General features: G+C 42.5%; 1 protein-coding gene and 1 long non-coding RNA gene across 2 annotated transcripts; both read right to left on the bottom strand.

Annotated features, from left to right (window-relative positions):
• Positions 1–13,791: 13,791 nt before the first annotated feature.
• LOC140355859 (sodium- and chloride-dependent GABA transporter 2-like) lies at positions 13,792–47,805 on the bottom strand. The gene is made up of 15 exons (XM_072440499.1): positions 47,784–47,805; positions 30,849–31,031; positions 27,134–27,268; positions 25,590–25,730; positions 24,841–24,925; positions 24,643–24,775; positions 24,083–24,217; positions 23,859–23,962; positions 20,138–20,262; positions 19,425–19,537; positions 14,829–14,966; positions 14,646–14,748; positions 14,481–14,581; positions 13,915–14,085; positions 13,792–13,842 (listed from the first exon to the last, which is right to left on the bottom strand). The coding sequence occupies exons 2-15, from the start codon at positions 31,015–31,017 to the stop codon at positions 13,792–13,794; spliced, it is 1,704 nt and encodes a 567-aa protein (XP_072296600.1). The 5' UTR covers positions 31,018–31,031; positions 47,784–47,805.
• Positions 47,806–54,545: 6,740 nt separating this feature from the next.
• Positions 54,546–55,780, bottom strand: LOC140356685 (uncharacterized). Its single transcript, XR_011926083.1, has 5 exons — positions 55,732–55,780; positions 55,559–55,661; positions 55,394–55,494; positions 54,799–54,969; positions 54,546–54,729 (listed from the first exon to the last, which is right to left on the bottom strand). It is a non-coding gene; the product is annotated as an uncharacterized lncRNA (long non-coding RNA).
• Between the last annotated feature and the right edge of the window lie 2,121 nt (positions 55,781–57,901).

The raw sequence follows: 57,901 nt of genomic DNA, 5'->3' as shown, positions 1-57,901 counted from the left end.
TGGCGGAGTCCAACATGCACTGGGAACAGGTCTGACTTACTGCCGGCAATGGGAACACAGCTCCTGCTCCGGTCATACAGGGACCGGACAGCCCTGAGCAAAGGGCCCCGGACCCCGTACTCCCGGAGCACCCCCCAAAGGACACCCCGAGGGACATGGTCGAAAGCCTTCTCCAGATCCACAAAGCACATGTGGACTGGTTGGGCAAACTCCCATGAACCCTCGAGCAGCCGATGGAGGGTATAGAGCTGGTCTAATGTTCCACGACCGGGACGAAAACCACTCTGCTCCTCCTGAATCCGAGGTTTGACTATCGGTCGGATTCTCCTCTCCAGTACCTTGGAATAGACCTTACCCGGGAGGCTGAGGAGTGTGATCCCTCTGTAGTTGGAACACACCCTCACGAACAGAAGGACCACCACCCCGGTCTGCCAGTCCAGAAGCACGGTCCCCGACCGCCACCCGATGTTGCAGAGACGTGTCAACCAAGACAGTCCTACAACATCCAGATACTTTAGGTACTCAGGGCGGATCTCATCCACCCCCGGAGCCCTGCCACCGAGGAGTTTGCGAACAACCTCAGTGACTTCAGCTTGGGTGATGGATGAGCCAGCCTCTGAGTCCCCGGTCTCTACTTCCTCTTCGGAAGACGTGACTGAGGGATTAAGGAGATCCTCAAAAAATTCCTTCCACCATCCGACGACTTCCCCAGTCGAGGCCCGCACCGTAAACGGTGTTGGTGAGGCACTGCTTCCCCCCCCTGAGGCGCCGGACGGTTTGCCAGAATTTCTCTGGTGCCGACCGATAGTCCTCCTCCATGGCCTCCCCGAACTCCTCCCAGGCCCGGGTTTTTGCCTCTGCGACAGCACGAGCCGCGGCTCGCTTGGCCTACCGATGCCCGTCGATGACCTCCGGAGACCTACAAGCTAGAGTGGCCTGATAGGCCTCCTTCATCAGTCTGACGGCATCCCTTACTTCCGGTGTTGCCGCCACGACAGGCACCGGAGACCTTGCGACCACAGCTCCGAGCAGCCGCATCAACAATGGAGAACATGGTCCAGTCGGACTCAATGTCCCCAACCTCCCCCGGGACATGGGAGAAGCTCTCCCGGAGGTGCGAGTTGAATACCCTACTGACAGAGGGCTCCACAAGACGTTCCCAACAGACCCTCACAATGCGCTTGGGTCTGCCAAGTCTGTCCGGCTTCCTCCAACTCACCACCAGGTGGTGATCGGTTGACAACTCTGCCCCTCTCTTCACCCGAGTGTCCAAGACACGCGGCCGGAGGTCTGATGACACGACAACAAAGTCGATCATTGACCTCCGGCCTAGGGTGTCCTGGTGCCATGTGCACTGATGAACACCCTTGTGCTTGAACATGTTGTTCGTTATGGACAAACCGTGACACGCACAGAAGTCCAATAACTGAACACCGCTCGGGTTCAGATCGGGGAAGCCGTTCTTCCCGATCACCCCTCCCCAGGTGTCACTGTCATTGCCCACGTGGGCGTTGAAGTCCCCCAGTAGAACAACGGAGTCCCCGGTCGGTGCACTGTCCAGTACTCCTCCCAAGGACTCCAAGAAGGCCGGGTACTCTGCACTGCTGTTCGGCCCGTAGGCCGCCACAACAGTGAGAGACCTGTCCCCACCCGAAGGCGGAGGGACGCGACCCTCTCGTTCACTGGGGTAAACTCCAACACGTGGCGGCTGAGCTGAGGGGCTATAAGCAAGCCCACACCAGCCCGCCGCCTCTCTCCGCGGGCAACACCAGAGAAGTGGAGCGTCCAACCCCTCTCGAGGAGATGGGTTCCAGAGCCCAAACTGTGCGTGGAGGTGAGGCCGACTATATCTAGTCGGTATCGCTCAACCTCCCGCACAAGCTCAGGCTCTTTCCCCCCCAGCGAGGTGACATTCCATGTCACCAGAGTTAGTCTCTGTGTCTGGAGATCTGGTCGCCGAGGCCCCTGCCGTCGACTGCCGCCCAGATCTCTCTGCACCGGCCCCTTATGGATCCTCCTGCGGGTGGTGGGCCCACAGGAGGGCGGCCCCACGTCGCTCCTTCGGGCTGTACCCGTGGGGTAAGACCCGGCCACCAGGCGCTCGCCATCGAGCACCCATCCCAGGCCTGGCTCCAGGATGGGGCCCCGGTGACGCCGATCCTGGCGACGTAAACGGCCTTGTTCAACATAGTATGTACAAGGACAAAACTGTGTTATCAGCACTTATCATTCATCCTGCCAAGGAAGGGACGACTGCCAGGTGCAAAAGTAAGTGCTGAGTGTCGAGTTAACCAATGAGAGTTGTGAACCGCCTATTATGTGTAACGCTTATGTAAAATGATTAATAAAAGACGATGCAAGGGAGAAATACATTGGGATTTAGCACGGAGTCACATTGCGGAGTGTGGCCAGCTATTTCTCCCTTGCGAGTTGTTTTATTCTAAGTTGAATTGTTCTCTGACTGTTGAGGAATAGCATTGATTTAAGTGAATTTCCTGACAGGTGATCAACGTGTCAAATTTAAAGATAAGAGATAAGATAAGATATTCCTTTATTGTCCCACATGGGGAAATTTCATTGGTGCAACGCAGGTAGATACAGAGGTAGATCCAGAAGAACAGATCACTTACAGGAAGTCTGAAAAACACTTTCAGCAGAAGATCTCCTATAAATAAATAAAAACTCCCATAGACAAATAAATAAATACATAAATACCATTGCATGTGATCACGACAGTAATTGCACATGAATATGTGTCACGACAGCACATAGATTGCACATGAATTTCACAGTAATTGCACATGAATTGCACATAAATTCCAACAGCAATTGCAAATATGACAGAATTGCACATGGTTAGGTCAGTATTGCGAGTGTTCAGTACTAACAGTGTTTGTTATAAAGTCTGACAGCAGCAGGAAGGAAAGACCTGCGAAACCTTTCCTTCACACAGCGAGTGTGGATCAGTCTCTCACTGAAGCTGCTCTCCAGAGCGGACAGAGTGTCCTGCAGGGGGCGACACTCATGGTCCAGCATAGATGTGAATCTAGCCAGGACCCTTCTGTCCCCCACCTCCTGCACCGAGTCCAGAGCACAGCCCAGGACGGAGCTGGACATCTTGATGACTTTGTCCAGCTTCCTCCTCTCCCTCTCTGTGATGCTGCTGCTCCAGCAGACCACACCATACAGGAGCTGATGCCACCACAGAATCGTAGAAGGTCTTCAGGAGTGGCCCTGTCACTCCAAAAGACCTGAGTCTCCTCAGGAGGTAGAGCCGACTCTGGCTCTTCCTGTACAGTGCGTCTGTGTTATGAGTCCAGTCCAGTTTGTGGTTCAGATGAACACCCAGGTACTTGTATGAGTCCACTCTCTCAATGTCCCTTCCCTGGATGTTCACTGGTGAGGGGGCAGTGGGGTGGCGTCCGCGGAAATCCACCACCATCTCCTTGGTCTTCCCCGCGTTGATGAGGAGGTGGTTCCGCTGACACCAGTCCACAAAGTCCTGCGCCAGTCCTTTGTACTCCGCATCATCGTCGTCCGTGATGAGTCCGATGATGGCAGAGTCATCAGAGAACTTCTGCAGGACACAGCTGTCCGTGTCATGTCTGAAGTCTGCAGTGTAAAGGGTGAAGAGAAAGGGCGCGAGGACAGTGCCCTGGGGCGCCCCCACACTGCAGGTCCGAGTGTCAGACACACAGTTCCGGGCTCTCACAAACTGGGGTCGTTCTGTGAGGTAGTCCAGGATCCACTCTGCCAGGTCATACTCCACACCAGCCGTCTCCAGCTTGTCCCTCAGGAGCAGCGGCTGGATGGTGTTGAAGGCGCTGTAGAGATCGAAGAACAGGATCCTCACAGAGCTGCCAGGCTTTTCCAGGTGAGAGAGAGAGCGGTGCAGCAGGGAGATGACGGCGTCCTCCACTCCGATGCCAGGCCAATATGCAAACTGCAGCGGGTCCATGGCTGAGCTCACGGTGGAGCGGAGGTGGTCCAGGACTAGCCGCTCCAGTGTCTTCATCAGGTGAGACGTGAGAGCCACTGGCCTGAAGCTGTTGAGGTCTTTGGGGCGCGGTGTCTTAGGCACAGGTACCAGACAGGAGGTCTTCCAGACCTGTGGTACCACCCTCAGCTTCAGGCTCATGTTGAAGACATGCTCCATAACTCCACACAGTTCATCTGCGCAGGACTTAAGGAGCCTGGGGCTGATGCCGTCAGGTCCTGCTGCCTTCCTCACTTTAATCCTCTTCAGCTCACTCCTCACCTGTGCTTCTGTGACAGTCAGTGCTTGGCAGGGGGACCGTGTGCTGGGGGGATGGGTGAGTCCAGGCGAAGTGCGGAGCTGATGGTCCGGGGCAGATAAGCGAAGAGGAACAGATGCAGGGCATTGTCCAGCTGTGGAAGAGGGAGCATGCAGCTGTGCAGGGGGAGGGGCGGGTGGCAACGATAAAGTTGTTGAATTTGAAATTTACTCACCTTGCTGACTGCGATGATTGTTTTCTTTTATCAGTACTTCTTTCACCCAGGCGGCCACAAAGTACTTATATCATTCCAGACTTCTGTAGCTTTTCAGATCTTGGGATGTATACGCTGACGTCTGGTTGACAAGGTAATTATAGATATCGGGGTATCGTATATGCGGAAGCACGACACTAGTTACACTCGCAGATGTAAACAACGACGATACATCGCCTTGGGCAATAAATCAGGGTCACAGAACCCAATAGTCTTCAGTTTAATCAAATGCCTTTCTTTCTGTATAGCTGAGAGTCCCTCTGTATGCTATGAAAGCTCCGTGGAAGACATATTTCGTCGTTTTGTAACTAGTGTAAAACTGCCCACTGTGGGAGCCTCAGCATTTGGTTGTGCATCAGGTGGGGGCCTGTGCACAGTGGGGGCTCCTCCTCTTCCACGGTGAGGAGCCGGTTGTGGGCAGGCTCGCACCCAAAGGTCAGTGGATCCACAGTGATAGCATGTTCCTTCCTCCCGTTGTTGATCAGTCTGAAATCCTCGACCACGACTTATTCCACCTTGAGCTCCTCCAAAGCCTCCTCTGAATCCTCCCTTAAAACATCAACCTTTCTTATTTACATTGTCTTTTAGATCTTTTACTTTTAAGTTTAATAACCGTTCCTGCAATTTCTGTGTCTCTGATTTGTTACCTTTTTTCTCACTACGGTGTTGAGTCAAAGCGTGAACCAACGTGTCTCCTGAACCAAGCGTCATCACCAGCCATGAGGTCAGAGTTCAAATTTAGATGTTCTTTAACATTCGGGGGAGGGGCTGCCATGACAGCGATCATGCATATTATTTTCCTAACTAAGTATCTCATTGAGTGTCTTCTTGTTGCATCTATCCACTGAGTTAAACACTTCTGGAACCATTTTTCTGGTGCAACAATTTGAGTCCATGGTGTGAGGCCGGAAATGCTGACGGCCGGGTCAGGATATGTTTCTTTGATTATTGTTTAAAAACTACTGCAGCACTCATTATGCCCCTGATGTCCCCAGCTGTCAGCTGGTGTCCGACTGTTAGCCCCGTTAAATTTGGTTCAGTTATGGCTTATATATCTTTGAATTGGGATGGTTGGAAACCTCCCAAACCTCCACTTCTGTCCACCATCAAAGGCATTTGGAGCATAGTAGGTTCTAGTTCTGTCCAACCTGACTTTCTCTTTTCCTTATTTGATTTCCACTGTCTTTCTTCACTTGGGCTCATGTCTTCCTCATCATCCCTGTATTTTGAGCCGCTTTTTCAATTACCATCTTTGGTCCGGGGTCAGAGTCTTGTCTGTTTCCTGACTGGAGGAGGAGGAGAAGAATCCTTCCTCCTCGGATAAGTCAGTCTCCGTGTATCCCCTTTGTTTCTTACCTGTTTGGCATTTTTCTTGGTCGCTGATTTCTTCAGTCTCATCTCTTTGACCTGCTCCTTTTGCTCTTGGTCCAACATCCTTTGATGTTCATACACTCAGTGTTCCCGTTCTTCTTCTTCTCGTCTAAGTTTCGTTTCTCCAGAGCTTCTGGTGTCTGTCGCATTTCTCTTCCCCATGTTACTTCCCTGAGGTGTCATTCTCATGTCTCCTTTCCATTTTTTCCTATCACATGAGTCAGGATTCTCAATCTTTTTTAAATTAAATAAAAAAATCAATCATCCATCAATCAATCAATCAATCAATCAATCAGCTAAACCAGGGGTCCTCAACCACCGCCGCACAAGAACTGGAAATAATCTATCAGCGACAGCATCTTCTCCGACGTAACTTTGGCCTGTCCCTCATGACACTAATAAGCTCATCTGTGGATATTTCATGAAAACCCTCATAGGAAATTGCCAATGAAATCCATTAAATATAATGGCAAGAATATTCTCTCTCTGCTCTTGTCCTACGTAATAACAACTGATACATGCATTATACGTGATACGTCATCGCGGATGCGTCGCATCAAACGCGCTGCTCAAAAGTAAACCCAAAAGCTCGCGAAAATGAGTAAAAAACAAAAGTCTTTGAGAGCATTTTTGCAAAGGGGAAAAGGCCAAGTGAGGAGCCAGACGAGGATTGTGGAGGACACGTCTCCTGAGCCAGCGTTCTGCAACTGCTACGCGATCACCTGTTTTTACTTTTACTAGAGTTTGAGCGGTACTTCCCGCCACACTGACACCACCTCCCCCTACAGCTGTCACTGAAGACTCAACGAGTGTTGTTATTGATGGTAACTGGACTTGAATCAGAATTAGAAGTTACTATATTAAAATGGAAATACTTGGATTACAAAAGGCCCTGAATAGAATCAAAGAATCAGAATCGGGTTCATTGCATTTGTCGACAAACATAATTCACAGGTGATTCAGTGCACCAACAATGGTGCACTGAATGATTCAACACAAACAAAAGATAAGATAAGATAGCCTTTAATGTTACAACGCAGTAGATACAGGGGGAAAGGACAGAAAGGACAGATAACTTATAGGAAGTTTAAAAAACACTCTTAATTAGAAGAACTCTTATAAACAGATGCCAGGTATACGAACTGCAACGGGTCCATGGCTTTGAATATATGAGATATGAGATATGATATGTACACCACCAGAGTCCAATTACATCAGAGATCACATCCTCATCCTCTTCTTTGTCTGTGCACTCTTCTGTGCTGTGACTCTCGGCGCTGGGCATCAAAGCTGTAAACAAATAACAGGACATTTAAGCAATGGCTAACTATTTCACATAAAACACTCATTAACTATTTTTTTTTAACACAATCTGAGAGTTTCAATATAAATACCTGAAGTGCTGATAACTCTTGATCTTTGGAAGCCGTCTGAAGAAGGGACTGAAGAAGGGTTCTTGACAAACACTTTGCCATGTGCCGTTCCAACAAGCTGTGGGATATTGAGGTGAGACTCAGGAGAGCTGTTTTCCACTACCTGATGACAAGGGCGACAATGTAAAAAAAATGAGAACAGAAGAAACATATCTTAAGCAGAGAGCAGCACTGAAGTTTTGCCAGGCTAATGTTTACACATTACAGTAGTCAAATAATATAAACTAACTTCAGCGATGTCTTCCAAAGTGTCAACCCTGGTCTTCATGTATGCTCGCTTGATAAGTCCAAAGCCACAATCAGGGGAGAATTTGGTGTGGCCAGCAATGAGGAAGTGGATGTCCATTGTGTAGTGAAGCTTGGCCCCGGCTGCAGAGGGTTGGACGGAAAGTGTATCTAGTAGACAGAGAGAGAGAGAAAGGAGATTAGATTAATACATATGACATTTGATTAAGACGTATATCTCTCTATAATTGCTATTCTGCATTTGCACTATTATTAGTACTTGCTGTGCAAAGTCAAAGCTGTAATGCATCCTGATGTCTTTGCTTGCTGGCGGTGAGGGTCCAAAGACAGCACATTAGATTCTGTTGTAGAGATCTGTGCGTGGCCTGCAGCTTCTGATGTGTTGGAGAAGCTGTTTCCACAGTGATCTGAAGCTTTATGTACAAACTGCGGGCTCACCTGAAAAAACAGACGTTGCTTATGGTTAATTATACTCTAATCATTAAAACATGAAAATCACCAAAATAATGTTTTACACTTACCAAGCTCCTTAACAGACTTCACGTAGAGACAGGTCATGTCAGTCAGGGTGTCTTTGCCAATTCTGAAAAGGGGAAAAAAAGGATTAGGGTTAACAGTAATATGGGAATAACACGCTTCACAGATAACAGTTCACATTGTGACGTTAACGGTGTATTTAAGATGCAAAACGCGGAGATATTGGGACATCTGCCCTCGGCTAGCGGGGCTAGCTAGCTCACTTGAGATAACACGGCTCGTAAAAGCACGCCTTCCCACGCCGAAAAATAACCCGATAACATAGCAAAGTTTAGCTTACAACTTAGCTCCGAATAGCTGTGTTTAGCTCCGGGCTGTGGGGCTAACAGCCGGTTTAGTCCACCATAAAACACACACAAAGCACGACCCACACAACCCACGGGCCAACCCACGCCGAAAAATAACCCGATAACATGGTGATAACAGCAAGTAGTCACATTAAGCCCGTATTGCAGAGTGCACTGAAGCAACATGTTATCTTAGCATTAGCTCCACCGGAGCAGACAAGTAAGATTCTAAAGTGATCACGAGACCGCCTTAAAACACAGCGTTAAAGCAATAATTTAGTAGTAAAGTAAAAGTGTACCTGAGTAAACAGTTCCGTTGCAATGTAGTCCAGGAAATGTAAGCTCTGAAGACTGTGCTCTGCAGACGGTCTGGAGTAATGAGAGGAAAACACGGAGCACACAGCTATCATGCGGATCACAGATGATTGGTGGAAAATGTAAACAATACGTTGGCTAGAAAAAGGTGACGCCCCCCAGGAGAGCAGGAAAAAGACCCGAAAACTCCACATTTTTAACAGCTTAATGTATACGTTTAAGACAACCAATAGTGTTATCTGAAGCACACAGGGGCTTATTCATAACTTCAACTAGCACATTCTGCAAAAAAACGAAAATCACATGTTGCTCATCTAGTTTATTATGCTGATATTTAATTGTGATGGTACAATACACTGCTAAATTATTATTACTTTTGTGTGTTAGATTGTACATGTTAGCACGGAGCACTTTAATTAGAGTGAACGTTCATGAAAGGGGCTGTACCTGGACGGCGTGTGGCGTTAAAAGTAGGTCAGCCACGCCTATTCATTTGTGTTGAGTGTGGCCCAGGTGTGTTCTGGGTGTTGTACCCTGCGTGCCTCAAAGGTGTTATTCTGAACTGTGGACTTAATAAAAGTTGCAAAACGGAATGTATCGTCGTATCATTCAAGGCTGCAACACACACATTTGAAAAAAAAAATCTTTTTTGGGGTTTATCTCAGTTTCACCGAGGCCGACATGTACCGGCATTAAGGCTGCTGCGCCACATATTTATCTGATGAGCTTCCACCAGTTAGAAGAACAGTAAGGACACGTGTAACTGTACGTTATGTTACTCCAATTCAGATCTTTTGGTATGGCACACTTATTAATGTACAAACGCGTCTTTTCCGAGCGGAATCGAATGGAAGCCTAAGCCCCGCCCACTTCCGAGCAAGTTAACCTGACCGCGACATAATCTGGCACACCGGTCCGTGAAAATAAAACCTACATTATTCCGGTCCGTGGTGCAAAAAGGTTGGGGACCCCTGAGCTAAACAATCAATCAATTAACCAATCAATCAACCAATATTTATTTATTTGTTTATTTATTCATTTCTTTCTTTATTCTGAATCTTATATTTATTTATTTGTTTATTTATTTGTTTATTTATTTATTCATTCATTTATTTTGAATCTTATAACCTATGTATATATATATTTATATTTAAATTGTTTATCTTTTTGACTTATATAGCTTTCTTCTTCATCATTATTTTATGTTACACTAAATCATCAAAGCAATTTCACAAGACAAATACACAACACAAGTACACAAAACAGTGCCCTCAACTCCTCAAGGGAGGGGTAAAGCCCCACCCCCCAAGTTACTCCAAGCCCCCACCTTTTTTTCTTTCCCTGACTGTCCCTTTCTTGCCTTCAAGAAGATTTTTCCTTCTCTTCTTTTTTCTTATTTCTCTATCCAATTTTCCGTGGAATTTTGTGTCTGCTCTGTTGAATTCTTCGTCCATTTCGCTGAAGTCCCTGACTTCTAAATTAGTTTTTGGAGGGCCTGAATTCTCCAAGGTACTATTAAACCTCACAACAACAGAATCACGTCTGATTCTCACCAGTGATGGTAGACCGGATGGTAGACCGGAAGTCCCTGACTTCTTCTTGGACGCTAAGGACCCTGTCCTTTTCTCTAAGGACCCTGTCCTTTTATTCTCTCACACTGCGCAGTGTTTTATTCAACGTCTAGTCTTGACACAACAATTCGGGGTTTGGAGTTCAATTTATCAATTTAGGCAGGATTTCAATAAAGTCACCTTTAACTTATTCAACATCTGTTATCCCACATTCAACATTCAACAATAGTAACATACTTTAGACAAATCACAACATTACCACAATTGTAAAACAGCAGTGCAAAAATCCAAAATCCCACATAGCAAACTATTAAAAAATTAAAACTATAAAATCAGCAAAATATTTTAAATCCAAAATCCAAAAGGTCCTTTAAAATTTTCAAAAATGTTGCAGAAAAAGTAACAAAAAAAACAACAAAAAATCCCTTGACCCTATTTACGCGCTAGAAAATGTATTCAGGGGTTTGTTTGAAAATGTACGAGTGTCCTATAAATTTGGGACAGACTATTCAACATCCAACTCATACCTCCTCCACAATTTAAACAGTTCAATCAGAGAAATTTATAGAAAAGGTTTTCTCTTTACCTTTAAATGTTGCCGCGGCAGGAGGAGGGAGAAGTTGGATAAAAGAAGTCTACTTACCTCACGACCAAATCGAGTCCAGTTCTCAATCCCGGACGACGCCCCAAAATTGTTGGTTCTAATTACTGACAATAACGAGACAAGATTATGGGCGTTAAAATAAAAGTATTTATTCCCTAGATTAAAAACGCATGTCCTGTCCGTCACAAGTTCCCATCAGACCTCTGCTCCTCATCTGGGGGCTTCTCACACACAGGACAAAGAATATGAATATTCATAAGAAGGTGGATCTTCTCTGGCACCAGCCGTACCAGGCTCTACCTTCCAGGACATCCTAATATGGTCGTGAGATGTGACCCTTGACCCAGACAGAGAAGTTGGGAGAGCAGAGACAGACACAACCAGACAGAGCAAATAATGTGCAGTGTCTGTATGTGCATGTGTCCAGTATGCTATAACAATGAAAGATATATTAATGCATTACAATATTAAATGCTTATTAATTCCTACAGTTCCAAAATACAACCTGGTCTTTAGACGGTTTTGAGTCACTCCGGTTTAAATTGAACGTAGCAGTTTTTCTTTGGACTTCTTACTACTGGATGACGCTGGAATTGTATCATAGAGTATCAGATTGTAAAGTAAATAGCTGTGCTTTTAGCTCTTGATTACGACGGAGTATAAGGGCCAACCCAAAAAAAAATAAAAAATGCGGGGCAATACAAGAATAAAGTAATTCAATTTCTACATTAAAGTCATAATATTATGAGATTAAAGTTGAAGCCAGAAAAAGTTGTACATTAATGAGAATAAACTCATAATTTAACAAGAATAAACTCATAATTTAACAAAAAATAAACTCATAATTTTATGAGAATAAACTCGTAATCCAATGAGAATAAACCCATAATTTAATGAGAATAAATGCCAGGTCCTGGACACTTGAGCAGGCATTGACCGCGCTCAAATCCACAGCCGCAGCAGGCGAAGGAGTCTCGAACCATTTTCACCAATAATCTGCTCCCTCGACTTCTACCTCTTCACCCTTCTAAACTTTGTACAAAGTCTACAAAGAGTTTATATAGGTTTTACATCAGAGCACTATAGGTTTGTGGCGCTGCAGTGCCTCACAGTCGGGATATATGTGTAAAATGACACACTCCAGTGTTGGGTGCACTTGTGTTGTTGGAGCTTTATAGTATCCTCTCATTGCAGTCATCAGCCTGGTTTACATGGGTGTGTCAGGCTGTAGTTGTATTACTCGGCTGTAAGAGGTGGAATGAGTTGTATAGATTATGGCGTGTGCGTAAAACATCGCTTTTTGGCTGTGCCAAACACGATCCAAGCGATAGACAGAAGGAGCAGAGTGGAGGCGCAGACTGCAGACAGCTGTTTTGGCGTCTTGTGTGTTTTACTGAGTTTTCCAAGGGATGCCAAAAAGGTTAGAATCGGTGCCTAAAACTTAAGTGTACACAATGAGCACGTAAGAATAGTGATTGTGCGCTAAGTGCCCACGTAGAAAAACAACTTAGAGGTGGAGAGAATGTGTGAATATAACACTGAGGCTTCTTCTCCTTTCTGCGGGCGGCTGTGTCACCGAGCACGGCTGGTGTTTGAGCCCATGGTGCACTATGGCTACGCGATGGAGAAAGTAAAGATTTAACCAATTTGATGCGTAACAGGAAAGGTGCCGCTAAACTGCAGTGTCTTGTCTTGTAAGAAACACACACATAAGACATCGTTTTAAAAGGTCAGGAAACACTTTAACATCTATCGCAGGCTTTTATGTAGTTCTAAGCTGTCAACTCATCCAAGCCTGTTCATTTGCGTCCTGGCCGTGGTTGCCAAAGTGAACTGCTCATGTCACTTTGAATCGGAACATTGACATTGGCCCCTAAACCACAACGTTATTCTCATAAATGTATGACTTTATTCTCGTTAAATTATGAGTTTATTCTCGTTAATTTACCATTTTTTTCTGGCTTTGACTTTAATCTCATAGGATAATGACTTTAATGTCAAAATATGATGACTTTATTCTCGTAGTGCCCCACATTTTATTTTTTTGGGGTTGGCCCTGCTCCGTCGTACTTGGAAGCGTTCTGTTGTGGAATTTCTGCAAACAATTACCAAGAAAAAATGAAGCAGAACAGAGTTTGTCTTTCTCAAAAGGTGGATCTTTATTTACTCGTGCGCGGTAAATAACCACTGTCCCTAACAAAGGTTTCTGTCCCTACCCCCAGAACAATGACAAGACACATGCTTTTAAAGGCAGTGACAAACATTGACACGTACGCAAACCATCATAATCAAATCAGCTCCAAAAGAGATAAAACACCCATCATGGATGCGAAGATCCGAGCTATCTCATTTTGGAGGTGACTTGACCCTCAATCCATGTCCTGACGCATGACTCCACGATACAGAGTATGCCGGACCACATTTATAAGTAACCCATATTCTTATATTCACATTTATCATCTGCACACAGAAAAACAGCATAGATAGGTTTGACATGACATGGCCTATTTTTCCACTACAGTTCACCAGAGTTTATTTCCCTTCTTCTCCCGGACATGTTGCTTGCTAGTCAGATATGTTGTTAAAACTGTAAAAATGTTCTTAAAATCCCTATTTTACTTTAAAAAGGCAGAATAAAAAACTGTGTGTGCGTCTCTCCCTCTCTCTCCCTCCCTCCCCCTCCCAACTCTCTCTCTCCCTCCCTCCCTCTCCCTCTCTCCCCCCCTCCCTCTCTACCCCTCCCTTTCTCCCCCCCTCTCTCTCTCTGCGTGACGTCATCACACAGACACTCAAAAAATGGAAGAAAAAAACAGATCATAAAGCAAAATAGATAAGAAAGTAGCTATAGCAGGCTGAAGAAAACTGGAAAGCGTCTGCACTCTTCAAAAGGCAGGAAGCGAAGAGTGGAGAATGAGCATTCAGAGGGACATACGCAGGTTTTCTGACGGCAGTGCTCCCATTCTCAGCCTCTGAGAGAAAAAAAAAGAGAATTAGATTAGAGGCTGATGACGGTAGCAACAATTAATGTAAATGGATTGTACCTCTTTCATTGTTCCTGGGGTGATAGCCAGTTTATACAGAAACCACAATGGGGCCATAGCAACTGAGGAGAAGGCCAGGAAAAGTCCAAGTCCATAACCCCAGGCCGGATAGACATAAGAATTGTTGTACTTAAGTGGCTTGAATTGGCCCAAAGAGAAGAGCAAAACACCCTATAAAACACATTGTGTTATGTTACTCACAATAGGTTAGATTGATTTTTTAGAAACACCTTCCTTTATCAAATACATACTGGAACCTTCTCTTTGTATAATACAATGACAATTTTCTGCATGCTTTGATGTGCTGCAGGCAACTACAGTACTTCTTTCAAATTCCTTTTGAGGTGATCAAACCAAATGGCCTGATAATATAAGACTGAAATCCTTTGTAAACGATGTACACTGTCATCAGATACATCTATCAATCCTGCCCATTTTAACTCACAGAGATATGACAGGGGCCCACACTACACATCTTTATAGAGTATAGGAAAAGCGTGTAGTTTTGTCCAGCCAGACCAACAACAACAGACAAGGGCAGTTCCACAGAAAGACTAGAGACTTACTATGCACAAGGCAGGGGTGATGAACTTCCAACAGTACTTCATATATGGCCATGGACGATACCCAATCATGTAACTGATATTGCTGTAGTAGCGGTCAGCACCTTGAGGCAGACAAAAATAAATAATGAAATAATAAGAAGACAAAACTGATATACTGTGACTTACCATACACCCAGCCAATGCAAATACATTCCAGAATGGCAAAAAGTAATAAGGGGATTCCACTGCAGGCATAGTAGTCAAAGAGTTGGAAGACATACAGTCCACCCTAGAGAAAAGAAACCAACCAAATTAAATGGATACCATTCTTTAAGTCACTTTACAGGTTGAATGGGTCTAAAATCCCACCTCAGTGACCATACAGAGACCGACCACAAAGGACACGGCACAGATTCCAAGCAGAAGCAGCTTACGGCGGTGACCAGTTAAAAAGAAGGATGGGTATATGTCAGATATGGATGTTACCATGCCTTCCAGGTACACAAACTAGAAAATCAAAGGAAAAAAAAATGTTTTTATTTACATAACAGTAAGAAATTAAAGGTGGTGTGGACGATTTTTTTCAGCAAATTTTTTATCATATTTCCTCTTTGGTGGATAAATCATTTGTCCTGCCACGTATCAATCATAAAACGCACCTATCGCTCACCTGCAGCCGCGTCAGGCTCGTCCCCACGTTTCCGCGTGCCTAAGCGCATGGATCTATCATAATATAGTTCCCTCAGTGTACGGGGCAAAATGAAGACGGAGAAAGACAGTTCGAGCTGACGCAGAAGTGGACAGAAATCTACAGGAGACGAGAGATGTGATGCGCTCCGTTGCACTAATAAACAAACGCACGTGTGTGTTGTATCAGTCCGCACAGGGGAGTGCGCATGCGCACTTCCGCCTGCGTTCTCAAATCGCCGAAAAATCATCCATACCGCCTTTAAGGAAAGTGACTGAGGGTCTCCATTGGAACAGAAACGTATTAATCAGCATTTACATGTTGTTTATTTGAAATGAGACAAAGTTATAGCGTACATAAAGGGCGGTTTGGGACTTCTCCTCTAAGAACATTTTAACAAATCTGATGCACTTTAGATGTAATATTTTAACTCATACCCATTTGAATAGGCTACATGAAACATTATCATTATACAATTATATTATATATATATTTTTTGGACCAAGTCAAACCTGGTTATGCTTACAGATATGCTAGAGTTTTACGGTGAGGATGAAGTATACTGTAAAAATACATACATAAAGAGTTTCTCTGCTCCGCCCCCTGCATCCCATCATGGCACTCTCATACGTATGCATCTCTCTGTGACATAATTGTGAACTGACACTTTGAATTAAATAGTAAAAACAATGTGCAATATACCCCTTGCACTTAGGGTAAGGGTTAAAAGTCCCACGCACAGGACTTTTTCTTTATTTATTCAAGTATGTCCAACATCTTGTAAAAGTGAACTATCAAGCTGCTTGATATGCTGTACCTGAAATAAAGCTGTAACAAGTCAAATCAACCATTCTGGGAAGCGTCAGGGTCATTTTGTACTCCAAACCCACAAATTAAAAAAATACCCTAAAATAAAATTAAAAATGAATAGGATTTGCATATGGATTCCGCCTGGATATTTTTGGTCCTTAAAAGTCCTTAAAACTTATTTCTAGTGAATTTACCTTCAACTTTTATTAATAATAATAATAATAATAACTTTTATTTATATAGCGCTTTTCAGTGACCCAAAGACGCTGAACATATATAAAAAAGGGGGGGGGGGTATTTACAGACAGGGGGGACAACACGTACAGAACACATTAATATACAGATAAAATGAACAAGACAGAAGAAGTAGAGAGAAAAAGATGGGGATGTAACAGGGGGTAGAAGAGTAGGCAATGGGGTAGAGGAGGCTAGGGGTAGGGGAGGTCATAGGCTTGGGTGAAGAGGTATGTTTTTAGGCGGGATTTGAATGTTGTGAGTGAGGGAGAGTGGCGGACAGGTTGGGGGAGGGAGTTCCAGAGTCGGGGTGCTGTTCGGGAGAATGCTCTGTCGCCAAAAGTTTTGAGTCGGGATGTTGGTGCAGTCAGGGTGAGAGAGGAGGAGGATCGGAGAGCTCGGGTGGGGCGGTGGGGGATGAGGAGGTCAGACAGGCAGGGGGGGGCAAGGTGGTGAAGAGCTTTGAAGGTGAGGAGGAGTATTTTAAAGTTTATGCGCTGCTTGATGGGGAGCCAGTGGAGAGAGCGGAGAACGGGAGTGATGTGATCACGGGACCGGGTGTGGGTGAGGAGGCGGGCAGCGGAGTTTTGGACCATTTGGAGTCTATGGAGGGAATGGGAGGAGATGCCAGTGAGGAGGGAGTTGCAGTAGTCAAGGCGGGAGGAGATGAAGGCATGGATGAGGGATTCAGCAGCGGGGAGGGTGAGGCAGTGTCTGATTTTGGCGATGCGGCGGAGGTGGAAGTATGAGGTCTTGACAATGTGGCTGACATGGGGAGTGAAGGAGAGGGTGGGGTCCATGATGACACCGAGATTGCGTACCAGGGTAGAGGGGGTGATGGTCGAGGTGTCGATGCTGAGTGAGAAGAGACCAGTTTTATTGAGAGTGGATTTGGTGCCAATGAGGAGGAGCTCTGTTTTGTCACTGTTCAGTTTGAGGAAGTTGAGAGTGAGCCATGATTTTATTGTAGAGATGCAGGTTTCGATGTGGGTGGAACTTTTAAAATAGAATTGTCAAAACCAAACAAATAATCATTTTAGTGTCAATCAGCCAATCCTTCCAGAAACCAGCTCTTCTCATACATATATATTTATCATAGAAAATCTAGGCAGGATTTAAAATCTGAATTCCTCTTTGCAGAACTTGTTTGTACTTATAATTAGAGTAAACAGACATCCGAGTCTCAGAGCCAAATGTTTATGCTCCAGAGGGTTCAGGAACAGCTTCAGTTTTAAAATAGGCCCCTAAAACCAAACATATAAGAATTGGTAAGTTGATCTGATGAATGTTGAGGAAAATAACTGACGTTATTCAAAATGTCTGTTTTTATTATGCATGAATACCTCTTCAAATGAGACCTTTTTCATCAAACTTATGCAAACTGATATTATTCCCATTCTCCAAGGTCATAACTTAACTAAATATACCAGTTACTTTGATCTTGGACCTTGGCTATGCCTGCCTCAAGAGCCATATAGTTTTTTCAAAACGCTGCTATTCATCTCATATTGTTATATTCACACATTCTCTCCTCCTCTAAGTTGTTGTTCTACGTGGGCACTTAGAGCACAATCACTATTCTTACGTGCTCATTGTGTACACTTAAGTTTTAGGCACCGATTCTAACCTTTTTGGCATCCCTTGGACAAACTCAGTAAAACACACAGGACGCCAAAACAGCTGTCTGCAGTCTGCGCCTCTGTCAGTGAATGAGACATACACCAATGCTATTCCTTAACACACAGAGAACACAATTCAACTTAGAATAGGAAATGACACAGAAACATCAGACTTTTGTGTGGCATGCATGGGAGAAACCGCCGGGCCGGGTCACCCAGGCTGTTGTAAGCAGCCCGGCGACCCTCCTTCGTCTCACAACGTTTTTTCTCATGCAGGTTGGTTTTATTAGATATTATGGAATAGGCGGGTCACATTTCTCATTGGTCAGCTTCACATCAAGGCACTTGTCTTTTACAACAGTTGGTATTTTCCTTAGAGATAAAGAGTCTTGGGTAAATATTACCCAAACTCCACTGTGGTGTTACCCCCTCCCTGGGGCAAACATTCTTTGGCCCATCTTTACGACACCTTCACAAATGCAGTTTGTCACACATGCCGTTTTTCTCTTAGACTAATTATGCAGATAAAATACATCACAGAAATATAATCATATATTTACATTTTATCACAGCCTCCACTCAGCTCCTCCTGTCTATCGCTTGGATCATGTTTGGCACAGCCAAAAAGCGATGTTTTACGCACACGCCATAATCTATACAATTCATTCCACCTCTTACAGCCGAGTAATACAACTACAGCCTGACACTGATATTATGTCCTTGTTTTCTCAGAGGTTGATGCTATAGCATTGAAAGTAGTACCAAATGAAAGCTAATAAAATGTTCTTGCATACGGTGTCAAACACATGAACACCTGTGTAAATATTAAGAGTTGTGGCAATTTAAGTTGTGGCAAAACGTACAATGAAATTGCTGAGAACGTAAAGAGTCACTGGCCCAGTGGCAGTGCATCTAACATTGGTAATCTGCTCATATATTAGCTAAAGCTGAACGTGCTGTATTGGAGGCAAAGGCTGCAGCTTTTACGGATCTCTGTGTATTAATGCATGCTAAATTTCATCTTTAAATTCAACTCTGACTTCTGGATGGTAGAGATGTGATTTGTTAACGTAAATTTCACTTAACTCTGTGTTTGTGTAGATTGTTACCGTTAGCGATTAGTGTAATAAACATTTCTAAAATCTAAGGTTGTTCTGAACCGAAAACAGTCAGTGTGACATCTGTAGAGGAGGGGAGGGCTTATCTCAATAAGATGCAAATGAGCACAATTATCCTACCTTGTGACCCAGGTGAGGAATGTTTGAAATAATTTTTCGAAGAAAACTGGGCTCAGAGAGGTTTACATTCAAATGACCACAACGTATTAAAATATTATCAGATCTACATGAGCGAGACATCACTCAAAATGTCTCTGGGGAGACTTGTTCCTGGTTTATCCACGGTCGGGCACATATCGACTGGTCACAAACATACAGGCAAGACCATCAATTTTCTTTAATGTGTTATTGATTTTGAAATTGAGACGTTTTCATCCGAAAGTCAGACTGAATGAAGTTGAAAAGTCTCAATGTCCAAAACATTTTCAAGACGACTAGCTTCGAAACTCTTTCTACCATCAAGTCATACTGATAGCAGTTTGTAGTTACAGTTTACCTGACTGTCCAGTCCAAGGAAGAGGATCATCATGAAGAAGAAGACAGACCACAGCTGAGGTAGAGGCATCATGGCGACAGCGTGAGGGTAAGCAATAAATGCCAGGCCTGGACCTGAATCATGAAAGAACAGAAATCTATGTGACATTCTGATATTGTTAATAAACCAAATGATAGATTAGCTTCTGATAATGAGCACATTACCAAAATGACTTGTCCTGCAGCATAGTATACTTGTTTTTGGCCATAAGGCTTTATTAGACATTACAGTAAATCTTTAACTACAAAAATGAATGTTTTGCCCAGACTACTCTAGCTATTCCAGACTCTCCCGATTTCCATCCCGAATATTCCCGCTGTAATAAAATCTGTGAAGGAAATCTCCAATAAGGCTTCTTATTTAATGTAACACAGAGCGTTACACCGGGGTTCAAAACTCACTCTTGTATGTTAGGTTTTTTTTTTTCACTTTGCCTGAATTGTTATACACTAAAAATTGATGAACATCCCAAGTCTGCTCGATCATTCATAAAAGTCATTGGAGTCTATGTTGGTACTGGTCCCCAAAATTCTATGACCTTTCATGTCTAGTATCTAAATGTGAATAGAAGGAGAGGAGCATACGGAAGGACAGCTCTAGAGCTCGTATGACAGGACCAAAATCAGATGGAAGATGGACTCTCTGGAATAATACTGCAGTAGTTCATAACCAACCTGATTCAGCCACTGTTTTGATGCCGACTCCCAGCTCATACGACATGAACCCCAGCACGGAGAATATGGCAAAACCAGCAAAAACACTGGTTGCACTGTTCAGCAGGCACAGGCAGAAGGCATCTCTGTAGAGAACACATAACATGAGGCATTTCTATTTATATTGTATATATTTGCTCATTACTGTACAGTTTAATACAAATCAGGGCTCAGATTAAGGATTTTCACTTGTATAGCAGTGCTGCTAAACAATCTGTTATTTTTTTCAAATTTGTATAGCAATTTGATAATTGCATAGCAAAACACGAAAGTGACTAACAATCAATATTTTCCATTGATATAACACGATTATTTATTTAAAATGTATTTGTAAACATTCTATTTTTAAAAAAAAAACTCTTAACAAATTAACTTTGAAACACTTTTTAAACATTTATTTTTAAAATAAAACAAAACTTGCAAATAAAATTAGTTGTTTAACAAATTAATTAACACAAAGTCAGATGGCCTTATTTTCTTCTTAAACTTTCTTCCATATAATCATCTATCAGATGACTATTTGCAGGAGTCTCATCTACATATTAATGGTCTTTACACTCACAAAAAATATGTATTAAGCTTCTGATGGAAAAATAAAGGTTGCTGTGGTGTTTCCATCATGGTGTATTTATTGTGTTATTCAAATTGTACCGCTCTATTTGACGTTCCATTCCATTTTTCGTTTTGCTATTTGATGAAGCACTCGTCTCGACTCCGTCTGCGCATTCAGATCAGTGTAATTCTTTGCGCCCAAAATATGCATCTGATTTTTAAAAACGAGGTTGTAGTCACTTGGCAGTGTAAATATGAATATTTTGGCATGTGAATGATCTGCAAAGACTTTTGCGTTTAGGAGCTATTGACCTCAGAAGTCAGAATCTGTGACACTAACTTTACCGCACGTGGCTCCTCCCACTTTCAGACTCTGATCTGAGACAGCAGTGGGACTCGTCACGTCAACACAGCGTCCTACATGTGTCATGCCGTTATTGACGATCGATTGACGAGTGATCAATATTTTTAGGCGCTTTGGTTATACAATTGAACACACATTTTTGTATCGCAAAAGCTGCGATACAAACACACTTTTTTCTGATGAATGCATCGCATGAGAGAAATTGCGTCGCATTTTGCGATGCGATACCGCTTATTCTGAACCCTGCAAATGTTCGTGACATAATTTTTTACTAAAAGTGTGAGGTTCTGCTGGTATATACATCATTTTGGATTTACAGAGTATTTACAACACTAGAGGTACAAATATGGAAAAACAAGACAAAATCTCACAATATATTATAAGTAAAGTCACGATACAGTATTTATTTAAATTTACAGTAACAACTCGCAAGCTGCAGTAACAACTCGCGTGTCCTGTTTGCTACAGTAAATAGATTAACAAATACTCAGTTGGCATTAGGACTAATTTCCACATCAAAGTGTAATGAGTTTGCATTATTCTTTAATGAAAAAGGCCATTCAGGGCATAAAGAATGCTATACATTCTACAATGCTAACTCGCTTTGCACCTGTAACTGACCAAACTGTCCAGGAGATCATCACCAGTCTGAATTCATCTACATGCTGCCTCGATGTGTTACACATAAGATTTCTAAAGTCTGTGCTGAACGGTTTATTAGCACAACTCTTCTTCATCTTCTGATTTGGTGTTTAGTTAACATCCACCACAGACATTGTCTGACTCCATCGCCACCACAGACATTGTTGATTCGGCCCTCAGAGGCGACTGTTGTTGTGATTTTGGGCCTTACAAAAATAAATTGATTTGATTTTAACATGTCGCTTCAATCTGGAACATTCCCAATGTCTTTGAAAACTGTGGTCAAAGCCTCTCCTAAAGAAGAGCAGTCTTGATGCCGCAGTACTGAGTAATTACCGGCCCATCTCTAATCTGACATTTTGGGGAAAAGTCCTTGAAAAGGTTGTTTACCAACAGCTCACTGATTTCCTCTTGATAAACAAATCATTCTATGTTTTTCTGTCAGGTTTTAGACCTCATCTAAGACTGCTCTTGTCAAGGTGATAAATTACATCCGCCTGAACACTGACGCGGGCAACGCCTCAGTCTTAATTCTGTTAGATCTGAGTGCTGCTTTTGACAAGAGACTAGAGGACTGGCACTGCCCTAAACTGGTAAAAGTCCTATCTGGAAGACAGAAAGTACTTTGTTGAAATTGGTAACTCACAGACCACCTGCCCCTGATCTGTGGGGTGCCCCAAGGGTCAGTCCTGGGACCCCTTCTGTTCAACCTCTACATGCTGCCGTTAGGTCAGTTGATACACAGTGAAAATGTGTCCTATCACAATTATGCAGACGACACTCAGATCTATATTTCAATGACGACAGGTGAATATGAACCAGAGGATTCACTCTGTCACTGCATCCAACAGATCAGTGTGTGGATGCAAAACAACTTTCTCCATTTGAACTAAAACCTAAAAATCAAGTTAGAAATCTGGGGTAATAATGGACTCAGACGTGAATTTTAACAGCGATGTCAATTCAATAACATCAGCAGCTTTTTACCTTTTTAAAAAACATTGCCAAAATCAAAAATATGGTGTCTAAACCAGATTCAGAGAGACTTATCCATGCGTTTGTCTCCAGTAGATTAGACCACTGTAACGGCCTGTTCACTGGCCTCTCCAAACGAGTTGTAAAACAGCTGCAGTACATCAAGAACGCTGCTGCTCGGGTCCTGACTAGAACCAGGAAGTACCATCACATTAGTCCTGTTCTCAGGTCTCTGCACTGCCCCCTGTGGCTCAGAGAAAAGACTTTAAAGCAGCTCTGCTTGTGTACCAGTCTCTCCATGGCCTAGCACCAAAGTACATCTTGGACATGTTAGTGCCATATGAACCATCTCGGACTCTGAGGACCTCAGGGACCGGCCTCCTGCTGGTGCCCAGAGTCAGGACTAAACAGGGGCCGGCCTCCTGCTGGTGCCAGAGTCAGGACTAAACAGGGACCGGCCTCCTGCTGGTGCCCAGAGTCAGGACTAAACAGGGGCCGGCCTCCTGCTGGTGCCAGAGTCAGGACTAAACAGGGACCGGCCTCCTGCTGGTGCCAGAGTCAGGACTAAACATGGGGAATCTGCATTTTAGTTTTATGCAGCTAAAATCTGGAACAGTCTTCCTGAAGATGTGAGACAGGCTTCTACTCTGACAATGTTCAAATCTAAACTTAAAACAGTTTTGTTTAGCTGCGCATATGACTGAAATTATTTTATTTGCACAAAAACTGTTTTGTGATTTCTGTAATGTCTTTGTAACTTTAATGCATGTCTTTCCTGTTGAATTGCCTTGTGTATGAAATGTGCTCTACAAATAAACTTCCCTTGCCTTGCCAATAGTACAGGGAGGCTAACAGAATAGTGTAACAAACAAACTTTTGGTGCTATCATTACTGTCATATTTAAAAGAATTATGATATAATTGCTAGACAACAATTATTTCTTCATGTTGTTAGCACTACAATGGAGAAAAAGATCATGTCTATATAGTACTCTAATGTTTCTTTAGCTGTTGCTTCAAGAAAACAATGTATTTAAGCAAAGAGGGTTGTAATACAATATATTGTGACAGCCCACGATATTACTTAGAGACGTTTTCATGTTACATCCTTAGTCATCATTCAAATATTTATTTGAGAAATGTTCCTCACTTGTAGCAGTTGTTGTCACGCTGGTTATAACTTCCTAGAGAGGCCAGGCAACCTGTACTTACAGCGTAGGAGAATAAAATCTGACTGGCTGCATCCATCCAAACCTACGAACATCTCAATGTTAAGTTGGGACATGCAAATAATCATGTAAATAGTTGATACATTATCAAACCTTTCTAGACCTGAGGTGTGATCTAATCTATTTCATATTGTAATGTCCTCACCTGAGGGTCAGCCAGGCGACTCGGATCAGGCCACAGGTAAAAGCGAATCCCATCAGCAGCCCCTGGCAAGGTCACACCACGAATAAGCAAAGCGATCATCATGAGGTATGGAAAAGTGGCCGTGAAGTACACAACCTATACAAGAGTTCAAAGACAGGCAGTTGTTAAAACACACATTAAAACAGAGAGATCAAAAAACAGCAAAGCAATCCAGACAGATTCCTTTAAAGGTGCACTATGTAACTTTTCTGGTGGAGGGTATGTCACAAGCTTGTCTCCATTACATTATTGCAGTGCCTAAAATATTCCAAATCTATCTATCCCCAAAAAGACAGGCTAATTTTGTGTTTCGAGGTATTACTGGGCAAGAAATGTGCGATTGAAAAAATACTGTATTGTGGAATATTCAAAGCAAATGAACATGATGCGATTTAAAGGGGATTTACTTTACTGGTGGGGCATTTTGCCACCTGCTTGTCACCATGTGTTTTTAAAGAGGTAAAAGCTAAAATGAACACAAAAGCCAAAAATGATAGCAATGCATATCTGTTAATGCTCACTTTTCCAGAGCTTTTGACTCCTTTCCAGATGCAAAAGTAACACATGATCCAGCTGAGGAGGAGACATCCAGTCAGGTCCCAGCGGATACTTCCCATCTCCTCGATTCCTCCAGACAAGCCCAGAACTCGTCTCCTGAGCAGCAGTTTATATATTAAAATGTCCAAGAAAAACTGAAATATCTAGAATTTAAGACTCACTGCCAGAATTCTTCAGCAGATGACGTTGCATTTACAGAAAGTGGGACATTCAAGGTTTGATTCAGTCGATAATCAATGCAGTTAACTAGAAATTGGAGAAAGAAGAGTAAAATGGTGTTTATAGGATTTGATGGCGTTTTAAGGTATTGTTGGTAAAAGGTAAAATTTGCCGGTCCAAAGTGATAACTATATATATATGTAGTAGGGCCTATATTCTAAGAATCCAATTATTTAGAATAAAAATTGTTTAAATTCAACTCCGACTTCTGGATGGTAGAGATGTAATTTGTTAACGTGAAAATTAAAATTCACTTAACTCTGTGTTTGTGTAGATTGTTACCGTTAACGATTAATGTAATAAACATTTTTTAAATCAAAGGTTGATCTGAATGCACCAAACACAGTTAGTGTGACATCTGTAGAGGAGGGGAGGGCTTATCTCAATGAGATGCAAATGAGCACAATTATCCTTCCTTGTGACCCAGGTGAGGAATGTTTGAGGCCAGTTTTCTCCGAAAGGGAATTCAGAGGGGTTTACATTCAAATGACCACAACATATTCAAATATTATCAGATGTACATGAGTGAGACATCATTGGATAGCTTTGTAACTACACTTTCAGAATCTGTGACTCAAACTCGTCTCTCGGTCACATATGTGAACAGACAAAACGGTTGAGGAGAGTTGCCTGTCAGCACCTGAAACATGGTGTCAAGGGGAAGACGTTTCTTATTTGAATTTGATGTTACCTGTGTTCCAGGTGTTGTTACAGCTGGCCCATGGCAGTTTAGAATGAAAAGAAGAGAAGAGGTACAACAAGGCCCAGGCCAAAATAACAATGTAGTACATGACAGTATAGAGCATGATGATTAGGCCTCCATAGCCAATGCCTGCAAGAATTAAACAATATTTAGTTAAGAATGATTATGATATATATATATATATATATATATATATATATATATATATATATATATATGTAATTTTATTTTATTTTTTCACATTTTTTTTTTAATATTCATTAATTGGCTCAATAAGTCACCCAGGCCAACAGCAGATATGGCCGACTGCTGTGTTTCAGGAAGAAAAGTGAATATGGCAGGCAAGAGTACATATATTAAAGGTCCCATAACATGCAAAATCGACTTTTCAGAGCTTTTAACCTTCTTACATTGCTATTTGTGCTTCATATATGTACCCAGAGTGTTTTTTTGATTGATTCCCGCAGTGTTTAGCTATATTACAGACTATCTCCTTTCCTCGAATCTCCAAACTGACGGGCGGTGGGGCAAGACCGCGTCATAATCACAGGCACGTGTCATCATCCCCCCTCACCCTCCCACCTGCCGCCTCCCGCCCCCTTCCCCCCGGCTCCGCGCTGCTCGTCTCCCCATACAAGCCCCGGAGTTTTTCTGCTTCGATTTACGACGAAACACGGCTCAAAGAGGCCCAAAACGTCATTAATGATATCGACCCCTTTACTATTATCACAATGGTGAAGGTTGATGTGGCAGCTGATGCAGCAACCGGGAAAATAAACGGAGAGAAGTTCTATCCGATACCGAAAAACCAGGAAATAAGAGCGCGATGGACATAAGACTTTTATATATAGATTTATATATATATATATATAGATCTATAGATATATCTGTTCTGCGCAAGCTATAGAATAAACACCAGATTTATTTAGGCTCAAAGTAATGTTGATCTGAAGTTCTATCGTTTCTCACTCATTCGCGCGGAGCGGCGCAGCGTGGAGCAGACAGCTGTGGGGCTACGTCACGGGTGGGCGGGGCACACACGCGCTCTCTGAGACTATGTCACGGGTGGGCGGGGCACACACGCGCTCTGAGGCTACGTCACGGGTTGGGCGGGGGAGCCAGATCGCTCTTTGCAAGGGTGGGGGCGAATATCAAACCAAGCCGTCTGCATTTCCGGGTTGGTGAGGGGGTCCAAGGTCTGGGTGATATTTCTTAACTATTATGTTAAGGGTGTTGCACAACCCTTATTATTATCAATTATACACTTAGGATAGACTACGAAACGTGAAAAAAGCATGTTATGGCACCTTTAAAGCCAAATCAAGCACATTTTGTCTTTGTCAGAAAAATACGGTACACATTTTTTTAAATATAGATGAGACTTTCCCCTTCCTCTAAGAACTTAGTTTGGTGTCTTTCTTTATACATTTGTTTTATAAATGTTGTTTTATCTGATAATTTACACATCAATTGTACTGATGTAAATACTGCGGTTTTACACCGATCTCTTGTCTCCAACAAACAAAAATCACCTTCAAACAGAGGACAGATCTTCCTCCAGCAAGTGATTCCACCCTGACCAGTTAACTGTCCCAGAGAAACCTCCAGGAAGAAGAGAGGGATCCCACATGTGAGCAGAAACAGGAAATACGGCACCAGAAACGCACCTAGCGGTGAAAGAATATAACCTTTTGTTATTATATAACTTTCACATTTCATATTAAATGAGACAGCTGGTGAGGCTATATAAGAGGTGTATAAGAGGAAGGAGCAGGTGGAAGAATGGTGGCTTGTACTTTCAACATACAATTTTATTTTATTCAAAATGAAAAAAACACACACAAAACAAACACTTTTGAGGCCTGGGAACTTGAGGGTTCTGCATAGTATCTTTGCTGTTCCTAGCACTGCACTTTACTGGACTGAGATGTCTGATTTTTTTCCTGGGATCTCCTCAAGCCATTCCTCCACTTTGGGGGAGGTACTCCGATCACCACCGATGTGATCGGAGCACCTCCCCCAATGTCTCATGGTACTGCAATGTCCACCACCACGGCTTTCCTCTGCACCTTGTCGACCACCATGTCTGGTTGGTTCTCCATTACCACTCGGTCTGTCTCTATTCAGAAGTCCCAGAGGACCTTGGCTTGGTCGTTCTCCACCACTTTTGGAGGTGTTTCCCACTTTGTCCTTGGGCTCTCCAGCCCATACTCTGCACAGATGTTTCTGTACACTTTGCCAGCCACCTGGTTATGGTGCTCCATGTATACTGTCCCTGCCAGCATCTTACACCCTGCAGTTATGTGCGGGATTGTCTCAGGGCCCCCTTGGCACAGCCTACACCTTGGGTCTTGTCTGGTGTGATAGATCTGGGCCTCTTTTGATCTGGTGCTCAGTGTCTCCTCCTGTGCTGCCATGATCAGGGCCTCTGTGCTGTCCTTCAGAATGGCTAGTTTTAGTCATTGGTAGGATTGTGATATCAGCCACATCATTTATGTTCCAGTGGTACATCCCATGTAGGGGCTTGTCCTCCCATGATGGTCCCTCCAGCACCTCATGATCCTCTGTTCCCCATTGTCTGAGACATTCACTGATCACGTCATCTGTAGGAGCTTTGTCCTATTTTGTCCTGGATAGTGGCTCGCATGCTCACTGGTCCCCGGCCTCCTTGCTTACGGCTAGTGTACAATCTCGGGGTGCTGGATTTGGGAAGGAACCCTCCATGCATGTTCAGGAGTTTTCATGTCTTAACATCTGTGGTCTGTATCTCCTCCTTTGGCCAACTGATTATTCCTGCAGGGTATCGGATCACTGGCAGGGCGTAGCTGTTTATTGCCCAGGACTTTCTTGCCATTGAGCTGGCTTCTGAGGACTTTCTTCACTCGTTGTAGGTATTTGGCCATAGCCACTTTCCTTATTACCTCTTCGAGGTTGCCATTTGCCTGTGGGATTCCCAGGTAATTGCAACTGTCCTCAATGTCTGCTATCGTTCCTTCTGGGAGTGAGACCCCCTCAGTGTGGACCACCTTCCCTCTCTTAGTCACCATCCGCCCACACTTCTCTAGTACAAATGACATTCCGATATCTGAGCTGTAGATCCTGGTGGTGTGGTCAGGGAGTCAATGTCCTGCTTGTTCTTAGCATACAGCTTGACATCATCCATGTAGAGGAGGTGACTGATCGTGGCCTCGTTCCTGAGTCGGCTGAGGGGTTTCTGCTCACACACCAAGGTGTGTGTGTGTGTGTGTGTGTTAAGTTAGTGTAACCCAGGTGATTTTCTGCTCCTGGACCGTTTCTGCCTCCGTTTTGCCTGCTTGGTCCGTCTCTGCCGAACTATCGCGAGACTTCGCACACGTATCGCGAGATTTGCGGCGCAAAGCTCTTTAAAACATGGCTGCGCGCTGTTGTTCGGGAGGAGTGTGGGCCTCGAGGTTGTTAAGCGGCTGCAGGTAGGCATTTAGCCCTCTAAACGTTACATTTTACGGATATTCTGCTTATTCACTTTTATGCCATCGACTTTGCAGATGCCTCTGCCTGTGATCTTGTGTTTTGTTTGACTGATATACTTAAAGTGGATCTGGTGAGTGCTTTGTTATTGTTCGAAGCTAACATGCTATGCTACTGTTGATTGAATCATTTAACACGGACTTGTCAGCCGGTGCAGGCGCTGGCTGCACTCGTTCATTTTAAACTGTATAATTTTTGCACTTCAACTTTTGCTGAACCTGACACTGAAATCTGATGATTTAAAGTTAAATTATTAAAAGTTAAATTCACTTAGCTATTTATGCTCAACACTGGGAATATTAATTACTGAATGAGATGAACAGATGACATGAAATATTGCATCTGAGCATGATCTAATGTTGAATTATTATTATTAATTAATAATAATAATAATAATGTTGTTGTTTATTCATGGTCCTCTTTTGAACAGGCCAGGTTCCAGAACTGGATGGGGAGCTAAAGAAACCAGAACAAACCGAAAGAGTGCAAACATCTACCGGTGCGATAGGAGGCGCTGCAGCCGCTCTCCACACATACATTATATTCTACACAATATCCCCTGCTAGTGGATACACTGACTCTGAAATCCTTGGAATATACCTGTGGATTCTATTTTTGTGGACTGAGCTATGCAGCACTGCACTTGGAACTTTCTTAAAGGTGGTGTGGACGATTTTTTTTCAGCAATTTTTTTTATCATATTTCCTCGTGGCGTGGATAAATCATTTGTCCTGCCACGTATCAATCATAAAACGCACCTACCGCTCACCTGCAGCCGCGTCAGGCTCATCCCCACCGTTCCGCGCATCTAAGCGCATGGATCTATCATAATATAGTTCCCTCAGTGTACGGGGCAAAATGAAGACGGAGAAAGACAGTTCGAGCTGACGCAGAAGTGGACAGAAATCTACGGGAGACGAGCGATGCGATGCGCTCCGTTGCGCTAATAAACAAACGCACGTGTGTGTTGTATCGGTCCGCACGGGGGAGTGCGCATGCGCACTTCCGCCTGCGTTCTCAAATCGCCTAAAAATCGTCTATACCGCCTTTAACGCGTTGAACTGATTAAGTTCAGAAATATGGACCATTATTGTAATTGTGCACAACTGTAAATATTGTATATATTTGTCAATCACTGTAAATAACACCACTCAGCGCTACAAGCATTTTGTCAGTTGTTTCATTGAATACACCTCATTTTCCTCCGAGCCGAACCTTAAAGGTGCCATAACATGCTTTTTTTCACGTTTCGTAGTCTATCCTAAGTGTATAATTGATAATAATACGTGTTATGCAACACCCATAACATAATAGTTAAGAAATATCACCCAGACCTTGGGGGGATGGTGACGCGTGCTTGCCCTTATGACGCGGTCTTGCCCCACCGCCCGTCAGTTTGGAGATTTGAGGAAAGGAGATAAGTCTGTAATATAGCTAAAAACTGCGGGAATCAATTAAAAAAACACTCTGGGTACATATATGAAGCACAAATAGCAATGTAAGAAGGTTAAAAGCTCTGAAAAGTCGATTCATTTTTGCATGTTATGGGACCTTTAAACTTCTGGTACTAGTGCAATTCTAATTTTTAATGCACTGCAGCATTATATATGCTACATTAGTACCGTGACTTGTATTGTATTTCAAACAAGACAGAAACAAGTATTTGTCTCACATTTTGCAGTATTTTTCTACTTTGTTATTGTTGATAAATTAGTAGTGTACATGTATTATCAAATTTACCTCCTCCATTCTTGAAGCAGAGATATGGAAACCTCCAGACGTTTCCCAGACCAATGATTTCTCCAACAACACTCAAAATGAACTCTCGTTTGCTGGACCACTGGCCTCTCTTCGGTGGCTTTGAAGAAGGACTCCGTTGTGAAATCTCAAAATTGTTTAATGACTCCATTTGAAACTTTTACCCTGGGAATTAAAAAACAAAAAGTATTCAAAAACAAAAAAGTATATATAGTCTGAAAGTCTGCTCAAACATCAGAGCGTCAATGTGATGCTAGCTAATAAGAATTAGGATGTTTAAACAGGATGTACATAAAATAGGATGTTAACCTATACAACAATCTGCACATTTTCTCCAAAGTAATATGTCTGCTCTAGGTGTAAGGAAACAACACAGCAGTACAACACATGCTAAGGTAATAATTGAGAAAAATAAAAAAGGAATAATGACTTTGTATGAACTCCTACAGCTTACATTAAATCTGCCTGTTTCTTTGTGTAGGAGAAATCTTCCTCCCTTCATAATAAAACACAATGTTGGAACATATTAACACTTTAGGGTTGTTTTTTCAGCCAATGATCTTTCAGTTAGTCCAAATAGATATTAAAAGTAGTCAGCGACGGTATGCATGCAATATGGTGACTTTTGGAGCAGAACACTAGGAGAAGCTGAGATGCTCCTAAGGAAGATGCAAAACACAGAGAACTGAAGATTACGAGAGATGGAGCCACCAGCGTGGAGTATGTGAGTTCGGGTTGTGGTCATACACTTATACACTTATGTTAATTTGAATTGACTGATGACACTATTTGTTTTTACATCAGACTTTATGCTCCATGTTGGCTGTCTGTTTTTGTACATAAACTCTGTGACTTAATACATCTACTCATCAATGTGCCAAATGTGGGAGATTGGATTTGTGGGAGATTGGAAAATGATTGCGGGGTGCAGCGGGGTTGTGGTGAGTTAATGAGGTCAAATATCCAGTTCTTTTTGAGGATTTGTGTCAGGAGTGCCCGGGAGTTTTTTCGGGGGGGCCTTCATTAGGATTGGACTTCCCTCCTCTTACGATTGTTTTCTTGATCAGGTTTTTGGTTCCATGTCTGTTCCCAGCATGAACCCTTTTGTTTTCTATTTTTCCCTTTCAGTGGTTTTGTTTTCCTATGTTTCTTGTGTACATTTGTTGTTTTTTTTCAACCAGAGATATTAAAAACATTCAAGAGTTATCAACGGTTAGATCAATACAATCAATCCAATGGCATCAGAACTGTTACAAGTAGCACCCTTCAATGTCAATGGTATACTGAACCCAATCAAATGAACAAATATTTTAACGAAAATGAAAAAAGAAAGAATAGACATTGTATATTTACAATAGACACATTTGAATGACACTGAACATCAAAAACAAATTTCTGTTATTAAAAAAATCCTATTATTCATCATACAAAGGCAAACATAGAAGGGAAGTTGCAATACTGATTTCAAATTGAAAAGTTTTTGAACAGTTTTGAATGTAAGGATAAAGAGGGCAGATATGTACTGGTTAAGGGGAATATTAATAAAAAGGTTTTACTCTTTTGAATGTGTACGCGAAATATGGAAACATTGCTTTCCATGCTGATGATCATGGACCTGATTGTGAACCACTCTGAGGGAACCCTTATTTGTGGCGACGATTGGAATCTTTGCATTCAGCCTACATTAGACGTCTCGACCTCAAGAGGTCTATTGCTAGATGTAAAATGCCTAGGTCTTGACAAAGTCCTGTTCTGACCAAAACCCCTTTCACCCCCATTGGACTCACTTTGGGCTTGATCTCTGTGTACATATTCTCGGTCTTTGCTTCCCTGGTTAAAGTTGCAACGATACGTGGTGTTGAATCCCTTCCTTGCTGCTTGGAAGACCTCTGCCAGCTCTGCTGCTTGTTCTGCCGTCTTTGGGTCCCGTTCGCGGATCCAAACTTGGAGCTCTGGATTAACCATTTGCAGGAACTGCTCCAAATGAATGTCTCTGCAATCTCCTGTTTGGTAGATTTTTCAGGGTTGACTCATTTTAAGAACAGGTCCTTCAGTCGCACATACAGTTCCTTTGGGGTTTCATCCTGGAGGATCTCTGTGGATTGGAATCTTTTACGGTAAGTCTGCTTCTCTTTCTAGACGCTGATCTCTGGCTGCCTGGGACTGTGCGAGTGACCTTACTAGCGCAGTCAACTCTTCGAACTTGTCCCCAGGGTTGCAAGTTGCTTCAGTCCACTGGTCAGCAGCATCACTTGTCCCCACATCTGGATCATCGTGCTGATAAATCTGCACTCTTCTTCTTGTACTCATCTTCAGTTACTCAGTTACCCCAGCTTCTGACACCAATTGTTACGCCCGGATAGCAACCTTAGCGGCGATGACGAGGACAGAGCAGAGCTGAGACGAGTTCAGATGGTGCAGACCCACGTGCATTTTCTTTACAGTGATTATTTACAAAAAAAGAGATTTAAAATACAGTATCTGTTAGCATGTTCACACAGCACCGACCACCTGAGCAACTGTGACCAGGCACCTTTTAAAGGCCACTGGGTTAAATGGACACTCCTACACCGAGGACCAGGTAAGTTACTAATCTTTCTAAACAGCAAAGATAAACGCTAACTGTAGAAAAACAGTGTCAATATACATACTTGAATTCAATACAAAAATGTATTATTTATTTTATTTACCGCGCACAATTTCATCCTTACCATATATTTTAACCTGTTACCATCCACCTATTTTCGCCCTGTGCACAATGGTTGGACATACCCAAATGGCATTGCTTATTAAAAGAGGATCTTATGTTCCACATGCAAGTGTGATGCATCATTAGAAAGCTTAGGCCTTCTAGTTTCTGCAGATGTGTGTCAGGTCTTCAGAACTTACACTACAGAGGCCCAAACATAAACAAAACATCCTTTTTTAGTCTCGCCTGAATATTGTCAATTTGTAATGGTCCTGAGCATGACATACTTCATTGTGTGCATATGCTGTTCTCTGTACATGATGTTTCTCTTATTGACAACAACTGTGTAAAGTTTCAGATCTCTAGGAACAGGCATTTTGGTGCTGTTGACCTTTTTGTATCAAAAAGTATATTCGAAACAAGTGATCCAAATATGTGCCAACTGTGCCAAACTGTTTTATTACAATTTTAGCTCCTCTATGATCATAAAACATACATTTTGATGTTTTGTAGGCCACTAATACCCATTATAACTGCTAAAACAATATATGTGAAAATATTTGTATTTTATTTTTGTATTGGTATAATAATACATATATCTAACAAAATGCACGTCCAAAAGGCTAATAAAATCAGAAAACGTTATGTGCAAAATCCTGCCGAGAAATCTGGCTCTTTACAGCCTTACCCAAGCCCCCGGAAGCCAAGATGGCCGCCATTGAAACCTACGGAGCTGCTCATTGGCGCATGGTTCCAAAAAAGTTTTTTAGTTCCGCATTACTTCCTGAATACTGTCTCATTTACGTCCACTTTTGTGACGTCATCGCCGTGAGGCTTTGGCGTCGGGAGCGCGCACGTCACAGCAGCGTGAAAGACTGAGAAGAGTCAACACGGACTTTTGGAATGATTCGGCTTGAAATAGTCTGTTTACGTAACGTATAATGATGGATTGTTATATCCATCTATAAATATACATGTATAATGTTGTAAAGGTCTGAAATTTAAGAGAATTATAAAGAAGTGTTAAAATAAAAAGTCTGGTTTAATGACAATAAATTACATTTAGAGGTGTAATAACGTCCTCATCATTTTTTGAAGTTTTTGGTTTGGGTATATATTTTGTTATTAACTTTTCAGTTATTTGTTTACATAATATGATTTGGCCAATATGCTTTTTTTAATCAAATGAGAAGAAATATAAAATATAATCATCAATTCTGTTACATAATTGAGTTAAGCAGTATTTAATTATTTTCACTTTTTCCTTTTGTGTCATGTCAATCTTTAATAAATACAAAACACATTTGTTTATTAATGTATTTAATAAGAATAATGAACATGAATGAACTTGTTCAATAAATGCAAATCTGATTATAACTACAAATGATAAATTGATTTTAGCCACAGTTTTAGTTGAGTTTTAAAGCTACAATGTGGGAGTCCCTTATTAAGGAGTTTGAGTCTCTGTACTGTTCATTATTATTATCATCATTAATAGAATCAGAAAAGGTTTATTGTCATTGTCAAAGAACAGAATTCACAAACAGTGGAACTTGCTTTGGTGATTCAGTGCAACATAAAAATAGTAACAATGATAAAACAACCTGTATAAGTCAAATAGAACATACTGAATAAGATAAGATAATCCTTTATTGTCCACACATGGGGAAATTTCGTTGTTGCAACACAGTAGATACAGAGGAAAAAGACAGAAAACTTACAGGAAGTTTAAAAAACACTCTTAATAGATCGATCTTAATAGAAGAACTCTTATAAACAAAAACTCCTATAGACAGAACCTCTCATTTCTTAATAAGGAATGGAGGGGAAAATAGAGATAAAAATAAAATAAAAACAGCTAGCGGAAGACAAAATAATACTAATAATAATGGTAAAATAAACACTCTTTTTACATCAGTTATATGCACATGAATGTGACATTATTGCGTTAAATACTGAATATCTCAGTATTTAACAAGACTTTGTTTCCATGGCTACGCAGTCTTCTGATGAAAAGGACTTCAGTAAACTCCTCCATTCAGCTCCATCGTTTGACTGAGGGACAAACAGAACATGTCACAGCTTTAGATTATACAAGTCATAGAACATACACTTCATATGTATTAGATTTATACAAGTCATAGAACATACACTTCATATGTATTAGATTTATACAAGTCATAGAACATACACTTCATATGTATTAGATTTATACAAGTCATATAACATACACTTCACATGTTTGTCCTGAAGCTGTTTTACAGACACATGTGACACAGCAGTGTCTCTTTTGAAGAACAATTATCATTTAGTTTTTTTGGTCATAACAAAACAGACATTTTATAAATTCAAAGTACTGATTCTACACTGTTTACTTTTAGTCGAGGCACAAGTTAATATTAAAATACCTTTTGCTTTGGAGTCGTCAGGAGTTTACTTGAGATGACTCTGTGTCTGCAGTGATCAGGTCTGCAGTGACCTGCAGTGACCTGCAGTGACCTGCAGTGACCTGTAGTGACCTGTAGAGCTCTGGACAGCACAGACAGACTAAACACACTGGTCAGCACTGAAGATGAGAAAGATACTCATTAGAACATTGATATATTATGCACATTTAACAGAGAAAAGCTGGATTATGTTATTGACAGATTTACATTTCGCTCTGTAACACAAAAGTTCCTCTTTTCACATTAATTTTTAAAGCTAGAACCAAAAGTCATTTACTTTTGCATAAGTTTAAACCTTAGAAGTTAGAACATAACTGACATGTTTGCTAAATCTCTACATATTCCATGGAAGTAAATCCATGACATTCCTATAGAAAACAAGCGTGTGCTTTGCTGTTTAAACACAGCACACTTCATTATGAAATATGTAATAAAACCTCAAATGTCGTCTTATCAGCCCTGTGAGAACACGACTGTCACTTTTAAATAAGTTTACATTTATATATGTAAGATATGACCCATTTCAGCAGGTTGTATTTGAATTATTGGTAGTTTTTGATAGTACATCATACAAACATCACTTTATTTCCCCTTCTTTCTCTAGTTTTCCTTCATCTGTGCTTAAGCTTTTGTCTCTTAGAACATTAAGTAGGAGAAATAATGAGTTATTTATTTGCAGAAGTCATGAGCCATCACGACGTGTCGTTCCAATGCATCTTTGTGTAGCTAAACGTTAGCTAAACGTTAGCTCGTGTTAACTTGTGTTAACTTGTGTTAACTTGTGTAAACTGTGTAATCGTTGTTTTACACTTCACATGGAACGATGTGTGAAACGTGAGGAATGACATACAAACACAACTTACGTGTATCGTTGGTCTCGTCTGGTCACTTTCTTCTGCTTATGTTTAGTTTCCATCACATGTTCTCCGGAGGCTCGTTCACGAGGGTCACGTGCGCGCTCGGTGCGCGTACACTGTTCTCCGGGAGGTTAAAAATGTATTTTTAAAGTATTTTAGAAACAGTCAAAGAGTGAAATTCCTTCTATTTTATTTTTAGACTACAAACAATTTAGCATGTTTGTCAATTTTAGAGGCCGAACTCTTGAAATGGTCCGACCAAAAGGCTGCATTCTACGGAGTGGCCACTACTCAATTTGGAGCCAGAGGCAGAGGGGGCGTACCCTATCCAGATAATATAATACATCCATGGCCTTACCTGAGCCTTACGCACGAGAATACAGAAGATTCTGTGTCAATAAGGCCTTTGTCCCGCCCCTCTTTCTAAAGCTATTCTCATTGGCTAGAATAAAATGTCAATCAAATTCTTCTACGTCACTCACATGCGGCGCTATTTAGATGTAAACAGACTAATCCATGTGCGTCGCAAGCGGCGCATTTTTTTTTGCGGAGGCTGTAGCAAACAAACCCGTGGACAGAAAAAATTGTGGATGGTCTCATTCTGTAGGTAACAGTCTGAAGAAAAGAAGGATATCCAACATTATTTTATAGGTCAAACAGGTCATTTGTTATGGACGGAGAAATGCGCCGGACAAGCGCATTCTCGTCCGGCGAGAAACGAAGAAAAGTTTGTTTACTTGACAATATCTCGAAATCGGATAACTTCAGGAAAAATACAAGTGGATATTGTTTTTCAATGGTTCCTTACGGACAGACTGAGTACAAGGATGTACAGAATTAAAGCCGTTTCGTCCGTCATAAACAGCAAACAGGTAGGACATGCGTTTGTAAAAGTTTAGACTTTCTCACAAACTATTGGCAATTGCTTCTTGGGGCATATTATTCAATGTAAATCAATGACATATTCGTTTTGTTGAGAAAATAAGCTTTAAAATGATGTATGGCTTGCTGGTATTGACCACGGAAATAAAAGTGATGATGTAAGAGAATATTTGAGATATAGAAAATGCTCGCCGGCGGACAGGTGGATGGTAACAGGTTAATTAAAACAGTTAACCCCCCTAAAACACCCCTCCTATTTTCCCACAATGTTCTGCCCCAGCACCTTCTTAAGATGCTCCGGCTCCCTGGGGACTCTTTTGGCCAGCGCACCTAAAATGGCGGGCACATGAGGTAAGTTGACATTTTATTTTGTTAAACTGATCAGTTACATACATGTTCTCTTTTGTTGCAGCTAGCCTCACAAAACAAAACTTCTCAATAAATCCTTTAAAACAGTTACTTGTGGTTTCCTTTTATTCTCATTCTAAGCCTATGTAATGGTCAGCTACATTACAATCCGTAAGGGGTTAGTGCAGAGAGATCTGGGCGGCCTCGACGACCAGATTTCCGGACACAGAAGCTAACTCTCGCGACATGGAACGTCACCTCACTGGGGGGGAAAGAGCCTGAGCTTGTGCAGTAGATTGAGCGGTACCGACTAGATATAGTCCGCCTCACCTCCATACACAGTTCGGTTTCTGGAACCCATCTCCCCGAGAGGGGCTGGATGCGCCACTTCTCTGGTGTTGCCCGCAGAGAGAAGCGGTGGGCTGAAGTGGGCTTGCTTACATCTCAGCCGCCACATTCAGTGAACGATAGGGTCGCGTCCCTACTGTAATGGAAGAAATGGGTCATGTCATGTCATTCTGATGTTGTTTTAGGCCATGACATGTCACGGAATTAATATCTGTGTTGTTCTCCTGAGTGCAGATTATATAAGAATATGGGGTCCTGATTATACTGATTATCTACTGTCCGGCGCCTCTTAATCAGCCAGGTTAAGGCCAATTAATGCGTCAGGACCTGATTCGGTGTGGAAATAATCTTCGATTAACCTCTGAAGAGATAGCTAGAACCGTCACAGACGTGAGGGTCTGGTCTATCTCTATTGGAGCTGATTTGATTTGTGATTATGTTATGTTTGTTACCGCCTATAAAAGGCGTACTTTGTAATTGTAATGTCAGCTAGGGACAGACCGAACTTGTCTATGGAAAGTGAGGGTGTTTATGCACTGTGCACGTGAATAAACCTCCACCTTTTTGAACGAGACGAAGACTCTGTTTCTGCTTCATGTTCTCTTTGATTACCCTTTACTTGATCAATGTGTACAGGAAACTGCCGTAACACTACGCCTTCGGGTTGGGTCTCTCACTGCTGTGTCACCCTATGGGCCGAACAGCAGTGCATTGGTCTTCTTGGCGTCCCTAGAAGGGTTACTGGACAGTGCACTGACCGGGGACTATTGCAGGGTAACATACTAGTACAAGTACTGTAAGGTTATGAATGTCCAGCCACTTGTGAAGGGGGCGGGGCATTCAGGTTTGATATTGATTAAAGAATTGTTCAAGAATTCAAACATGACACACTGCTTAAGTGTGGGTAAGTTTGAATCGTATTTTTCAGAGTAGAATGGGGCACCAGCCGGATAATCGGCAATTTAACAACTCTATAATCAGATATCTAGATTAATTAATTAATTAATTAGAAATTGATTTGCTCGTTGATCTAAAGGTTTGAGAACGTAACCGTGACATTGACCCCTTTTCTGGAAATGAAAGAGCACTTTACCAAATGTGGGTTATGAAGATTTAATGACCAAATAATTAAACAGATAAATATGAATTAGGAATATGCAAATGAGTCGATAACAGATGGAAAACACTAGAAATGATGGTTCTAGATCTATCTAGGTGTGTGTTAGAGTTAAGTCTAAGATGAAATTCAGCCTGTGAAGTGCATTCATACGAACGCAACCAGAAGCTGTGATCCTGAGGAGACGGGCCTGCTTGGGGTCCAAGGGCCTGCGTGGGGTCCAAGGGCCTGCGTGGAGTCCAAGGGCCTGCTCGGGGTCCAAGGGCCTGCGTGGGGTCCAAGGGCCTGCTCTGGAGTTCGGCTCTGACGTTGTCTGGCCAAAGAAGGACTGGATCGGTTCTGCGATCTGCGTTCTCCTTGGCTCTGAGGCGTTCCTGAATGAAAAGGCTGTCGTTCTGCTCCACCGTTGTGGCTGGTAAAAGGCTGTGGACTTGAAAAAGTTGCAAAAGGTCCTTGCTTGATTTTGCGTGATGCAGCATCAATCACGTTTTTAAAAACGGCCACAGGTTTCTTAGTTCCGGGAGGGAACATTAGCTTCTCTTGGAAAAGTCTTTGTCCCGTAGCGTAGCATCGCTCACGCTAACTAGGCCCGAGGCCTGCTCCCAAGGCCTCATGGACCTTGCTGGTGGGACCCTGGATGGAGGGTCGAGCTTCGAAAGAAACTCGGATGGAACTCGCTCTGGAGCTCGGATGGTACTGGTCTGTAACTCCCTGCTCTTTCCTTTTGTCTTTCCCCGCGGGGGTTTTGGCGCCGTTGCTTCAGCCAATCAGCATGCACGCTCGGGTCAGAGCTGATAATTAGACGAGATCTGGCTTTAGGCCACAAGAGTTACACGTAAAGGTAAAATTGTCCACAAAACAAGTTATGAAACAGTTAAAATTACATGTTAAACACGATATCACAATATGTACATGTAAAATCATCTGGTGGACACATTTTTGCAATCTGATGATGGTGTCTGTTAAAACCACTAAAACCGCATAGTCTTTCAGCGTTTTAGCGTTTGTCTTGGAGAGATCGTTACTCTCTGTAATCCAAAAGGAGTCATTTGATGAAAAGTTATTTTCAAAGTTCAGAGCGTCTCTGTTGTCGCTATCACGTCCTCTTTCTTTCGAGGGCCGTAAAACCCCACACGGGCAGTAGATAACACCTAGCCCGCATTCCTGTCACCATGGCAACAGGGGGTGGACATCTGTATATCCTACACTATGTTGTTCTTCCAGGGGACTTCAACGCCCACGTGGGCAACAACAGTGACACCTGGAGAGTGGTAATCGGGAAGAACGGCCTCCCGAATCTGAACACGAGCGGTGTTCAGTTATTGGATTTCTGTGCTAGCCACGGATTGCCCATAACAAACACCATGTTTAAGCACAAGGGTGTCCATCAGTGCACCAGGACACCCTAGGCTGGAGATCAATGATCAACTTTGTTGTCATCTCATCTGACCTCCGGCCGTGTGTCTTGGACACTCGGGTGAAAAGAGGGGAGAGCTGTCAACCCATCACCACCTGGTGGTGAGTTGGATCCACTGGCAGAGGAGGAAGCATTGTGAGGGTCTGTTGGGAACGTTTTGCGAAGCCCTCTGTCAGCGGGGTCTTCAACTCACACCTTTGGGAGAGCTTCTCCCAGATCCCGGGGGAGGCTGAAGATATTGAGTCCGAATGGACCATGTTCTCCACCTTCATTGTCACTGTGGCTGCTCAGAGCTGTGGTTGCAAGGTCTCAGGTGCCTGTCCATCGCAGCAAACCCCCGGTGGACACCACCGGGATGCTGTCAGGATGAAGAAGGAGGCCTATCTGGCCTCTTTGCCTTATAGGACTGTTGAGGCCATTGACAAGTATTGGTGGGCCAGATGTGCCGCAGCTTGTGCTGTCGCAAAGGCAAATACCTGGGAGGAGTTTGGGGAGGCCATGGAAGAGGACTATCGGTCGGCCCCAAAGATATTCTGGCAAACCATCCGGAGCCTCGGGAGTGGGAAACAGTGCTTATGGTGCGGGTGGAGACCTGCTGACCTGGACTGAGGATGTCGTTGGACGGTGGAAGAGGAAACAGAGACTGAAGACTCGGAGGCTGACTCGTCCATCAACCAAGCTGAAGTCACTGAGGTTGGTGAAAACTCCTCGGTGGCAGGGCCCCAGCGATGGATGAGATCCGCCCGGACTACCTAAAATCCCTGGATGTTATAGGACTGTCTGGGCTGACATTGCGTGGCGGTCAGGGACAGTGCCTCTGGACTGGCAGACCGGGGTGGTGGTCCCTCTGTTCAAGAAGGGGGACTGGAGTTTGTGTTCCAATTACAGAGGGATCACACTCCTCAGCCTCCCTGTAAGGTCTATTCCAGGGTACTAGAGAGCAGAATCCAACCAATAGTCGAACCTCGGTTTCAGGAAGAGCAGACTGGTTTTTGTCCTGGTTGTGGAACACTGGACCAGCTCCATCGGGTGCTTGAGGGTTCATGGGAGTTTGCCCAACCAGTCCACATGTGCTTTGTGGATCTGGAGAAGGCTTTCGACTGTGTCCCTCGGGGTGTCCTTTGGGGGGGTGCTCCGGGAGTACAAGGTCCGGGGCCCTTTGCTCAGGGCTGTCCGGTCCCTGTATGACCGGAGCAGGAGCTGTGTTCCCATTGCCGGCAGTAAGTCAGACCTGTTCCCAGTGCATGTTGGACTCCGCCATGGCTGCCCTTTGTCACCGGTTCTGTTCATAGTTTTTATGGACAGAATTTCTAGGCGCAGTCAGGGATCGGAGGGTGTCCGGTTTGGGGACCACAGGATCTCATCTCTGCTGTTTGCAGACGATGTTGTCCTGATGGCTCCATCAAACCCGGACCTGCAGCATGCACTGGGACGGTTTGCAGCCGAGTGTGAAGCGGCTGGGATGAGAATCAGCACCTCCAAATCCGAGGCCATGGTTCTCGACTGGAAAAAGGTGGCTTGCCCTCTCCAGGTGGGTGGGGAGTCCTTACCCAAAGTGGAGGAGTTCAGGTATCTCAGGGTCTTGTTCACAAGTGAGGGAAGGATGGAGCGTGAGATCGACAGGCGGATCGGTGCAGCGGCTGCAGTGATGCAGTCGCTACATCGGACTGTTGTGGTAAAGAAGGAGCTGAGTCTAAAGGCAAAGCTTTCGATTTACCGGTCGGTCTACGTTCCTACCCTCACCTATGGTCATGAGCTTTGGGTAATGACCGAAAGGACAAGATCGCGGTTACAAGCGGTCGAAATGAGTTTCCTCCGCAGGGTGGCTGGGCGCTCCCTTAGAGATAAGGTGAGGAGCTCGGCCACACGGGGGGAGCTCGGAGTAGAGCCGCTGCTCCTCCATGTCGAGAGGAGCCAGCTGAGGTGGCTCGGGCATCTGTTCCGGATGCCTCCTGGGCGCCTGTTTCGGGCATGTCCCACTGGGAAGAGGCCCCGGGGAAGACCCAGGACACGCTGGAGGGAATATGTCTCTTGGCTGGCCTGGGAACGCCTCGGGATCGCCCCGGAGGAGTTGGAGGAAGTGTCTGGGAGAAGTCTGGGAGTCCCTGCTTAGACTGCTGCCCCCGCGACCCAGCCCCAGATAAAGCGGTAGAATATGGATGGATGGATGGAGTTATTATAACCAAGAACTCAAAAAGAATGATGATCATCATAGCCCTTTGACTGAAATATTTATTAAAGCAAATAAATATGAACTTTCAAGGGGATTAATATCTAAATTATACAAATGTATTAACAATATGAGCAGTCACTTTACTGCAGGGGTGGGCAAACTACGGCCCACGGGCCACATCCGGCCCGCCGGGCCTTTCAATCCGGCCCGCCAAGCTTGTCCAAGTAATATTTTTTTTTAATATATATATATATATATATATATATATATATATATATATATATATATATATATGTGTGTCTGACCGTTACATGTCTACCCGGAGACATTTTGAGTTATTCACAGATTCTGAAATTGTGAATTCAAAGCTTTCCAATGATGTCTCACTCATGTAGATCTGATAATATTTTAGTAAGTTGTGGTCATTTGAATGTATACAACTCTCAAACCCATTCACTGAGAAAACGGGGCTCAAAGTTTCTCACCTGAGTGAGCCCAGAGTCACAGGGGGGCTCATTTGCATCTCATTGAGATAAGCCCTCCCCCTGTCACACTGACACCACCGTCCCCCTACAGCTGTCACTGAAGACTCAAGAGGAGTGTTGTTATTGATGGTAACTGGACTTGAATCAGAATTAGAAGTTACTGTATTCAAATGGAAATACTTGGATTAAAAAAGGCCCTGAATAGAATCAAAGGATCAGAATCAGAATAGGGTTTGTCGATAAACATAATTCACAGGTGATTCAGTGTAACACAAACAACAAAAAAGATAAGATAAGATAGCCTTTAATGTTACAACGCAGTAGATACAGGGGGAAAGAACAGATAACTTATAGGAAGTTTAAAAAACACTCTTAATAGAAGAACTCTTATAAACAGATGCCAGGGCCAGGTATATGAACTGCAACGGGTCCATGGCTTTGAATATATGAGATATGAGATATGATATGTACACCACCAGAGTCCAATTACATCAGAGATCACATCCTCATCCTCTTCTTCGTGTGTGCACTCTTCTGTGCTGTGACTCTCGGCTCTTGGCATCAAAGCTGTAAACAAATAACAGGACATTTAAGAAATGGCTAACTATTTCACATAAAAACACTCATTAAACTATTTATTTTTTTTAACACAATGTGAGAGTTTCAATATAAATACCTGAAGTGCTGATAACTCTTGATCTTTGGAAGCCGTCTGAAGAAGGGACTCAGATGCTTCTGCCAGTCGAAGTTCTGACAAACACTTTGCTATCCGCCGTTCCAACAAGCTGTGGGATATTGAGGTGAGACTCAGGAGAGCTGTTTTCCACTACCTGATGACAAGGGCGACACTGTAAAAAAAATGAGAACAGAAGAAACATATCTTAAGCAGAGAGCAGCACTGAAGTTTTGCCAGGCTAATGTTTACACATTACAGTAGTCAAATAATATAAACTAACCTCAGCGATGTCTTCCAAAGTGTCAACCCTGGTCTTCATGTATGCTCGCTTGATAAGTCCAAAGCCGCAATCAGGGGAGAATTTGGTGTGGCCAGCAATGAGGAAGTGGATGTCCATTGTGTAGTGAAGCTTGGCCCCGGCTGCAGAGGGTTGGACGGAAAGTGTATCTGTAGTAGACAGAGAGAGAAAGGAGATTAGATTAATACATATGACATTTGATTAAGACGTATATCTCTCTATAATTGCTATTCTGCATTTGCACTATTATTAGTACCTGCTGTGCAAAGTCAAAGCTGTAATGCATCCTGAGGTCTTTGCTTGGTGGCGGTGAGGCTCCAAAGACAGCACATTAGATTCTGTTGTAGAGATCTGTGCGTGGCCTGCAGCTTCTGATGTGTTGGAGAAGCTGTTTCCACAGTGATCTGAAGCTTGATGTACAAACTGCAGGCTCACCTGAAAAACAGATGTTGCTTATGGTTAATTATACTCTAATCATTAAAACATGAAAATCACCAAAATAATGTTTTACACTTACCAAGCTCCTTAGCAGACTTCACGTAGAGACAGGTCATGTCAGTCAGGGTGTCTTTGCCAATTCTGAAAAGGGGGATAAAAGGGTTAGGGTTAACAGTAATATGGGAATAACACGCTTCACAGATAACAGTTCACATTGTGACGTTAACGGTGTATTTAAGATGCAAAACGCGGAGATATTGGGACATCTGCCCTCGGCTAGCGGGGCTAGCTAGCTCACTTGAGATAACACGGCTCGTAAAAGCAAAACACTTGCAGAACAGCACACCAAAACATAAACATACACTCGAGTTTAAAACCGGCGCACATTAAAGTGATTAAAAGCGGGTGTTTTAGTCGCAAAGCTTGCCTGGTTCAGCTGTCCTGTTGTCTCTCCCAACACCGTGCACAGAGAGACACACAGGAAGCTGATAATGGCCAGGCAAGCGCGTGATTGGTTCGAGTGACGCAGTGCGTGCGTGACGTGCAACGTACGTAAGCCACGTGACCAGAAGTGGTATCGGGAGTTGTAGTTTTTTCTCTTCTCACGCCGAAAAATAAGCCGATAACATAGCAAAGTTTAGCTTACAATTTAGCTCCGAATAGCTGCGTTTAGCTCCGGGCTCTGGGGCTAACAGCCGGTTTAGCACCATAAAACACACACAAAGCACGACCCACGGGCCAACCCACGGCGAAAAATAACCCGATAACATAGCAAAGTTTAGCTTACAACTTAGCTCCGAATAGCTGCGTTTAGCTCCGGGCTGTGGGGCTAACAGCCGGTTTAGCACCATAAAACACACACAAAGCACAACCCACGGGTCAAGAAATACTACATAAGTATATAATTTGTACGGACAAAACGCCGAAAAATAACCCGATAACATAGCAAAGTTTAGCTTACAACTTAGCTCCGAATAGCTGCGTTTAGCTCCGGGCTGTGGGGCTAACAGCCGGTTTAGCACCATGAAACAGACACAAAGCATGATCCACACAACCCACGGGCCAACCCACGCCGAAAAAAAATAACCCGATAACATGGTGATAACAGCAAGTAGTCACATTAAGCCCGTATTGCAGAGTGCACTGAAGCAACATGTTAGCTTAGCATTAGCTCCACCGGAGCAGACAAGTAAGATTCTAAAGTGATCACGAGACCGCCTTAAAACACAGCGTTAAAGCAATAATTTAGTAGTAAAGTAAAAGTGTACCTGAGTAAAGGTAGTAGTAGTCCAGGAAATGTAAGCTCTGAAGACTGTGCTCTGCAGACGGTCTGGAGTAATGAGAGGAAAACACGGAGCACGCAGAGCACGCAGCTGTCATGCGGATCACAGCTGATTGGTGGAAAATGTAAACAATACGTTGGCTAGAAAAAGGTGACGCCCCCCAGGAGAGCAGGAAAAAGACCCGAAAACTCCACATTTTTAACAGCTTAATGTATACGTTTAAGACAACCAATAGTGTTATCTGAAGCACACAGGGGCTTATTCATAACTTCAACTAGCACATTCTGCAAAAAAATGAAAATCACAAATTTGGGGATAAAAAAGTAAAATGCTGTTTTTCTCAGTTTCACCGAGGCCGACATGGTCCGACAATTGCGGCGGCGGGGCACATATGTATATATATATATATATATCTATCTATATATATATAGATATATATAGATATTTTTTTTTATTTTTTTTCTTCCCTTTTTTGCCCTCAGGCATCTGTCTGCACTTGTATCCTTAATAAATATGACGTGAAATTAATTAAATAATAGATTCAATAGCCTATATTTGACAGAAAAGTGATATTTCGCGAGGCGGCCCTCCGCTACTTGCCTGGATTCGAATATGGTCCTCGGAGGAAATATTGCCCACCCCTGCTCTACTGATTACATTAAGAAAGATGGGAAGAGAGGGTCACTTTGTTCTGGATGATGAAGAGTGGGAAAGTATATGTACAGCTCAGTGGAAAACCACAGTGGAAATTCAGACTGTTGAGGAGGATAACCCTGGCACGCGGAGCTAGTTGCGGTGGTTAGAGTTGCAGCTCAAGACACCATGCTCTTTCACGCAACAAATCTCTTCCCGGTCGCACTTGTGAGTTTAAAACATATCGCTCTCTCCTCTGTTGTGCTTTAGTTGCTGCAGGTCGGAGTGGAACTGGTTCTGTGTGAAACAAAAACGCCAGAAGTCGTTCCGAGCGCTCCGCACGCCACAGATTCAAGTGTTTTTAATTAAATATGTAAATTAAACAAATCATCGAGTCAATAAAATAATAATAGAAGCTTTTTTGTTATCAAAATTAATTGATTTACTAGAGTAATCGTTGCAACCCTAGTCTGTTCTCTCGCTGGTTGTGTTTCTATTTCTATGTTTGTTTTTATATGTTCTTTACTTTAAAAACCAAAAACATTTAAATAAAAAAAAAAAATTAAATATTCACACACTTCTCCGTCCATGGTTGCTGTGTCACCAGTATTAATATTGTGTTGTATTTTGGAACAAAACGATACAATTTTAACAATTTGTATCTCCCATCTATCTGTTAACACTGTTTGTTTTCCCCCAAAAGGAGACATGGCCATAGCGCTAGCCCAAAAGTACCCGTATAACCAGAGACATCTATTGTTAATATCCGTGCAACATTGTGTGCATAAACAAATGCAAATGATAAATTATTTCATTTATAACTTACCTGTGCATTTGGGGAGCCTGTGCATTGTAGGTCAGCTGCAGTGTCAATTGAAGCTGTTGCCTGAAGCTCAGATGGATGCTCCTTTCAGTAGAAGATCAGTCACTCTTCACATTGACATGTGACTTGAATGAGGAGCCAGCTGTGAGAGAAGAATAAACATTGAGCAAGCACAGCACAAACACAAACACATAAAGTACATTACATATCCAAATTCTCTGTATAATGCTACCGTTAAGCCCCTGGCGTAGCCACGGGTGTGCAGAGTATGAGGGAAAACATAGCACGTATGTGTAAAAGAAAGTTCAGATTGGTGCCCTAAATTCTTATATTCCAATTTTTCTTTTACACACTTATGCCACGTTTTCCCTCATACTCAGATTTGGTGCCCTCGCTCAGACATGTCTACGCCGTGCTTTCCCCTCACACGTACTCTCTCTTCTCATTCTGTCTCGTCTGGCCTGACGCACAGGCTTCTCTGGGCTCATATCCCATTTAAGGCACCTTTCTCTCGTTGTCTGATTCCTCACTGACTTCTATCCTCATCTTCCTTTTCTGATTTTCGTATCGGTTCATTTAGTGTCCAAAAAAAAAAAGTATCTCGCGTGGTACACTTGTTGCTGGCATACACAGGTATTTTTTGGACAATATATACAAATTGGGATATAGCACAGCTCTCTACTTCCAATAGAGTAAAGGGTCCTCTGCCTGGGAAACAAACTGATCCTGGAGATACATTTTTACTTCTATAGTGGCATCTACAGTAGCGCTTTGTGTGGGAGTGTTTTCCTGGATCTTTTTGTCAAACATGTCTCAAAGGCACCTCCATTGCTGAAGTAGATGATGAAGATGATAATGTAGAGTGGAGATTCTAGATTTAAATAAATAATAGCAACTATTCAAACTGTGGTGGAATTCAAATACGTAGGTTGTGGTGTTCGATTACATTAGAGAGACACATTTTCAATGGTTTCTCTGCTTCATGTGCTTTTGATGGATTTTGTCATAGAAATTATTTTAGAAAAATTGAAGAAATCCAAGTAAAACAGAATGCCTTTTGTGTGTTTTATTTGATAAAAAGTGGAGCGGGAAAAAAAAGTGAAAAGCGAGAGAAGACAGAAGGTAGGTGCAGAGTTACAATCTTCCCCAAAATGGGCTGTGCTGATTACAGTTTTCATACAAAGGCCTTCACATCACACAGGATGGGTTGGAAAAGGAGCAGACATAGATCAAACCAGTCTATACCAGGCACTGAGTGAAACTTCCTTATGATAGCAGTATCTCAAGGTCTTTTGAGCATTTTCCCATTACAATTCCCTCCTTTTGATTACCATAAATCAACAAAGTCAAAATGACTTATCAAACACAGAAACTCCTGCAAGGCATAATTAAAACTTCAACATAAAAATAACACACCCTGTAAAATAGTAAAATAACAAAGCCCATAAAATGAATACATATTTAGCCTTAGCAAACTTCAATAAATGAAAAATGTAGAATATATGGTATAAAATAATATAAAAACAACAAAAAACCCTAGAAAACATCAAGAGATTCACCCCGGTTATCATAACAGGGTCTTCGTCGGCAGCGTCGGCACTAGTTCATATAGGGAATCCGGGACGGAAGTTATCAGGACGGAAGTTACAGAATCCAATATGGCGGCCCTCGTGGCGGCCCAAATCACTATCTTAAAAGACAATAATTATATGGCGGCCCTCGATACGCTTCAGACACTGGGTTAGGTTTAGGGTTAGGATACACTTCGGATTTGGACCCAAGAGAGAAAATGATTAGCTGATAATACAAAAGATCCATGGACCGGTCTCAGTCGCCGCCATGCTGGATTCAGCATGGATCCTATATGAACTAGTGCTGACCCTCCTCAAAGCGATCATTCATTCATCAAAAAATGAGTCTGGAAAAGGATCAAAGAAAACACTGTTAGGATTTGAGTCAACAGCAGAGAGAGCGGTGTACTTCACCAGTGTAGAAATAAGAATGCGAGAAATTAGAGATCTGATAAGAGGAATCACACAACAAGAGAGGATGCAGAGTGTAAGCAATGCAACACCAAAAATTATGGCAGTGCGGGTTAACCAACCATGAGGAGTCAAAGATAGAATCACGGTCAATTGCATCACGCAGAGAGGTTACATTTTGGATGCCTTGAGCAATTACACTGCCATCTCCAGAATAGTTATGGTCGAATTAACAAAACCTGAATAACGATAATTAAGTGTTTTCTTACGAAGCATGACCTTACCCACACCAAGCTGTGGAAACAGTGAAAGAATGACCTTCTGACCTGTGAAAATAGTATATCAAACAAATGTTGTACCTGGTCTGATATGAACAAGGACAAAAATTGGAATCTCATTGGCAAATTTAAAATTGGAGAAATCCGAAATAGTAACTGGAGTCAGTGAAGGAAGGGGTGTGCCTGTATGCCTTTTGACTGTCATTCAAATAATTAAGAAAGTTTATGACGCAAGCCCACTCTTCTCCTCATGTAGACCTGAACAATAGGCAGGCATTTAGGCCAGCTGAATTTTGTTTCCTCACAACATTTAACCAGTTTTGATTTTATTGTACAATTATCGGGTGTGTTTTCTCTGGGATTTCCCATCTTGGAATTATTTCTGTACTGAACTGCACATCTCTCCTTTTGACACATGGTCTAACCCATGTGTCAATGTTGCATAGCAATGGAAGAGGCGTTTTGGTAGGCAGGGCCTACTATCAGGGCCGTACACACTCTTCTGGAGTGGAGAGAGAGCAGATTTCTATGAGTGAGGTGGGAGGGGAGGAAGTAGAGTCAGGGAGAAGAGAAAGAGAGGAAGGGGGTACCTGGCTGCTGCTTTGGCTGCTGTGTCTGCTCTTGCATTACCACGTGACACAGGATCATAAGAGGAAGTGGGAGCAGCACATTTACAGCAATATATGAGGGGAGAGGAATAGCTTCCAACAAAGCAGCAACTTTACTGTGATTTAAAATAGGTTTGCCATCAGATTTAAGAACATTTCTGTGTTTCCAAGGGGTGCCAAAATCATGAACTACTCCCAAAGCATACCATGAGTCAGTGTAAATTGTGACTGAATGGTCTTTGGCTCTTTTACATGCCTCTGTCAGTGCCACCAGCTCTGCTGCTTGTGCTGAGTAATGAGGAGTTAGAGGAGAGAAGAATTATTTACCACAGAATTATCATCAACCACTGCATAACCAGCATGGGAGCGTCCAGTATCAGGATCTCGATAGGTATCAGGATCTCGATAGGCAGAGCCATCTACATAGAAAACAAAATCAGGATTAGTTAGAGGTGTGTCAGTCAAGTCTTGGGGTACAGGTTTGTTGCCATTCAACCACACATGAGTGCGGGGTGCCATCATCAGGAAGAGGCATACAAGTAGCTGGATTTAGAGTTGTACATTTATGTACTGACACATGAGGCAGACCTAGAAGTGTGGTGTGATATCTGAGCCAGCGCAAAGCAGATTGTAGGGCAATTTTAAGAGATTCAAATGCAGAGTCAGCTTCAGGGGTCCATTCGAGAAGAGTGGATGCAATCATATCTTTCCCTAAAGTCATGTCCCTAAGAGGTTTATCCATTTCTGAGAGGTTTGGCACAGAGTGCCTGCAATAGGAGCACATGTCCAGAAAAGAAAGAAGATGTTTGTGGTCTGGGTGTGTTAATTATGGCAGTGACACAAGTTGAGTGACACAACGTTTTGACTTCTGGGGTCAAAATGTGCCCCAGACAAACTACACGTTGCTGGACAAATTGCAATTTAGAAATTTAAGCTTGTTTAAGTAATTTAATGGTGTCATGTTCTTTAGCTAATACATATCAGTGGGTGATGTCACAGGTGCCAGTTTGTTTTTTTGTTTTTATGTTTTTACATATGATATAATTGATATGGTACCAGATAGACTTCACGCAGTACACATGCTTTGGCAGTGTACGGAAGTCTAAACGTGTTCAAAGATTTTGAGTAAAACAAATTTGGAGCGCGCGCTGATGGCAGCCAATATTGAGCTCTAATGCATTTTTGGTCCAACAACTCTTCGTCCATATATTTTGAAATTGAGACATGAGGGGATAAAAATTGTTGTTATGGGCTTAATTGTGCTATGGCAATACAACGATCATTGTCAAAAAAAAAAAAAGTAATTGAGATATAAAAAAAATCATTGAGATCTTGATAAAACAGTTTTTCTGTACAATGCTAATTTTTAACCTTCATCCTATCAGAGTGTGGGTTAAGAAAAGCGAGTGCTGTGTTTAGCAAACTGTAATCAGTTATTGAATCAGTCCACCATTCATAAACGTAGCTTGGGGGGTTCACATCATAATTGACACAGGTAAAATTTAACAAATTTCTACTGATTTCAAGACTTGGAGGGGTCGAGGCAATTGTAATTCCTCACTTTATCATCAAATCTCGACCCAACAAGTTTAACATCAAACCTAAACATCAAAAATGAATGTTTAGCTGGGACTGAGCTATTAGTCGAATCTCACTTTTTCTATCACACCACTGGCACTAGTAGAATCGATAGTTCTGCTGCTTAATTTTGTACAATTCATCTGTACGTATAACTGAGTGGGTAGCCCCCGAGTCAACAATAAAATCAATTTGTTTATTATTTACCATACATGTGATTTTTGGCAATTCCCTGTATGCTGGAGAATTAAATAGAGAATAAGTTTCTATTGGAGTTTATTTTCATTCCAATTCTCTAATTCTAAAGCAAGCCGTGTGTCAGTAGTAGCAAGCTCTTCTTCATTGCTTAAAGCGTGTGAAGTGTTGGGTGTAAGAGTGTGTAAATCACTTATCTGCTGCTGGCCTGCGTCACCCGGTCAGTCGGAGAGATGGCTGGATGACTGGGGCTGGGGAGTTTGTTGGAAGTTGTCTTGTTGATTTCAGGCTCTGCCTCCACGTCCTCGTTGCCTATGCGGCTTTTGCCAGTTCCTGGCCAAATGCCCTTGTTTCCCGCAGTTGTAGCATGTGTCATTGTCATTGGACTTAAAATTTTGTTGAAATCCACAACCTTTATTTTTGTTGTTGTTGCCACGTCATCTCTGGTTGCCACATCCTCTAACTCTGCCACGACCTCTAAATTGTCCTTCAGAAACCTGGACCAGGGCCAGATTCGCATTTAACTGGGCAGTTTCAAACTTGTCAACTTTCTTGGCTTTTCCTTTGTTGACCTTAGCTTCTGCGTGTTTGGCATGACGCAGGATTTCTGGAATGCGGTTGTCTCGCCAAGGTGGTTTTCATTATCATCAAAATTGTCCGATGAAGGCCTTCAGCATATGCCATTTTGAAAATGACTTCAAAGGTTGTCTCTTGACGGTGTAAGTTTGGGGTTTGGAGACACAAACGTCCTCCAGACAATGGAAATAGTCCACCACACTTTCGGTTGCGTCTTTCCTAGGGCCGAATGTTGTCCCAGGTTGTGGCAGTCGGACGCAGAGTTGTGGACGGATCGGCCCTCCATGAGAGTAGCCGACGAGTCCACACGAGGTAACATGCTTGCAGATAGAGGTATGCCATCCTTGGATTTTTGTGATCAGAATGGTAAGAAGAATGTTTGTCTATGTCTAAGTACACTTTTTGACTTTATTCAAATGTTAAAGGGGGCGCTGTAGAGCTTTTGTAAAATATAGCTATAAATGTTATACATCATTGCGTTCAGCTCATCATTTTGCACAAAACATTTATTAATGCCGGAAAATAGGACATCTCATGCCAGAGAAACGCAAGTTTTAACACTTAGAAAAATAGCATTTTTGTTAACAAGCTTACCACGTCCACATTTGGAATTGTATAAAAAAAATCAAAAGAATTAACTCTAATCGCACTTGGGTGTAGTTCATTTTGACAAATTTTCAAGCTTTTTGGCTGGAAATCCAACGTGGAAAAAAATAAAGTACGAGGTGTCAAATTTGAAAAAAATTGGGTTTCACCCACAATGGCCGAATCCCTGTCGGGTTTAGAGTGGGGTCATATCATCATTTTTACTTGTCCTGACATGAGGTATGTTTGTACCAAGTTTCATAAGTCAGGGGTCAAAATTGGAGTGGTTTGTGGAAGAAAAATAAATAAATAATAATGATAATAATTAAAGCTACGCGCTGCAACAAAAGCCCTCGCCTCCTTGCGACCGCGGGGTACGAGCCACCACGAAGAGCACACCTCTAATCCCCCGCCTACATCACCCCTCCCTCACAAACAGTACCAACTTTATACTACTTCATTCAAAATGTTTACGACCACACAGTTCGACATAGAGTTATGTTCCGATTGGATTGTACGTTTAGTTTGATGTGGAGAATAAGTATGCCAAATTTTAACTGTTAATGACAAATTAAATGTTTTCATCCCATTGAAAATGCCTGTAAACCAACATGCATGTAGGTCTATGGCAGTATTTGTCAGGTTGCCACGGTAACATGCTTGCAGCAAGAGGTATGCCTTCATTCGCTTTTTTGTTTATGTAGCAGGGTTTTCTTTCAAAATTAGGCGAAGTTGAATTCCGAGTGCTCAGGTGGATTTATTGTGCCAAGCTCCAAAATGGAAAAATAGTGAAAAACAGTGCAAAATATTTACAGTGACAAATAATGTAAAAAAACAAAAACAAAATACATATAATTACAGCGTTCAAACATGGAGTTCAACTTTACCTCACGTCTCTTTATCTTTTCTTTATACGTTTCTTTATAACCCCATGTCAAAGTGCCCGTTACTCACAGGGAAAGAAAAGAAAGAGTCCTGAAAAACTAAATACACACACAATACACCATTTGCATGATTTTATGTCTAACAGATGCAACATTGTGCTATGGAAATAAATGGTGGAGGACTTGGCTGACAAGTTCTTGGTATTGAGCATTCAGAGGGACATACGCAGGTTTTCTGACGGCATTGCTCCCATTCTCAGCCTCTGAGAGGAATAAGAGTACTAGATTAGAGGCTGATGATGTAACAACAATGAAATGTAAATGGATTGTACCTCTTTCAATGTTCCTGGGGTGCTAGCCAGTTTATACAGGAACCACAATGGGGCCATAGCAACTGAGGAGAAGGCCAGGAAAAGTCCCAGTCCATAACCCCAGGCCGGATAGACATAAGAATTGTTGTACTTAAGTGGCTTGAATTGGCCCAAAGAGAAGAGCAAAACACCCTATAAAACACATTGTGTTATGTTACTCACAATAGGTTAGATTGCTTTTTTAGAAACACCTTCCTTTATCAAATACATACTGGAACCTTCTCCTTGTATAATACAATGACAATTTTCTGCATGCTTTGATGTGCTGCAGGCAACTACAGTACTTCTTTCAAATTCCTTTTGAGGTGATCAAACCAAGTGGTCTGATTATATAAGACTGAAATCCTTTGTATACGATCTACAATCTGATCCACAATCTGATCCATGATTGACAGGTGGCTAATCCACCTGTCAATCATGCCCATTTTAGCTCGCAGAGATATGACAGGGGCCCACACTACACATCTTTATAGAGTATAGGAAAAGCGTGTAGTTTTGTCCAGCCAGACCAACAACAACAGACAAGGGCAGTTCCACAGAAAGACTAGAGACTTACTATGCACAAGGCAGGGGTGATGAACTTCCAACAGTACTTCATATATGGCCATGGACGATACCCAATCATGTAACTGATATTGCTGTAGTAGCGGTCAGCACCTTGAGGCAGACAAAAATAAATAATGAAATAATAAGAAGACAAAACTGATATACTGTGACTTACCATACACCCAGCCAATGCAAATACATTCCAGAACGGCAAAAAGTAATATTGGAATACCACTGCAGGCATAGTAGTCAAAGAGTAGGAAGACTTACAGTCCACCCTAGGGAAAAGAAACCAAACAAATTAAATGGATACCATTCTTTAAGTCCCTTTACAGGTTTAAATCCCACCTCAGTGACCATACAGAGCCTGACCGCAAAGGACACGGCACAGATTCCAAGCAGAAGCAGCTTACGGCGGTGACCAGTTAAAAAGAAGGATGGGTATGTGTTCTGACACATAACCATCCTTCTTTTTATTATGGATAATATTACCACACCTTCCAGATACATAAACTAGAAAATCAAAGGAAAATTGTATTCATTTACATAACAGTAAGTAAGAAAAAGTAAAAGTAAGAAAAGTGACTCAGGGTTTCCAGTGGAGCAGGCACTTATTAATCAGCATTTACATGTTGGTTATTTTCACTGTCGCCCGCAGAGGCAACTGCTGTTCTGATTTTTGGCGTTACAAAAATGAATTTAATTGAATGAGACAACTTTATAACGTACATAAAGGGGGGTTTGGGAGTTCTCCTCCAAGAACATTTTAACAAATCTGATGCACTTTAGATGTAGTATTTTAACTCATACCCATTTGAATAGGCTACATAAAACATTATAATTATATAGTTATATTAGAGTTCGCAAACCCAACAAAAGCTCATTTTACTGTCAATTAGCTGATCCCTTCAGAAACCAGCTTTACTCATTCATATATTTAATAAAGAGATTCTTGGCAGTATTTAAAATCTGAATTCCTCTGTTCAGAGCTTGTTTCCACTTATAATTAGAGTAAAACAGACATCAGAGTCCAAAACTACTGAGTCTCAGCTTCACAAAGGCTCCAGCCAATTGTTTGTGCTCCAGAGGGTTCAGGAACAGCTTCAGTTTTAAAATAGGCACCTCAAGTGCAACTGTCATAAAACCAAACAAATAAGAATTGGTAAGTTGACCTGATGAATGTTTAGGAAAATACCTGACGTTATTCAAAATGTCTATTTATTACGCTATGCATGATGCTTGACACACAAGTCAGTTGCAGAGATTGCTTAGCTACTATTTAACTCCCAAGCAACAGACACGTGAGATGTCTGTTGCTTGGATGTCACTGTCTTGTTTCTTCTACTTTACTGAACTCTGATCCGACCATAACTGTACTGTCACTCTTTAAATCACATCTAAAGACACAGCTCTTTAAGAAGACTTTTGAAGCATTATTTTTAATGACATAAACGTCATCTTTACTAATTGTTTTATTGCATACTTGTTTGTATTGCCTAAGTGAATTACCTGCTTGAATGTGCTACTAATTGTGATTACTTGTTCTAATTTCACAGCTTGAATTAAAAGAAATTTACCACATTCCTGCAGTTAAACAATGACTGAGCTACTTCTGTCATCAAGCTCCATCAAAGCTGAACATAACATATCAGATTATTACTGTGACAACAGTTATCTAACAGTGCCCTAGCAAAGATTTTCAGTGCTGTGCAAAGTTGGTGGTAACACAATCATATCGACTGGTCACACAAACCTACAGGCAATACCACAAATTGTCTTTAATGTGTAATTGATTTTGAAATTGAGACATTTCCTTCCGGAAGTCAGACTGAATGGAGTTGAAAGGTCTCAATGTCAAAACAACAAGACGACTGTTTCTACAGTCTTGATATGCAGTGCGTCATAAGGCCCTGGTACAGCTGGCAGCCCGGTGTAAACGCTCTCTCTTCTTTCTCACACTTATTGTGCTTTATTTCCTATATTTTGTAAATATAGTTAGTATATTTTTTCTATTTTACTGTACGATAGGGACACGCGCTGGAATAGTTTTTTAATTCAACTGTTTTTGACTTTTTTCGGCTGGATTTGAGCGTTTTTCGTTGCGTTCGTTGTGTTGTTGTGACGTGAGCTAGCTCCGAGCGAGCCCACCAGCCCCCCCCGCGCCCTCCGGCCGCCGCTAAAGTACGGCGTGTCGTCGGTACACGTTTATATACACATTTATATGAAAGAGGAACTTCACGAACGATCGGGACACGCACTGGAATCGCTTTAAATTAACTTGTTTTGACTTTATTCGGCTGGATTGAGTGTTTTCGTCGTGTCGTTGCGATGTGTTTTGGCTCTGAGTCCCCCGGCTCCGGCCCCGCCCCCCGGCCGGCGCCGTACCGCGTTTATACAAAGGAGGAACTCATGAAACTGCGGAGAACTGTCGTCTTACCCGGAGATCGTCACGTTATCCCGGCGGACATCCTAAGGAAAACGCAACGAAGCAGACGGGCTGGACGTAAACTCCGAGAGA

This window comes from Eucyclogobius newberryi, unplaced genomic scaffold (assembly GCF_026437365.1).
Source record: "Eucyclogobius newberryi isolate DKJ021-1_F unplaced genomic scaffold, fEucNew1.0.hap1 SCAF_12, whole genome shotgun sequence".
NCBI classification, from domain to species: domain Eukaryota; kingdom Metazoa; phylum Chordata; class Actinopteri; order Gobiiformes; family Gobiidae; genus Eucyclogobius; species Eucyclogobius newberryi.
Note: the sequence above shows the minus strand (reverse complement) of the source record. Positions and strands in the feature narration are given on the sequence as shown.

Excerpts from the sequence above, each read along its gene's own strand:
- LOC140355859 (XM_072440499.1), bottom strand. The coding sequence starts at position 31,017 with ATGGAGTCATTAAACAATTTTGAGATTTCACAACGGAGTCCTTCTTCA. Across the intron at positions 24,926-25,589 it reads TAACAACACCTGGAACACAG|TTAACTGCATTGATTATCGA; the intron begins GTAACATCAAAT and ends TCCAATTTCTAG. Across the intron at positions 24,776-24,840 it reads TCTGCTGAAGAATTCTGGCA|GAGACGAGTTCTGGGCTTGT; the intron begins GTGAGTCTTAAA and ends ACTGCTGCTCAG.